General features: G+C 32.8%; 2 protein-coding genes and 1 pseudogene across 3 annotated transcripts; 1 reads left to right on the top strand and 2 right to left on the bottom strand.

The window, feature by feature from the left end:
- Positions 1-3,200: 3,200 nt before the first annotated feature.
- Positions 3,201-30,827, bottom strand: LOC127732171 (serine/threonine-protein kinase 3-like). Of its 2 annotated transcripts, XM_052241232.1 has the most exons (13): positions 30,665-30,821; positions 26,415-26,495; positions 25,506-25,686; positions 22,971-23,033; positions 15,309-15,473; positions 14,825-14,930; positions 14,068-14,129; positions 12,966-13,103; positions 11,475-11,585; positions 10,520-10,589; positions 9,772-9,867; positions 8,374-8,570; positions 3,201-6,691 (listed from the first exon to the last, which is right to left on the bottom strand). In XM_052241232.1, exons 1-13 carry the CDS (start codon positions 30,676-30,678, stop codon positions 6,533-6,535), a joined length of 1,443 nt encoding a protein of 480 aa, XP_052097192.1. In that variant the 5' UTR covers positions 30,679-30,821; the 3' UTR covers positions 3,201-6,532. The 2 variants fall into 2 exon arrangements, with proteins under 2 accessions (XP_052097192.1, XP_052097193.1); XM_052241233.1 differs by lacking the exon at positions 8,374-8,570 and having other exon boundaries at positions 30,665-30,827.
- A 95-nt stretch (positions 30,828-30,922) lies between these two features.
- LOC127732173 (endoribonuclease LACTB2-like) lies at positions 30,923-42,710 on the top strand. Its single transcript, XM_052241234.1, has 7 exons — positions 30,923-31,165; positions 33,473-33,636; positions 34,737-34,857; positions 36,167-36,269; positions 37,281-37,502; positions 38,087-38,168; positions 38,843-42,710. The coding sequence occupies exons 1-7, from the start codon at positions 31,029-31,031 to the stop codon at positions 38,896-38,898; spliced, it is 885 nt and encodes a 294-aa protein (XP_052097194.1). The 5' UTR covers positions 30,923-31,028; the 3' UTR covers positions 38,899-42,710.
- A 7,343-nt stretch (positions 42,711-50,053) lies between these two features.
- On the bottom strand, positions 50,054-50,608 carry LOC127732042 (histone H1-delta-like; annotated as a pseudogene).
- Positions 50,609-60,948: the final 10,340 nt, after the last annotated feature.

The following is a 60,948-nucleotide window of genomic DNA, read 5'->3' as shown; positions in this document are numbered from 1 at the left end:
TATATAAATATATAAAAAATAGACAGTATATTAACTGGGGAAAATCGCCATCATATTTATACATAAAAGGGGATATGACGTAAAAACCCAGAACATATGCACTCGGAAAATGGGCTAGGAGAGGTCCCTATACGCCAAGGATCAAAACAAAGCTCTTTATTGTCTGAAAATAAAAGGACATATGGGGGACAAGGATCAAAACAAAGCTCTTAATCGTCTGTAAATAAAAGAACATATGGGGGGACAAGGATCAAAACAAAACTCTTAATCGTCTGTAAATAAAAGGACATATGGGGGACAAAGATCAAAACAAAGCTCTTGATCGTCTGTAAATAAAGGAAATTTGGGGGACAAGGATCAAAACAAAGCTCTTTATCGTCTGTAAATAAAAGGACATATGGGGGACAAGGATCAAAACAAAGCTCTTGGTCGTCTGTAAATAAAAGGACATATGGGGGACAAAGATCAAAACAAAGCTCTTGGTCGTCTGTAAATAAATGGACATATGGGGGACAAAGATCAAAACAAAGCTCTTGGTCGTCTGTAAATAAAAGGACATATGGGGGACAAGGATCAAAACAAAGCTCTTGATCGTCTGTAAATAAAAGGACATATGGGGGACAAGGATCAAAACAAAGCTCTTGATCGTCTGTAAATAAAAGGACATATGGGGGACAAGGATCAAAACAAAGCGCTTGATCGTCTGTAAATAAAAGGACATATGGGGGACAAGGATCAAAACAAAGCTCTTGATCGTCTGTAAATAAAAGGACATATGGGGGACAAGGATCAAAACAAAGCTCTTGATCGTCTGTAAATAAAAGGACATATGGGGGACAAGGATCAAAACAAAGCTCTTGATCGTCTGTAAATAAAAGGACATATGGGGGACAAGGATCAAAACAAAGCTCTTTATCGTCTGTAAATAAAAGGACATATGGGTGACAAGTCAATGAGACAGCAACCAAACGACACACATAACCAAATCCCAGCTAAACGCCAACATATAGTCTTCAATGTTAGAAAAATGTATACAATTTGTCAAGCTATGCATTGCCTCGAGTCCAAAAAGTTGTCAACAAATTTAACAGAGGCTATCAAAGGACACAAACTTCATTGCCCCGAGTAAAATAAAATGTCAACAAATTTAACAGAGATTATCAAAGGACACAAACTACATTGCCCCGAGTAAAATAAAATGTCAACAAATTTAACAGAGATTATCAAAGGACACAAACTTCATTGCCCTGAGTAAAATAAAATGTCAACAAATTTAACAGAGATTATCAAAGGACACAAACTTCATTGCCCCGAGTAAAAAAAGTTATCAACAAATTTAACAGAGACTATCAAGTATCTACTTTTAAATCAAATTTTCCAAATAACAAAAACATAACATTATGATCTTGCTGTAAAGTGTGAACTTGTTTTCCAGTTACAGCCTCACTGTGTAACTGTTTTCCAGTTATGGCCTCACTGTGTAACTGTTTTCCAGTTACAGCCTCACTGTGTAACTGTTTTCCAGTTACTGCCTCACTGTGTAACTGTTTTCCAGTTATTGCCTCACTGTGTAACTGTTTTCCAGTTACTGCCTCACTGTGTAACTGTTTTCCAGTTACTGCCTCACTGTGCAACTGTTTTCCAGTTACTGCCTCACTGTGTATCTGTTTTCCAGTTACTGCCTCACTGTGTTATGACAATGAAGAACAGCAATACAAGTTCTTCGAGGGACATAAAAGGACATACAAATAAATTCACAGGAAATAACAAAAGTACTTAACCTGCTGATACAAAATTATGCCACCCTACTCTCTAATATCAGTGGCTATACTTCAGAGTAGATTTCATATTGGTTTTTTGAAAATCCTGAAATCATCACTGAAGATTTCATCGACTTCAACAAAAACCATTATGGTAGTATTTGTAAAATTTTATATTTGTTTTTCAAAATCTGTCAAGTAAAAAACAATTACTCTCAAAACGGTGCTAGTAGGAGCCACCTTGAACTGGAATTGAGGTAAACGGTTGTTTTTAGTGACTTTAAAGTGCTGTTTCTTTGATTTTGGATTTTTGTCAAGTGATTGCAAGATTTTGTGTCTTGAATTGATTTGCTGTATTCCTATTACTGTATCTAGGTCAACATCGTTCAATCTTTCTTAATTGGATATGATTGATTGATTTTTGGTGTTTAATGCCAGTTTCAGAGCATACTTTGCTATCTCATAATTGCCAGTGTTTATTGGTGTAGGAAGCCGTAGTAACTGGAGAGTACCATAGACAATTATCAGGAAAACTGGTAATCTCAGTCAATTAAGATCCGAGCCCGAACACACCTTGTCATGATCAGAGTTTAAAATCACACTCAGTGTTGAAAGGCTAGTGATCGGTTTAGATGAACTTTTTAAGTGGGGTTCGTGATGCTCAGTCTTTAGTTTTCTATGTTGTGTTCTTCATACTTTGTTTGACTTTGGTCAATTATTTTTTTGCCATGGAGTTGTCAGTTCAATTTATGAGTTTGAATATCCCTTTGTTATCTTTGGACTCTCATTTGGACCATACTGCCACTGAAGCCCCTTTCTTTAACAGATTAGACAGACTAAGAATACAACATGTAAAAGCCAATAATAACAGGTTCAAACTCATGAAATCAGTGTTGACAGGCTAGTAATCATAGTAAATGAACTACTTAGACCGTTCAGCCAAGGAAACCCTTCTTAAATGAATATGACTGGCTACGGGTAAAAATTTGTAAAATCTGGTCATATTGATCTTTAAGGTGGTACAAAACACCTTGACTAAAATTAATTTTGGCTCGTTTAATTTTGATTAAATTTTGACAAAATATTTACTTTGACCCTTGTCAAAAATATAAAAATTTCAAAAATCTTGAACCACACTTTATCGGAAAAATTTCATTGGATATATAGCAGTTTGACAAACACTAATTTTGATCATTGAGAAGCTTTATATTTTCCTAACAATAGAACGTGATTAAAACGTTCAGCTGATTTTTACAGAGTTATCTCCCTGTAGGTGTTATGTACAACCTTAATTAGATAAACAATTTCAGTGGTATTTTTAGATGCATTGTATCGTAAGCAATACACTCCCATAATTATTAGCAGTCAATGCAATATATTTGTTTTTTAAAGTAGGTAAAGCCCATCTTGGTATCATATGGTCAAATTTAGTGCACTTCATTTGGGAAAATATTGCATCAATTTTATTTAAAAAATGATATGGTCATGAAAACTTCATGAGTGATAAATACATGTACTCTACATAGATACAATCTGTTATCAACAATAATAGTCAGAAATATTCAGCGTAATCCTGAAAATTATACTCAAATCAAAAACTATACACGGAGAATGCAACAATTTTCTTACTTTTTGTCTAAAAAGAGATCTTGACATAGACTTAAGAGTAAAATGGTCTCTTAATTGAAGACACAATTAACCATAAACAACATAAATATACCCTTTTTTTCATAACATTACAGTCATTTTTTTTTCAAAATCTAGCAAGGCTTTATTTTTTACCTCATTTTTTGTGTTTAAATCAGACCTCCCTTGAAGATCAATCTTATTGCACAGGGTACTTTTTTCACAGTTTCATCTTTAAAAAATAAATTTGCTTTCTTTATTTGTGCTGAAAGGGGAATAAGTGACATTACATTAAAAAATGTCAAAACAATGGTATTTTTGGGAATTTTAGCTGAGCCAATATCATTTACTCTCCCCCACCAGAATCCATCCCTGGAACTGACAACAAGAAGTAATCATGTGATTTTTGTAAGAAAAAAATCTACTAATTCCTGATTTTGTTTATGTATTTCTCAGAAATGGCTAAGACAATAAATGATTTAATCATTATCTATGACACAATAAAAACAAAACATTAATAAACAATCCCAAAATAATAAATGTTAGAACTAAAAAATATTTTCTTGGTTTCTAATTTACATATTTAAAATCACAATCATTCAAGTGTTTTTTCCAACAGTCATATGACAAATGATACCAAGAAGTAAAATGACACAGATATACATTGGTATTTACATAATAAAATAATAGATAAAATAATATTTATACACCAAATCTTTATTGAATGTACAAATGTTTATTTAAAAAAAAAATATGGCTTTGTATTTCCAGTTTTCATTAATACATTTCTTATTAAGAACCCCTCCTCATTTTCCAATTTAGTATTACACAGTTGCCAATTGGTCATTTCAGAATCTAATGCATTCCGGGTAATATTTTCAAATGCAGACACAAAAATGTTGTGATTGGTTAAAAACATACAAAACAATGGAAATTCAACCAATGACTGATGTCATTTTCATTTGGGTTCAAATAATGAAATTACTCATAGTCCTTTCAGATTCTGAAACAGCAAATCACCTAATGGACTTTTACTTTAATACCGCAATTGTCCACTTGACCTGATATCATTCTTTCTTCCAGTGTATCAATCAGGAAAGGACTGTCTAGTATGCAAAATAAGAATCCATGTAAACAGTTAAAAAATTTCAAAAGTCTGAAAAAACCTACATATCATAACTTTTATTGTAAAAGGAAATTAAAATCCTGCTCATATTTTTTACACAATCTAACAATGTAATCATTTCAGATCTCCGGTAAGTTTACTTAAATATTATGCTTTGACTAGACACAAGATATATATTTTCTAATTAAACTAAAAAGGGTCTGAAAACCACACAAATCACATCCTGTTTACATAGGGAAACATAACAGAACATATATTTATTTAAACCCACAATTTCAAATCTTAAATGCTCAGCATTTTACAAGTAAAAAATAACAATAAATGCAAATTTTTTCAAATAACAACTTTTAAACATGATGATCTAACAACAGATGAAGTCGTCATGACAATAATTTGACTAGACAAACTTTTATACGCTTATTTTTTCGACTTCAAAATGTCACTGCAAAACAGCAAGGGAAACTCAGAATTTTTTCAAACAGATTTTAGAAAAAGTAAAAATAATATATAGAAAATGTACATAGAAAAAACATACAAATCAAAATGTAGTGGAAAACTCATGTTAACACTTCATCCAAATAGAAAAGATTTTAACATTGGTTAAATTATTTTACAATGTATTGCTATAATTTGATATTCAAAATACTTATTTGCAAAATATTTAAGATTATTGCCATTTGCCTAGAGGATTTTGTTGACACAGCAGAAATACATATCATAAACCATGAAACCGATGTATTCATATCTTTTTAGGACTATGATCCGTATTTTTTCATTTTATTTTCATCAATAGATATAAGAAGATGTGGTATGAGTGCCAATGAGACAAAGTATGTTTAATAAAAGACACCTAACTCACATTGTTCATAAATTTTATGGGGTTATTTTCATGGCAGTCATTTTTATTGGTAAAAGAAACTAGAATACCCATGGTAAACTAATTTTTGATGAGCTACTGACATATGCTTATACACTGAATAGATGATTGCCTTGTTGGCCAAACAGTTAAGCCTAAAATTCACACGTAGGTGATAGGCTGTTTATGCAAATGCTGACTAAACTTGCTTACTGACACCATAAAATTAACAAAATTACACTGCATCATCCTCAGTCTGTATATCTTTAAAGTCTGTGCTGGAAATTGTATGCCAATGCAATGCACAGATCTTCTAGTTTTGCAAGAAGTTTAGATGTATAAACCAATCTCAATTTTGTCTGTTGTTGAGATGTAAAATATTTTCCCTATTTTCAAGCCTCAGAACAAAAAATATTTGACATCACAGACTAAAAGTGAAATTTTTTTCAAACGTCTTTAAAGTTTACCTGCACAAAAAAGAAGCGAGTTGAAGTAAAATCCTGGAGCATGATATTGGTGTATTTATAAGATATGCATGCCCATATTTTCAACTTTCTAATGACCTTAGCTGTGAATCCTGTGATAATATAAACCAGAAGAATATGTAAGATACTTAAGGTAACTTGTATCTATAGAAAAAGCAAGCGCAATTTGACAAAATGACAAAAAACTAAAAACAGCAAATTCACATGTTTCACATCTATACTTTATAACTGTAAGAGATCGACACATCAAAGATTTATTCATAAGGAAGACTGATGGATTGCATATTTATAGATAACCTTTGAACTTTTGTGATTGTCCCTGGCATATGCTATTTTCATTTATTTGTAAACACAATTTTCAAAAATATGACATACAGAACTAAACCATTTGTGAAATTGTCTCCCGTTTGTGCAAGAGCTGTTGTCCTTAGGTAAAACGTATAAATATATTTTTCTTTTATTTATCTGGCCTTTTCATTCTACTTTTATTAATCTGGCCTTTTCATTCTACTTTTATTAGAACATCTATTACCTTGTATGTAATAAATTCAATTGGTATAGAATTATTTTTTCTATAAAATTGCACTGTGCTGATTTTTACTACATTTCAAAATCAAATACTCTTTCATCTTTTATCACATGTATAATATGTACAGAATCAAACTGTCAAAAGTTTAATTTATATGAATTTTTGCCTATTTTTCTTAGCGTCTATAGCCTCTAAAATTGGTTGTCGCTTGGCTTGATATCTGGCTCGGAGTTCGTCAATCTCTCTCTCCATTTCAGGGTCAAGGTCAGCTAACCTGGCCTCTAATTCTTCATACTGTAAGTTTCTTAACTGCAAACACAAAATGGATATTAAATATCATAAAGTAAAACAGGATTTGACAGTTTAAGAGCTCTTAGTTAAATTTATGTAGACTACCAGCAGAAAAAAACATTGCATATTCCATTACAAATGTATTTACTAATAAAATCAAACAAAGTGAAAAGCATACATTCACAGATACAGCAAGTAGTAAAGATAAAGTATAAAAAGAAAAGACTTACAATATGCATATTAATAGCATGCTCAGATAGGAAAAAGAGTTATGTCCCTTAGATCACAACTTGGACAAATTATAATCATCTACTTTTTTCAACCACCCTTTTTTGTCACCTAAGCATTAATGCACTGAGGTTTGGTTTACATTGAAAATACTTATTGCTGTGGTTTGAGATATAAATAAAAGGAAATGTAGGATTTTTCAGAAATCCTTTGACGCAAAATAAACCAAGTCTCAATTTACTATCACAAGAATTTGAAGTAACCCAAAAAACACATCTCATAGAATTCCTCAGTTTTTTCCCTTTTGCTGCCATTTTCACAGAAATATTTAGGAACAACAATTAAGCTGTGAGCTACTGCTCACTATTGATACACACAGTGTCCTCCCCATGGCCTTTTAGCATCATGGTAATGTGATGCTATATTGCTTGAATGTGATACTATCTGATATTATCATGTTATAGATTGTTTTATGAATGTGATACTATCTGATATTGTCATGTTATAGATTGTTTTATGGATGTGATACTATCTGATATTATCATGCTATAGATTGTTTTATGGATGTGATACTATCTGATATTATCATGTTATAGATTGTTTTATGAATGTGATACTATCTGATATTATCATGTTATAGATTGTTTTATGAATGTGATACTATCTGATATTATCATGTTATAGATTGTTTTATGGATGTGATACTATCTGATATTATCATGTTATAGATTGTTTTATGAATGTGATACTATCTGATATTATCATGTTATAGATTGTTTTATGGATGTGATACTATCTGATATTATCATGTTATAGATTGTTTTATGGATGTGATACTATCTGATATTATCATGTTATAGATTGTTTTATGGATGTGATACTATCTGATATTATCATGTTATAGATTGTTTTATGGATGTGATACTATCTGATATTATCATGTTATAGATTGTTTTATGAATCTGATGCTATCTGATATTATCATGTTATAGATTGTTTTATGGATGTAATGCTTTAATTTATAGAATCAAGATGGTGTTTCATAATTTGCTGTTTACCAGGATACTATATGAAATTTGAAGGGAGAACACTGAATTCACCACTGTAAAAACTTTGAAAACAGGATGTTTATGAGTGATGAATCTGATAACATATCAAGCTGTATCACATGAACCCTGCCAAATTTGCAGGAAGCTCTGATTTCTTTTCCCATAAAAAATGCAATGAAAATTTCAACCATAGCCATTATGTGTTAAAATATATATAAATATATAAGAGGATCGATGAATCTGAAACTGCATCTCACTGTATTCACATGTTCACAGGAAGACTGAGAAAAATGTTAAGGAATTTCATGGGACCGACAGAGGGAGGAAAAACAATATACCTCCTCCCTCCTTTGGAGTGGGGGTATAATGAGATGGCTGTTCTGAAATTAAAGAATAAGATATATAGAATTTCTGAATACTCACAAATTCAAAATCGCCATCAATGAAAGACCTTTGGAAGTGATGAGGGGGTGTGGCTGTTTTCGGTGACATTGATGGTGGTGCTACTTGCTGAGGTTGTTGTGTTGGTTTAGCTGCAGGTTTTTCTTTATCGTTCTTCTCAAAATGGTCAAGGTATGATGGACGGTATTCGTCCTTACCAGCAGTGGCTGTCCCATGACCTGAAAATTTGTAGTAAATATTTTTTCCGATTTCTATATTATTTCATTGGAGATTTGTCAGGTACAGACCGATAGTATTGGCTTGAGATGTCAAATATTATGTTGACTAAATGATGAACTAATATAATAAAACCAGTGACTACATGTGATTATTTACATAAAAATATGCATTACACAATGTGTGAGAGCATTATTATTGGCAACCAGACAAAACAGAAAAAAACCATAATCAGATGTGTGTAATGGATTGTATTTTATTTTAATGCATCATATATTTTCAAAAACAACAACTATATGGGGAAAAAATTGCGGTTCCTATCCATTTTTATTAATATTTGTATTGCTAACATGATGTAATCATTAAAAGATTAAAACAAAACAAAAACATCAAAAATATAATTTCAAAACTTTGGCACAATACATTAATTTTTGTTATTTCCATTATTGAAAACATAATCGATTATCATTTCTTCAAAAGAAGATAATAAATCATTGAAGACAATCATTACAACACTAGTTATTGTTTGATAATAAATGGGATATTCAGCTTGCTACAATTTAGCAACAAACACTACGATATAAGTATTATTATCAAACCCTGTTATGTGTCAATGTGAAATGGAGAGAGAGACAGCAGCAAACAACATTCATTTATGATCAATTATGCATACCAGTAGACAAAAGTATCAATGAATATTGAGTACTGTAAATTCAGAAATTATTGCATGCATTTATTATTGCGATTTTTAAAGAATGAACAAAAATGCGAGATTAATTATTACGATTTCTGGAAAAAGCTGCATACAGATATCTGTATCAAATATCAGAATGCGAGTTCTTATTATTGTGATACTAACCCAGTAGCATTATTCGCATTAATAAAAATCTCACAATAATTTCTGAATTACAGTACTGAGGATTCAATTATTTTTCGTGGGTGTCTATTTTTGTGGATTTTGAAAATATTGTATATTCATCACAGATTTTTGAAATTGTGGATTTGCCAAATCTGCGTTTTAGTCTATAGAAAATTTATACTTCGTTGAACATTATATTCATATGTGACCTTTACCCAAGAAATTCATGAAAATTGATAATCCAGGAATAACGATTAATCCACAGCAGTATGTGAAATGATGTATGAAGAAAGGCATGAGATATGTAACCATGCTTTTTCAGACAAAAATGTAAAACATCTTACGTTTCATTGTTCCATCATCTTCGCTGTCTTCATTTATCACCATGGTACCCAGTTCTGACTCAACCAGGGTCCCTACTGTGCCATTAGTACTGGAACCTGTAAAATATATAGAAAATGAAGAGATATTATTATTTGTCCCCTGAAATTGCAAACAAAGTAAATTTCCCAAATTATTTAATGTTCAAATAAAAGAAAGGGGTGACATTGTAATGTTACTCTAGCGCAAACGTGTCATTTACCATTTCACTGCGACATCATAAAAATCTCAAAATTAACCTATTTGACCGAAATGATTATTCAACTATGAGTTTTAAATAAAATTAAAATCACTGACAAGACAGCCTCTAGCACCAGTTTGAGTAGAAGTATTTGCCTAATTAAAAGAAATTTAACAAATATTATCATAATTTGCATAAACATTCCTTATTTTGTACCTCAAGGATCTGTGACTTATAAAATTTATCACCTGTATTTTGTAAATCAAGTAAATTCAGAAATTATTGCATGCATTTCTTATTGCGATTTTTGAAGAATTTGAATAAAAGCTAGATTTAAGTATTGCAAGTTTCAGGAAATCTGCATACAGATATATGTACTTTGACATCGGAATGCCTGTTCTTATTATTGCGATACTCACCCAGTCAAATTACTCGCATTAATAAATACCTCGCAATATATTTCTGTATTTACAGTTTAATAGTAAAGGTGACTACGTAAATTATAATTTATGACATGAATTGTAAGTTACCTTGAGACTTCATTGTATTGTTGTCACCTCTGACCATTGTACCACCACCCTCTAATTCATCTTCTCCCTCCTGGTAAAACAGACATTTAGTTCAAAAATTTCAGCACATAATATTTTTTTTATTATAAAATTAACATTTTCTAAAATGAAATTTAATATTTAAATTTTCTGTTATTGCATAGAAAGAGTAAAAGAAAAACAGAAAAATTGATCCCAACAAATCAAATCGGAGGAATATTTGCATACAAACTTCTTCTAGGTTATTTGGAATGATTTTAGTCTATATCATATATAAATTTGTTTGAAGAGTTTTGATCTTTACCCTTTCAAGGGTGATTTAAAATGTGGTGTACCTGTATATTTTACTTGAAGATCCATTCCATTTTTACCAAATTTTTGTGGTCTGACAAATATACAATATTAGGTCTATGTCAGAAAAATATAAACTTTTTTGTATGGGGCTGAGAAACTGGGGAAGGGCAAGGTTGTACCGAGCCCTTCCCCAGTTTTGTGCCGAATACAAAAAACTTTATATTTTTCTGACATTGACCTAATATTGTTTTTATACTGCAACTTAAATTAATACATTGATAGCTATTTAAATTGTAACACAAATTTCAAACTTATTTTCATCCCTTAATGAACCACTGATTGTGGAAAAAGTGATCCATGATGAAATTGAAATTGCACAAAATTTAGCTGTGTTATTTTATTTAGGAAATAAACACAACTAGTTGCAGAATAAATGTTTAAATTTGTGGCCTTATCAAACAATAAGACATCAGCCCCTTTAACATCTGAAAGTATCTTTTGGTTTTTAGCTGTGAGTGCCTATCTAATTGACAATGCTCTAAAATATTCTTTTATTGATATCATCATTTATTCATTTGTAATCCACACAATACTCTTAAAAGCAGAACAGTGCTCCGAAACTATGCGAAAAAAAACCCCTTACTGAATCATCTCCATTTGTCGTTATGCCTGCCTGCATTTCTAGTATTTCTCTAGCCTCTTGTATCATCTTTTGCAACGTTGTTCTGGGATTTGCTGACTTTACAAACTCATGCTGCAAATAAATAGGATACATAAGTTCTCTTCTTCAGGCTTATATATCAAACATATATAAACATTGAAAATCAAGAATATGTGCCCTTAGGTCACACCTACAAGAGGGTTAGATATCACAAGCTCAGTGTTATGAGGCTAGTGATCAACGAAGATATACTACTTAGACCACTCTGCCTACGAAGCCAATAGGAATTAATTCCTAGAAATAATGTAAGCAGAATCCAGAAGTATTGAATTCAATTTACATACAGGGCTTAATCTACATCAGCAAAATTTTCAACTTTGTTACTGAGCATTTTCAAGAAAAAATAAATGTTTTACAATCATTTCAATTTCTATGTTTTCTCATTTCCAAATGACACACTGATATAGAAATCCATTTTATGTTTGGAATATATCTAAATGTTGGGAAATTGATTGATTGATTGTGGCTTTTTGTGACGGTCAGTTTTTATTGGTGGAGAAATTGGGAATTTGAACATGAAGTTTAAAAGCGCAATATCATAAATATTTAAATAAGCTATAGAAAGTTATGTAAAATAAAGTTATGAACTTGAAGAGCAACTCTATGTTTAATAGTTGTTTTTTTTACATAAACAAGCACCTTGAAATAATAAAACACTGCAATACGAAAAATTGTTTTTTTTTAGAAATTATTTCCTATATTTCTATTGGAGATAACCAATGGGTTTTTAGATTGTGTAATATCCCCAACTCTGCAATGCTTGATTTGCTGAAAATTACTCATATATTTTGTTCAAATCATGCAAAAATGTAAGCATAGTATTACTAGGATAATCTTTATAACAATTGTTTTTTTACCAAAAAGATGTGAAAAATAGTGGAGAAACAACACTTCTCTGAACTTCTGATGTCCAACTAGCTGAATAGCTATTGTAAGACAATGGCAAGTGTGGCGATAGAACTGTCTAGTTCTGACAAAAACTTGTAGAATGTAGAAATCTGGAATAGTCCATTTGACTTTTATATATTTGCAGAAAAATATTCTTAAAAATCCATTTTTTCAAATTAAAATTTTTGTTCTTGATGTATACTAATATATGAGCTGCATCGGATAGAAATCGACCTTATGCAAATCAATATTTATGCAAATCAATATTAATACACTTGTTAACTTATTTCAGGTTGAAAAAATCTCTATGCAAAGTCTGTAACTGTTTAAAAATTGAGTTGATATGAAAACCAAACAAAACAGACCAAAATTTATCTTTTATTTCGTTTTTGAATGTTCCAAAATCAAGCAAAGTCTTATACATGTACATGTATACGTCCACTTGCATAAGGTCGATTTCTATCCAACGCTGCTCATATGATAAATAGGAACTCTTGACTTTTAATTTCTTATAAAATATCATACCTCCATGAGTTCCTCTGCTGTAGTTCTGAGTTCTGGTTTCTTTACAAGACATTTAGATACAAAATCTATAAATTCTGTTGACCATTTATCTGGGTTCCTGAAAGATGGTGGTGGCTTGGTGGGTATCATAAATATAGCCTGGAAAATCAGATGTATATTCAGTTAAGACTAACAATTCAATATTTACAAAAATAAATTTGAAGATTAAACATGTATCTCTCACATCTATCTCCAAACAAATGATAATAATCTCAGTTGTTTTACTTTTTCTTAAAAAAAAATTATAATCTAACTTGACTTTATGTATTTTGATGATGATGGATGGCTGCTTAACGTCCTGTGGCAAATTAATATGCATATTCAGGACGAGAACATGTTAATTTAATTTGAAATTTAGCCCTGCTTTGTACTAGAACGACAAGCTGGGCTGGATTTTTACCGTGCTAAATCACAAGGTAACAGTCCGCAGGAAGTCATTACCTGGACACATTATTCAAACTCTGAGCTGACCAGTCTTTGCTCTTACTCCTTAATTCTGCATGCTTAGCGAAGCAGCAGCAAATATCAATTTTAAAGTTTTTGGTTTGACACGGATAGGGTTCGAACCCACAACCTCCCGCACTCGAAGCGAACAGGCTACATTTTACAACGAGACCACCGAGGCGGTTCATGTATTTTGATAAAAATATATTTTTTATTAGCTATTCTAAGCTGTGTAATGGTATATGGTATGAATTCATTTCCAAAGAAGAATACTTTTATATCACCCTCCCTTCTGAAACAATATGTGAAGAAAATTTGGCTTTGACCAAATTTTCATTTTATTCATATAAAGGCATTATTTGGTCTTATTTTTCACAGAAATTGGAAGTTTTATTTTAAAATTTCCATTTTTGTCTATTTCAAAGTTTGGAAACATAAAACTAAAAACATACAGTATAAGATCCATGATATCACAAAATCTTTTATGGTTTTAAAGCAATTGATACTATCGATAATGTTGTCATTGAATCAATTACATGTCTTCTCATAGGCACAATAAAAATAAAGTACTTTAAAAAACCGGAGACTAAAATGTTTTTCTTAAAATGTCATTACTTACTCTCATAGGATGTATATCTCCATATGGGGGTTTCCCTTCTGCCATTTCTAATGCTGTTATACCTGTCAAATAGAACAATAACATGTACAGCGTGTGTGCAATCAGGGAATTAAATTTGATCTTCAGTCAGCACTGGACGTCAGAATACATTTATTGCCCCGTTGTTGGTGTTGCTGTCTTTAGTTTTGTAGACTGTTGTTGCCTTTATGTCTTATTTTGCCATGGTTTTGTCAGTTTTACTTTGACTTACGAAAATCTTTTTATTTTGCAATCTTGCTCAAGGCTACTATTAGTTTTCTCCATAAAGAATTTTGGCAACAGGACTTAGAGTCATTTGCCTGGCAGATCATTATAGCCTATCATCATTATTGTGATTGTTTTATTCTTGTTGCAGTCATTGGCAAAAATGTAAATTGTTGTAAAAATTTTACTAGAGAGATTGTCAATTACTCATGAAAAGGTCAGAGGTAATATCTGTTCGAGATTCACAGCTTTCAATACACCTTATCGCTATTCCTGCTTGAACTTTTGACGTCATACAACAATCACTTTTCCATTGTGGCGTCAGATATTTTCTATTATGGCTTCCAAATTTTACGGGAACTTTTGATGTCCAGTAATGGCGGACAAATAGCGATAAGGTGTACTGCAACTTATACCAACAGTTAAATTGGACTATCTAAACTACTATGGACAAGTTGCTGAAATTTACATCTGAAAATGTCCTTAAATACAGAAATTGTAGAGGGCTTCTTACCTAAACTCCATATATCTGCTACACAGTCATATCCTATCTCCTGTATAACCTCTGGGGCCATCCAATATGGAGTGCCTATCACAGTATTTCTTTTGGCCATTGTATCCTGAAATAAATATGAACCAATCTATTATGGAACTAATGCACTAATATTCAAGAAACAATTCATGGGAGCTTGAATTTATATTGATTTTACCACAGATTGGCCCTTTATGCATGCCAAATATTTTACCACAAGCGATAGCAGTTTTAACAGAGTACAGCTCTTGGCTCTTTTGCAGGAACAACACAATTGATAAAAAGTTCATCAAAAATGGAACTTCTTATCAAACTGAATTAAATACTGAGAGGTTATTCCCCTTTAAATTTCTGTGATAAAAAAAAGTTTGATCTCAGTTTAGTCTCAGTTTGGTCTCAGCAAGATTAGTCTACAATTTATAAGTCGGAAACAAACCATACATATAAATAGTAAAGTATAACTTACTGTTAATTGACCTGCCACACCAAAGTCCGCCAACTTGGCATGCCCCACAGTATTGAGCAATATATTTCCCGCTTTTATATCCCGGTGAATTTTTCGTCTGGAATGCAGATAGTTTAAACCATGTAATGTGTCCAACATCAGCGTAGCTATCTCATCTTCTGTTAACTGTAAATATAATCACATTCAAAATATACTGAAAAGATACGGAAACCAATGAAATTTCGTGGATATATATTTTAAGCCATTTTTTTTATTTTTAGTGATGTATTTATTAAAATTGATGGATTGATTTGTGTTTAACACCACTTTCAACACTATAGTGTTATTTCGTGCCAGTCACTTTTTATTGGTGGAGGAAGCCAGAGTGCCTGGAGAGAACCACCTACCTTCGGTAGGAAAAATTGACAATCCTAGTCAATTAAGATTGGAGTCCAGAGCACCTGCCCTGTGCGGGAATCGAACTCACAACCTCAGTGTTGACTTGCTAGTGAAACAGTAGTTCGACTTCTTAGACCACTCGGCCACTGAGGCCCCTTATTTATAAAAGGGAAGGTCCAAGTTTTACAACTTTGTGAGGAATTTATTTGTGTTAATTTTCTACTTCCTGAAGGTCAAAAAAATAAATCGATTGTGAAAACAAGTTAACAATACTGTAAATTCAGAAATTATTGTGAGGTTTTTAAATGCGAATAATGCGACTGTGTGAGTATCGCAATAATAAGAACTCGCATTCTGATATCTGATGCATATATCTGTATGCAGCTTTTCCTGAAATTGCAATAATTAATCTGGCATTTATGTCCATTCTTCAAAAATTGCAATAATAAATGCACGCAATAATTTCTGAATTTACAGTACATTGTTTACATTGATTGATTGTTGGTGTTTACCGCCACTTTTAACCATCTCGACTATTTCATGGTCGCCAGTTTTTAATGGTTAAGGAAAACCAAAAAAACCTGGAAGGAACCAGTGGCCACAGAAAGAAAACCTACTAATAGTATTATAGTCAATAAAGACTGGAGACAAGTGTACCTTGCCTCAAGCTGGATTCAAACACATCCCTCAGTGTTGACAGACTCAGACAAGTGTACCTTGCCACAAGCTGGATTCAAACACATCCCTCAGTGTTGACAGACTCAGACAAGTGTACCTTGCCACATGCTGGATTCAAACACATCCCTCAGTGTTGACAGACTCAGACAAGTGCACCTTGCCACAAGCTGGATTCAAACACAGCCCTCAGTGTTGACAGACTCAGACAAGTGTACCTTGCCACAAGCTGGATTCAAACACATCCCTCAGTGTTGACAGACTCAGACAAGTGTACCTTGCCACAAGCTGGATTCAAACACATCCCACAGTGTTGACAGACTTAGACAAGTGTACCATGACACAAGCTGGATTCAAACACATCCCTCAGTGTTGACAGACTCAGACAAGTGCACCTTGCCACATGCTGGATTCAAACACATCCCTCAGTGTTGACAGACTCCGACAAGTGCACCTTGCCACAAGTTGGATTCAAACACATCCCTCAGTGTTGACAGACTCAGACAAGTGCACCTTGCCACATGCTGGTTTCAAACACATCCCTCAGTGTTGACAGACTCATGATCATTGTAGATAAACTACTAAGATCACTCAGCCAATATTTTTTACATATATGAACCCAGCATTTTCCTAAATTTTCAAGTGGCAAGCTGCAAGGAGAGGTCAAGCCATGCTGATTATATCATCAGCTAAATGTTGATTGATCAAATAGATGACAGCCAAAATGATAAAGTAGAAAGCTATATATTTAGTCACCTACCTGGCTTCTAAACAAAACACTAATAATATTATTATATCATTCTGGCATTCGGTTTGGTCAATAGATTTATATGACTCCCAAGTCTTTTAAGATTCAATAAAACTTACAAATACTGTAAATTCAGAATTTATTGCGTGCATTTATTATTGCAATTTCGAAATTACAGACCAAAATGTGAGAACAATTATTGTGATTACAAGAAAAGCTGCATAAAATATATGGGTCAGATCTCATAATGCGAGTTCTTATTAATGCAAGACTCACCCAGTCACATTATTAGAAATAATAAAAACCTTGCAATAATTTCTGAATTTACAATATTATTACACCAATTTTAACCAGGACAACTTTCTCTCCATTTTTATGATTGCTAACTAAGACAGGTCCTGTAGTTTACTGGTTTCTTTGGTTGTTTAATTGTACAGTATAATAGGATGCATTTAATTTTTTCTATCTATTTTTATTTTTTTATGAACATGAGGTATTCTGTAAAATAATTTTTGCCAATGTAGGAACACCTCTTCTGTAGTTTAGGATTCACAAAATGAATAAAATATCACTTCCACCACAATTACTATATATACACTATTTACAACCAATCCTTGTTGATAAACCCAGCTTTAAGTCAATAAAAGCAGGACTAACACTTCTGCTATTCACTTCTAAACATCTCAAGTTCTCTTTTGTTTTAAAATTTTAATAATCTCCTGGTGTCATCCAGGATTTCGGGTCCAAATATAAACACTAAAAACTAAAGATTAGGTGCTCCGGAATTCGGGTAAGCAGTTCCTGCTAAGGAGAAGGTAGAAAATAATGTGAGTATCATATCTCTTAAACGTCTTAGTAATGGTTTACTAAAAAAATATAACTAGCATTTATTTGTTAAACAGCGAATAATTCTAACATTTTCTTTAAAAATCTAAGTAAAAGAATGCACTCTCCGACTAAATGCAGTTTCAAATATAATTCATAATACGATTTTGAAAATTATTTAAGAATTTACAAATATCACTATATCATGGGAGATAACTCTATTTCATAAAATACGGTCATTGACTTAAATTTTGATCATTGTTGATCACCCAACAATGTTTAGTCAATAATTCAAATAAATGATAATCAATTTAAGCTGTAAATGTTATGCTCTAGAACAAGTTACTTTTTTTTATTAAAATTGGATTTTCTCCAGAACTTTTTTTACTGTTCCATTACATGGCTATGCTACCTTTGCAAAAGTCAAAAACTGAAAAGGGAAGTCACTGAAGTGTTGTGTTTACATAGCCAATACTCAAATTTAAATCTCTTGATTATTTGCAGTTTAAAATATACTTAACTGTTTACCAGTAAAACAAAATGTGTTGAAGTTAACAAAAAAATAAGTGCTTCAATTTGCTGTTTTAATGCCCAGGACCAATATATACTGTAAAATTAATCAAAGGGCTTATTACAAGCATTATAATCAAAAGGAAAGAAACAAAAAACTGATTCACAAACACTTTCATATCTCTCACAGAGAACTGGTTCAACATTGCAATGCATAATGAGACAATAATACACATTTATATTTATAAACATTGGGAAGAGAGTCACCTGTCAGTTGTGTAAAGAGAGATAACTAGAATTTGATCTTAATATAAAAATAAGAAGACCTGGTATGACTGCCAATGTGACAACTCTCCACAAGAGACCAAAAGTCTTTACATCAACAGGTATACAATTATCAAAATTATCAAGCTAGATGGACAGATGGATGGCTGTTTAACATCCAGTGGCAAATTAAATGCACATTCAGGACAAGAAGATGTTAATGAGAAATGAATATGAACCCTTCTTTGCATAATACTGACAACCTCAATTGGATTTTTTTTTTAACTGACAGGTTCACAATCTAACATTCTTCAGGAAGATTTGTTACCCTGCCTGGACACATTATTCTGACTCCCAGCCAACCAGTCTTTATACTTACTACTGAATGCTGAATGCTCAGCAGAAAAGCAGCAAATATCATTTTAAAGTCTTTGGTTTGACCAGCCTGGGAATCGAACCACCACCTCCCTGCACTCATGATGAGCACGCTACCACAAGACCACCGAGGCAGTTTTAAACTATTGAAATCACATAAATAATGAAGCATAAAAATATATTCAGATAAATGTTACAATTATGTGACTTATTCATTCTACTGTCTTTGAGGACAAGGGACAGATTGTTAACAAAAATGTTTTATATATGTTTTATGTATCATGTAATTTGTATTCTGGTTGTCACAAGCTGTTCTTTATATGTTTTTTTAAAAAACAATACATATTATTAATATATTAATGAACAACCTTAAATATGCTGAGGAAAATTCCATTTAAATAATTATTTATTTAAATAGAATTTTCTGTAAGCATCAGCATTTACTTTTTTAATTTGAAAAATTTAGAATAAAAAAAACAGATGTGCTGGGACCCCCCCCCCCCCCCCCCAATCAAGATATTTTAGGAGCAAGTGAATCTGAAATGCAAATTAATTCTAGGTTAATGTGATGATCAATATATTTCAAGGTGACAGTAAGTTTCTTTCACCACTGACTTGTTCATATTTACAATATTATATCTTCCTTTTTTTATTTTACAAATAATAATATCTTTTTGTCATATACACATAATTAGTTTGTGACAAAAAGCAAAAACAAACATAACATAGCAAAGAAACAACAATTCTATAAGACATGAACACAAGGAATTAAATTATAAGACTTCTGCCCTCACTCCTTTTATAAAGGAGCCAATATTTTTAACATGTTCCATGATAGAGGGATTGAGCATTTCTTTTACTTTTTGTTCTTGGGTAAGAGACATAAAATTTGAGAAGGTAAACAATTTTCAAATAGGTTATCCCTAAGTTTTTTGTTAATTTTACAGTCAAGGAGTAAGTGGCACAGTTATCATATAGAATTATCCTTTCTAGGAATTTTATAATAGTGACCCTTTTCTATTTCTAAATTATGGTCAATAATTCTCAACTTATTGAAGCATTTTCTTATTAAAAAAGCTAAATAAAATTCCCTATCCAAGCTAAGTTTTAATTTTTTATAATTTATATATAAAGTAACAGTTTTCTATATGTATCATACCTATTTATTCTATTTTCAAAAATATTTTTACATTTTTCTTTAAATTCATGTTTAATCAAAGGCTTTAAAGAGTCTATTTCATTCAAGTCCCTACAATTTCTAACTTTATCTAAAAGGTCTGGGTTTCGTAAAATATTCTTGAAATATGTATACCAAGAATATTCTGAATATGTACCATGAGAGACCAGCAGTTTTAACAATATAAATACTTCTTTAAGATGGTACCAAACACCTTGACTAAAATTAATTTGGCTCGTTTAATTTTCATAAAATTTTGACAAAATATTTACTTTGACCCTTTGACCAAAATATAAAAATTTCAAAAAACTTGAACCACACACTTTATCGAAAAAATTTCATTGGATATATAGCAGTTTGACAAACACTAATTTTGATCATTGAGAAGCTTAATATTTCCTTAACAATAGAACGTGATTAAAACATTCAGCTGAATTTTACAGAGTTATCTCCCTGTATTGTTATGAACCACCTTAAGTCAGTATTCAGTCTTGCTAGGTAAGATAGAGACTTCGTAAAAATTAAATGTTTAAGGGGGCAGTCTTCCTAGTTCTGCTGGGGCTGCTATATTTGAAGCGGTTTTTCTGGTGACAGTGAACCTTTTTGAATGGAGTTTCATGATATCAATAAATAAAATTTAATCAAAGGTATTATCATTTTGTTCAGCTCTTATCTTAGCTCTGCATCATGAATAATAGTATTATGATGGGTCACATTAAATAAATGAGATTGTAAATTGTTTTTAACAAGATGAATAATTGTCAGCACAGCATGAGCAATATGAAATTTTCAGCAGGACAACCTGAGATAACTTCCATTTATAACATATCTTTCATCTCCTGGGTTCATCCAGGATTTAGGTTTCAAATATAAACATAAAAAACTAAAGATTAGGTGCTCCGAAATTCGGGTAAGCATATCCTGCTACCTCATAAACAGTCAAATGAAACATTTGTCACAACTGTTAAATTTCTATAACAGAAGTATGTAACTGATCTACACTTTACATATTTTCAATCAGAGTCAATCTTTTTTTTACATATTCTGAATAAGTTATATTTAGATTACTATTAAAATTTACATTTATATTTATTAAATAAAATTTATAATACAATTTTGATAAAAATTATGTTTCTTAAACCTGATCAAAAGAAGGTAGATAACTCTATTTTTTTTTAAATTCCTTTTTTGGATGTGACAAGATATTTTATTGAGCCAATTATCAGTACATCGCCCATTGCTCAGCATATTTATCATTCATAACAAAATAAATACATATAAAGCACAATTACAGCAAAATAGATTGAGTGTGTAGGTAAAGGTAATATCTTTGGCTAGCTTGCTTGTTAGCTGAACAGTGAAATCATTATAAGGTTAACTATACTGATTTCACTGTTCAGCTATCAAGCAGTGAAATCATTATAAGGTTAACTATACTACCCTTCTTTTGGAGAGTCTAGTCCTACAGACAGATAGATTGGTTATCTGTCGGACTAGTCTACTCTTAAAACAGGGTAGTGTACCTAACTTAATAATGACTTCAAGGTTCAGCTAGCAAGCAAGCTTACCAAAGATTTTACCTTTAACTACACACTCAAGGCATTTTGATGTAAAATCTTTGATTTACATTGACAAGTAGGAATGAAATATCATTAGATGTGGTATGATTGCAATTGAGACAACCATGCATCCACCTGAGACCAAAGGACAAATATAATATTTGTGTATATTCAGTATAAAATAAATAAATAAACATTATTTTAGATCTGACAACTGAATTTACAGCTTTTTTTTTGTAGTTTACATGTAAGTGTTTTTATCTTACAGATTATGCTATTTCAATCAATTTATTTGCTTTAAACATCACAATTTTATTTTAATCAAAAGTATACAACTGCACATTTTTTCTTAAAACACAAAAGCACTTAAATACAAATTCTGGAAAATTTCATCCCATTTCACTAAAAGTTTCAACCGATGGTATTAAATATTTATTTAAGATTGTTTTAAAAAATGGTAAAGAAGGTGAAAGTTTCATACATACATACATACATACTTGAAATAATCAAAGTGCTTGTGAGCACTGTCAGAAGAGTAAAGATCACTTTCATTTTGCAATTGTGAACTAAAAATTAAACATTTAATTGCAATTGAACATATTTAAGAAATATTTTGAATTGGAGTTATCTTCCTCTGTCTATAATTGTAGTTGAACTTGAACCTTTTTTTAGATCTTTTCCTAATGCTTGTAGTTTAAAGGTTTGGTTGGCTTGCTTGCTTTGTTTGTATAAATGTTATCTCAAGCATTCCAATGTTATTGGATGTTAAGTATAATGCAGAGTATAATGTATACAAGCTGAAGCCCCACCTATCTATTGATTGCAGATGTCAATCTGTATTACAATGATTGAGCAAACATTTATACAAACAATGCAAGCAAGCCAACCAAACCTTTAAACTACAAGCATTAGGGAAATAGTTCTAAGGAACAGATAGATTCATAGGCCATGCCCAACTTATGCAGTTTTTGATAAAATAGTTTTCTTGACAAGTATGGTTAAACACATCATTTAGTAACTTGAAAATCTGACAATATAATTATCCATTGCTGGGCATTGGCATGGATATGATCCTGGGAGGTATACTATAGATATCAAGCCAGTAACATTAAGATTTTGATTGTGCAATCTTTATCCCCCAATATACTTACAGTTTTATTGCGTAATCTCATTATATCTGATACAGAACCTGCCCCACAATATTCCATTACGATCTGAAAATATAAACAAAAAGTAAAGGCTACTCCAATTAAATCTGCATTTTGCATACGAGCCACACATTGCATGTCTTGTAAAAATTCTTATTTAAACAAAAATATAGTGCAAAAAATGAATGAAAAGGAGAGTAAGGGTAAAACAACAATGGTAACCAGTGTTCCCGCCTGCCCTAAATAGAAGGGCGGCCGTCCTTGGTGCCCTTACCGTGCTTACTGCCGCCCTTCTGATGTCCGAAATGTTCCATTCTGCCCAAAATGTAAAAAAAAAAAATAAAAAAAAAAAATAAAATTGCATATTTTTACGATATCGGCATTTCCGTTCGAAATTTTTTATCTCATTTTAACCAAATAATCAATTTACAATTTCCCTGGCATGTAGCAGTCAGCAATTTTATAACAGTCGATGAACTGATGTAACTGATTACAGGCAATCATTATCGGACAAAGGACAGTTGATTGTAAATCATTGATTTAATTTCCACCTGATTAAAAGGTCAGCTTGGGTCACGCTTGTCATGATTAGCATTTTCTTCAAAGAAATTGTGCCGACTACTCATACTCAGGATTAGTGTCACAGATTGTGTGTTTCTGATCATATTCTTAAAATTACGTTTAAAAGATGCCTTCGCAGAAAAGACGATTAGCACAACAGCAGCATGGAAATCAGAAAGTTGCCAAACAGAATTGTTCCATTACTTCGTACTTCAATAAAGATTCTACTCAGTACATATTTTAAATAAAATATTATTCCCTGACCCTATGTGATGTACAACATTTTCTCCCATACTTATTATGCAAATGTCCGGTATGCGATGTTCAACATAAAATTTAAAAAAAAATAAAATTCAATATCAGGATGAATTAAAATGTCTGTGAAATCAAAATACATGATGAAATGTGATATTAAAATTATATGAAAACGAATAGTACCAACTAAGTTGATAAATGTTTGGACGCATGATATTGGTAACCAGTGTTCCCGCCTGCCCTAAATAGAAGGGGGCCAGCCCTTGGTACCCTTACTGCCACCCTTCTGCCCTTCTAATGTTCGAAATGCCACCTTCTGTCCAAAATGTAAAAAAAAAAATTTTGGGTTGTGAGTGGAAAATAGTAAAAAAAAAAAATAATGTACAGTGTTACCAATTTATCAGGTTTTGAGCGAAAAATAAAAGTTGTCTGCTCTTTGGTTGGGTTGTTGTCTCTTTGACATATTCCCCATTTCCATTCTCAATCTTATTTTAATAATATATGGTGTTTAAATGAACTATTCGTTCTGAATAAAATAAAAAAAGAATTTTTAAGCTATTAATTGTCAATTATGAAAGTATGTTTTTGGTTAAAGAAATAAGAATGGAAGTTTAAGTTGTAAACTATTTTTGTTCCCACGTATGTTTCTATAAAAACTGACATTATTATTTTTTTTTGATAAATTTCTCCCTTTATCATGTTTATTTTTAGTACTGAGGAGACTACTAGTGCCGAAACTCCAAGTAGTATTACTTCAAATCAGGATGTAGTCACCAAACCAATTACACCTTCAAAACCAAAGAAAAGTAAACACAAGACTGGCTTTGATGCAGCTTGGCTTACTTCATTTACTTCGTTGCTAGTTGTTAAAGAACCAGACTCCAGTGGCAACAACACCGATGTCATTTACTGCAAACTTTGCGTGAAGCAACGCACTTATGGGTACAATGGTAGCAAGACTTGGGTAGACATTGGATACCGCTGCTTACATAGAGACAAAATTAAGGAACACCACACTTATGGGTACAATGGTAGCAAGACTTGGGTAGACATTGGATACCGCTGCTTACGTAGAGACAAAATTAAGGAACACCACACTTATGGGTACAATGGTAGCAAGACTTGGGTAGACATTGGATACCGCTGCTTACTTAAAATTAAGGAACACCAAGATAGGAACCAACATAAAGATGCACTTAAACTAGAGGTCAACCACACCATCTCTGACATGACAGCAAAGATAGCAACAACTGCACAGAAGTCTATCTGAGATGCACTCAAGGTGTTGTACTTTTTGATCTCCCACAACTTGCCACTAGACATGTTTTCATCATTCATAGACCTTTATATAGAGCTTGGTGCAACCAACTTAGACAAACTCCGACTTGCAAAGTGTGCATCCTACTCAAGCTGGGAGATAGTTCAGGAGCTACTCGACATTGTCAGTAGTGAAGTAACAACATCAGTAATATCTGATATGCAAAAAAATCCATTACTAACCAAACAACCAGATAATAGACATGTAGAGGTAGCCATGGTAACTGTAGTCTAGAAAGTCTGAGGCCTCATCATCTTCTCAATTTCAGAAAATTTCTTTCTTAATCTTAATACTCTGTTTTTATCTGAGTCTTTAAGCAAAGTGCAGGGTTAAGTCTTTTGGTCAGCTTTATTTTAAAACGTTGACGATTGTAATGTGATTAACAAACTTTGAGAATAACTTACCCATAAGTCTGTGTTTTTGAAGTAACTTCCATAATATTTAACTATGTATGGACTATCACACTGTTGCATGATGGATATTTCTTTAATGATTTCCTGTAGATCAGTATCCACTGGAACCTGTTTGATGGCCAGAACCTGACCTGATTCTTTATGGAGGGCTTTATACACACTTCCATAGGACCTGTTACAAAAGAAAGTATACACACAAAATGTTATTCCTAATTTGAACATTATAATGCCTAATGACATCAATGAAAGCTTTGAAACTTATATTTTTTAGTTTTTTTTTAATATAAGATCAAAATTAAAACTGATGAATGAGTTGTCATGCTAAGCATACCCCCACAGGTGATTTAGAGTATCCAAAAGAACAGGAAAAAGGTGTCGGACAGATTCGAAAATGCACACAAATTACAACATATCACTTATCCCCTCACCTGAAACAGTCACATAATGTACATCAAAACAATATCAAATTCATAATACATGTAAAACTACATAATGTATTTTGAAATTTGAAGTTAAAATTATCTTTTAATTCAACATGTTAAAAGACCCTTGCAATAAATGAATCTGTAAGATATATATATCTAAAATTTTCTATCTGTGCCTATTTAACATACAAAAAAAAAGTACCCTTTTCTCAAGTGAAAGTTGAATTTACTGCATTTTATCCAAACCAACTTTGCAGAAGATACCTATTGTATATAATTGTTAAATTTGTTCTCGCACTGAATAGGAATGAAATATTTACACAAAATGTACCACTGGATGTTGAGCCAACAATTACAATCAATCAATCAGTGCTTTAGCATATTCAGTTTATTGACACATTTAACTAGTTTAAGCTATAGTGAGAGTTTAAGGTTAGTTATAATTGTAGACTGTAAATAAAATTGAGTTTCATACCCTCTTCCTATTTTACAAATAATATCAAATACTTCATCAGGAGGTTTGGCCAGACTTTCATCACTTAGTTTGGTCAGCTCACTACAATATACAACAACATCAATATTATAAAAGTATAAAATACATGTACATGTACAGTACCTTTTGAGTCTTGCTACGACAATAGTCGGACATCTAACCTGTCCGTCATCTCATCTCGGACATATGTCCAACAGTCATAAATTAAATGATTGACAGGTACAGCTACCTACATGAACCCTTTCATCCTTAACCGCCACTGAAAGACAGCACACATTTATCAGTCTGTTACGGTTCAACTCATTTTATCTACCTGTGTTGACCAGTAAATGGTTTTATACATGATCATTCTCTTTTCGGATGCCATTGACGAAAAATGATATAGATCATAAGATGTAACTTTATTACAATAAATTTTAGTTTCTTCGTCATGTTTACTGTGTTATTGCCCAATACTGTGCAATTGAAAATGTCTTGCTATTGCGCAATACTGTGCAATTGCAGATTTTTTGCTATTGCGCAATACTGTGCAGTTGAAGATTTCTTGCTATTGTGCAATACTGTGCAGTTGAAGATTTCTTGCTATTGCGCAATACTGTGCAATTGAAGATTTCATGCTGTTGCTCAATACTGTGCTATTGCACAATACTGTGCTATTGCGCAATACTGTGCAATTGAAGATTTCTTGCTATTGCGCAATACTGTGCTATTGCACAATACTGTGTTATTGCACAATACTGTGCAATTGAAGATTTCTTGCTATTGCGCAATACTTTGCAATTGAAGATTTCAAAAAATTGAAATTTCAAAAATTTTGAAGAAAAAAAATGAACCCCCCCAAAAAATTTGGAAAAAAAAAATCCCCCCAACTTTTTGAACCCCCACCCCCCTTTTGGAGTTATTACCCCCAAACTCAATCCCAGCCTTCCCTTTATGGTATGGACCTTGTAGTACAATTTTAGAGAGATCCATACACTAAAACACAAGTAATTGTCTGGAAACTAGAAAAATGCTTGTTTTAGGCCCCTTTTTTGCCCCTAATTCCTGAACGTTTGGGGCAATTAACCCCAAACTCAATCCCAGCCTTCCATTTGTGATATTGAACCTTGTGGTACAATTTCAGAGAGATCCATACACTTACACACAAATTATTGTCCAGAAACTACAAAAATGCTTGTTTTTGGCCCCTAATTCCTAAACTGTTGGTACCATCACCCCCAAAATCAATCCCAACCTTCCTTTTGTTGTATTGAACCTTCTGGTAAAAATTCTTAGAGATCCATTTACTTAAACTAAAGTTATTGTCTGGAAACTAAATGTGTCATCGGACGACAACGAAGCAGCCGACGACATCATAGCATTATATGACGCAAAAATTTGTTGTTGGTTGTATAAAAATAAGGATCAATACATTATTTTCATTATCACCCAGAGAAATATGCATATACATGTACATTGTCTTTTTTACGTTTTATATATCAATAATATAAACTTTTTCTTTTTGCTCATTCATGTTAGGGAAAGTACACAATAAATTGTGGCAATGAAATATTTCATTCATATGTTCATGAAATTCTGCAATAAAACACGTGCTCCAAAAGTTTGTTACAATCTGTAAATACTAAAACCGTGGGAAAAATCGATACGCATTGTGGCAACACATATTTTGTCATGGGTGCCGACAATTAGATAATTCCAAACTGATGGACTTAATAAATTACAATTTAAATATAGGATTCAGCATATTCAAGTGAAGTTAAAAGATATGCTCCGATTTAAATACACACATGTACATGTATCTATCATGTCTATCATGGTCAATCAATCAGCTATAGGTATATATATTTAAACAATGTGAACAATCAGAATTTTGTAACTTAGGGATGAAAATATAAATTGACTTGTGCATGGTGTGTTAATAATTATTAATATGAGAACCTTTTTAAGGTCCGTTATGTATAGTATAAATTGAGTAAAAACAAAGGGAGTTTCACTTTCATACTAGTATCTTTGATAAGTTTGAGACAATATTTGTTTACATCACGAGTTTCTGATGGCTGTCAAATGGCTGTGATGTGAAGGAAACTTAGCTGTTTTTAAATAATCATTAACTAAATTTCAGACATACAATGTAGTTAAATATTATAAAACTTCAATGATCTAAATTGCAACAGTATTTAAGTATTTCTATAACAGTGTTTTCCCTAGGCTATTCAAGCATTGCGGTACCGCTACCCAAAAATTTCGACCGCCATGCTGTCATCATTGCCGCAATGCATCCCACTATGTGTGAAAATTATAACTGTGTAAAATATTTATTATCTATATTTTGAAAGTGAAGTGACAAGTAACAACACTCCACAGGTGTTTTAAACTCATCCGACTGATAATTGGATGCATCACGTCGCGCGTGCCAGGATTTTACAACCTTCTTGATTAGTTGGTTATACATTTGTACATTGAGACTTCGGTTACATAATAGAAGTTGCCAGTTAGCTGATAAATAGTCAGATTAATCTCCAATGCATATCTTTCTGTGCTATATAAAAAGTTTAACCTTTTCCAGTATAAATTTCACCAAAAAACAGACCAGTGTTTGACATCGTTATTTTACTGCGATCTTTAAAAAGTAAATTTAAAAATTTGGTATACTTTTTTTCAAATAAAGTTTCGCAGTTTTTTCATCAGCTATATCCATGTATATTTACATTGATGCATTATTTTTTGATTGGTCACAACAATCAGTTATTTTTAGATTAGTCGCGGTTGATTGATTATATCAAAGAATACACATCACTGCAACTGGCCCGAGAAAAAGACGCGTCTCATGAAATATTTAAAACATTTGATGGAAAAACTTTCAAAACATACGTAGTTATTTACGGAAATATTGTTTTTAATAAACTAGTGTTGTTCTATCTTTAATTCAATGGGTCACATAGCGGATTCATTTGCCGTTTTTTACACAAGTGGGGCTAAATTTCTTGCACTTCGGCAAGATAGGATTTTGACAACATTTTTTTGTGTTGAATAAATCTAAATAATGTTTTGGTTAGTGTATTGCTATAAAAAAAAAAATCATTTTTTCTAAATAAAGTGAGATTCTGACAACGTTTGTTTTTTGTGTTGAGTAAATCTTAATCATCTTTTGGTTAGTGTATTGCTATAAATTTATGTTTTCATAGTTATAAAATAGTGTGTGATTTTACGGGGTTTTTTTTGTGCTGAATAAATCTTAAATTATGTTTTGGTAGTGTTGTGATATAAATTTTTTTTTCATTGTTTCAAAATAAAGTGAGATCAAAGGGGCCAAGCTGTTAAAATCAATTATCTTTCGTGTTTTTCTTTTAAAATCTTCAATGTTTTACTCATACCAAGCTAAATACATGCAGTATTTACATCAAAGTACATGTAAGTAATAAAACAACAATCACCATGATCATGATTTTCAAACACACAACCATTATACCAAATTTAGCTGTGTATAAATACCAATTAGCAGTAATCATACATTTGTACAAAATTAACATTTCATAATTAATCATCAAATAGATGAAAAAAAAAAAAAAAACATTCATGTAATAATTCCCCAATCTTTATTCAGGAAAATATAATTTTTTTGGTATAAACATATAAAAAAATATCTAATAATTCAACTTGAATTTGAATAAAAATTGGGTGCGAACGTGTAGGGTGCAAACGGACCTAGGGGGCGAACGTGTAGGGTGCAAACGGACCTAGGGGGCGAACGTGTAGGGTGCAAAAGTGTATTGGGCGCGAACGGACCTGACACTGCAAACTTCTAGACTATAGAAAAGGCTTTTTTATTTGCTTGTCACTTTCAGAAGTTTGCACACCCCCACAGTTTCAGTCTTCTTCAACTCCACTGATTGACTGTAGTTTTTCAATGTCCCTTAGTATGCACCTGAAGGAAACATGCTAAATGATAAAAGGGTTGATTCATTTCGGTTTATAATACCACTATTTTTGTCAGTCACTTAGTCCCCTTTCTTGTGATACAGTAACCATGAAGACTGTGAAATTGGACTGAGACATCATGCTTACTTGAAAAGATATCCAATTCTGAAAATTATGCAACAGGATTTGTGTGTTTGATGTGGTTTGGTCATAAAATGTGAATTTTTTTTTGTGACAGCATCATTTTTAGTAGGTGTGTTTTTCCTCTTCAGAAATCATAGAGCTGATGAAGTAAAATTCTAGATGATCCTCACCTTTGATTACTCATTTTGAAGAATAAATGGTCTACTATCCGTCTGGATTCATGGAAAAGAGTTTAAAGTTAATACAATGAAAGTTCTGATGTTTTCGTCTTGTCCGGAAGTAAATCAGGAAAGTCGTTCACGATCAATTTGAAGCTTCGTCTCTGCCCACAATGGTGAATCTTTCAAACGTTTAAATGATTTTTATAAGTTTCAGACAATTTTCCAACCTTGTCCGATTATTTATATATTTCCTCAATAAATAGTTTATTTTTATTTTAATTTAACTATCAAAACAATTCAACGAAGCACACATCGTTAAACGAAATTGTTGGGTCACATGACTGTCATGTGATCTAACCAAAAAAATTGAAGAATGGCATCCTCAGTGAAATTAGCTCCACTTCCTCAAATAGAAAAGCTTTCAGAACGTGTAATCAGGGTATTAGGATGTAATGCAAGACCAATGACATTACAAGGCACAAATTCTTACTTGATTGGTAAAGGTGACAGGTGAAATTTCATTAAAATATTGCACTGATCAAAATATTACCTATACTATAGATAGGACAGGTCAGGAATAACCATTATTTTGTGGATTCTACTTCAATTGACATATAATGACGCTAAGGCTATACTGAGATACACCAATTGAGGTATAATGCAGATTTTATCCCAAAAAAATGTAAAGATGTTGGAGCATCTTTTTCGGTTTTTGCATTTTACCATAACACGCTTTGATGACCACTTAGTGATGACATGTAATTGATTCTGTCACTTTGTGCTGCATTTTGTTAGAGAAACCAAAAAACTAATAAGAACCTCCTTTTCCTACTTATGAAATAGTTTTCATCTATTAAATCTTATTTTTTGTTCTTTAGTCTCTTCCAGTCCATTTCGACTAACAAATCTTTAAATTGTGACTGATACAGACTTAATGAATCTAGTTGTCAATATCCATCAATTAGTGGATTATACCTCAATTGAGATATAATCAACATTTTCATAAAATACAGCACAGGAATTCAGAAGCAATTACATGTCACCAATGAGAACTCATCATGGCTTAAGATGGTATATGCAAAAAGATGCTCGAATATGTCTTTAAAAATTTCTGTGATAAAAACTGTATTATACCTCATTTGGTCTATCCCACTATATGTCAAATGGTGGATTATACCTGAATTGAGGTATAACATGTATAATCCACCAATTAATGGTTATTCCTGACCGTTTCTACATCTGAGTATAAGTTTGAATAACATGTTGAAGCTGAGTCTGGGACTAACACATGAATTTATATTTACCCCAGGCTGAGCAAACTAAGAAATTTTTCAAGTGATTAACTAAAATTTGATTTTAATATAATTTTTATAGATTATTTTTTTTTTTATAGTATGTCTTAGTGCTTCATATATTGCTTTTAGTGTTAGCAAGATACATATATGCTAGAGTTAATGTGGTGCTATTTTATTACTATTTATTTGCATGCTGCATGCCTTGTTTTATTTGTTATTGTATATGTTTTTATATTCGATGAAAAGCTCATTAGAGCTTACGTTAAATTTGTTTGTCAATATGCCAAATCAAAATAAAGTTTTGCTAACTTACCTACTTAACTCACATAACTCATCATACATGTAGCTTCATCAAATTCTTGACAATGTGTAGATAATTGTAGAAAAAAAATCATGTTTATCAACTTTCTAAGATATGACATTTTGATAATCAAAAATCTGATTAAAATACAGATTGTTGACACTTGGCTTACAATGATCTGACAACACTCCATCCTACTTTCTGTTTTGATAAATTTTATATCAACCAATGAATTTTATGCCAACAATGTTTTAAGGTTACGACAGAACCAGAGGATCCTGAAAGGTTGTTAAAACAGATCATTCTAAGCAAAGCATGGACTCAGGATCTGTATACCATTGTATACCTGTATTTATCTGATTGTGTTATCAAATGGTACCAAACAGGATTAAATACTTTAAGGCAGCAATGTTAAATCGTGTAAGAAACAATAGAGAAAAAAAGATCAAATTTTAGTTAACATTATGTTTGAAATTTGTTGTTCTAATGTTTAAGTTGTAGAGAAATTAGAACTGAACAAAAAATATTCCTGTCCACAAGAACCATTTTATAACAGTGATACTGTATTGTGTCCTTCTTTGCATATTGACATCATGGGTCCTTCATTAGTGTCTATTTATGTTTATTAGATTGATTGATTGTTGATTGCTTAACATCCAGTGGCAAATATTTCATGCATGTTCAGGACGAGAAAAAATTAACAATAAATACATTAGGTAGGTCTTGTAACAGAGGCCGTCTGTGATGAAATTTTGGGAAAATTCGACTGCCACTGGAAAAGGAGGATTATTGGATAGGGACAGAAATTTTGCCTTGCAACAAGCCACCTACAGACTCCTCAAAGAGTTGTTGTACGGGTTCTTAATGTGCAGAGAGCATGGCACTCTCTCTACATGCTCTACACCAGGCATCAGATTTATCGTCCCCATTCTGACCGGACGTGGCTGAGTACTTGATACATCCCGCACAGCCAAACGGACACCCCACTTTGGCGTGAGTGTTACTGGCGGTTGGATGAAGACCAAAGTTACCATATTTCTATTCTTCAGTCACGCTTGTTAATCAAAATATTTACATACAATTTACTTTCCTTCTGGTGATTTAAACCGTGTTTATTGTTGAATACCTTATGTTGGTCTTTATATTATATCTTTTGTGGTATATTTGTGTTGTCTCATTTACATATATCCCTCACATACATTTGATGTCATATAATTTAAGGAGAATACTTTTGGATACCACAGATCCAGGCACACCTGATTATATCAAGAATTTACAGAATGCCTTATCACAACACAAATGTGGCATACAGGAAATAATTATCTCTCACTGGCATGCTGACCATTGTGGAAGTGTTCCTGATGTATGTAACCAAGTCACAAAATGTAATTATGATATTTATTAAGTAAATAAAAAAAGGAAATACATGTATTGTGGGTAAGTGTTCAAAACAAAATTAAACAATTTGAAGTAAATTATTTTGGAGGAAGAGTTTTATCCCTTAGACATTCAGATTTTTTTTACTTATATACATCATTTTGTGTACATGTAAGCATGATAAGTAAGACAGTCTTATTTTCTTTTTTTCTTGAATTTCTCTTGACTACATTGCTCTGATAGAGTGTTTTAATGTCTGTCATTAATATCTCCTTTGTCTGTTATCTGCTTATTTACAAGCCTCTATTGAGCAATTGTTGAAGGCCTTGCACAGTTACCACCTGTGTGCAATATATTTCTTCGCTTAGTTTTTGACAATAAAGGTTAAATTGGAGGGGTTGAAAAAAAATTAAGTAAATTTTTGGTGAAAATTAAGGGGAGATTATTCAATTCTTGAAAATAAAATAAAAATCTTACAAATTTACTAATGCAAGTAAATATTACATCTTCAAGTAAATAAAAATAACTTTTATAGGTATGTTGGAGAAGATGTTACTAAGGTGAAAAACTTGTTTCTAATTGGTATGTCCTTTTTGAACAGTAAAATATGTTTAAACTAAACTAGGTATTACCCCTGATTGACTGTGCAATAGTCTGTGGATGTCAGATGTTTATCCAGGCAGTCCTTTTCAATATTACATGACCAAAAGCAATGCTTAATTTTTAAACCCCTTCAAAAATATACCTCAAAATGACTTATTTTGTAGATGTGCTACTTTCTTATAAATGTATATATACCCAAATCTCCTTTTATCAAAGTTTATTTGACCCTAACCAGGTAAAATAAAAAAGCTTGAAAATAAATATTTGCAATTTCTCCGGTAAGCATGCAGCATTTAAGAGTAAAAAGAAAGATTAGTAGTCTTGGAGTCTACAATAATGTATCAAAAGATGCCTTCCTGTAAACTGTTACTTTGCATTACCTCACCATGATCTTGTCCTGAAATGCATGTGATATTTGCCGCAGGATGTTTAACACCACTCCATTCATCCATCTCATATTGGAACTTCTTTCTGAGTACTATTTGTCTGTTGTTTTAATTCACAGCTCAAGAGACCATTGTATCAAAATTCAAAAGAATATCTCAACAGGACCTAGACATCTCTCCAGCAAAGTACACATTTGTGGAAAACAACACAGTTTTTAAAACAGAGGGTGCTACTTTGAGGTATGTAGGCGCATTGTTGTGGTATGTTGGTGTTGTTGTGGTATGTTGGCTCATTGTTCAGGTATGTTGGTCCATTGTTGTGGTATGTTGGTCCATTGTTGTGTTATGTTGGTCCATAGTTGTGTTATGTTGGTCCATTGTTGGGGAATGTTGGTCCATTGTTGAGAAATGTTGGTCCATCGTTGAGAAATGTTGGTCCATCGTTGAGGTATGTTGGTCCATTGTTGATGAATGTTGGTCCACTGTTTAGGTCTGTTGATCCATTGTTGAGGAATGTTGGTCAATTGCAATACAAGGTGAAGGAGATGTGGGTTTAATGTTGCTGCAGCCAAATGTCACAAGTAAACCAACAAAGACATCTCGATTTTAACATGCTGTCTTCAACAATATTGAATCACGCTAGTTGCAAGTGTGTTAGACTCCATCCTAAATTGACTATGATTGCCTACCTGCTGAAGGTTGGTGGTTCTCCATGGGCACTACCGCTTCCTCCACAAATAAAAACTGGCTCCATGATATAGCCAAGAGTGCTGAAAATGGCATATAACACCAAAAAATCAACCAACAACATTGAATAGACAAGTGTCTGTACTATACATACATGTAGAGATCTAAATCCCCTGAGTAAATAAAAAATGGAACTCAATTTGGTAGTGACTACTATTATCTGCCAACAAAACGTAATTTCTTAAAGGTTAATGGACCTTAAATGGGCCAAGTCCAAGATATTGAACAATGTTGCTTATGGAATGGCCATTTTGACCTTTAACTTAAAATGGAAAAAATAATGCAGTTTTTGTGGAATTAAAAAAAATGTACAGGACTCTTAGAATTTATTAATAATGCATCGGATTTATGTGTTTTTTTAATGTCCATTCAACAGATTTTGTATGGTATCCTCTATTTGTTATCAACTTTCAATTAAATGGCAATACAGTCAAACCTGCTATAAAGGTAACCTCTGTTAAGCGAAAAACCTGTCTTGTCAAGCCGACCTCTTGTCAAGCCACCCTCTTGTCTCCCTGCAGTAATACCTATGCTTTCTGAACTTTATTTTAAAGGTCGCTTTTCTTTTTAGGTAAATTTTCTCAGGTAGACCTTTATAGATAACTTTACTGTATAACGTCTTATTTATGTCGATGGGATGCTTCAAAGTACATCAACTGACATTGTAATTTTGATTGTGACATTAGGCATGCATTCCTTATATTTTTATGTATTGAGCACAAGGCTTTTTTTTTCAAAACGAAAGAAGATTGTTATATTAGAATGATTTATTTAAAACTATATTTTTTTTTATAAATTTCAGAGCTATACATACACCAGGACACACAGAAGAACACATGGCACTATACCTCGAGGAAGAGAATGCTGTGTTTTCTGGTGATACAGTACTAGGGGAGACAACTGCAGTATGTATAATAACAGAAGAATTGGATCTTGTTAATTTGATTTTTCACTGTAGAAAAATTATCGATACATTGGTTTTATTTGCTGGCGGTAAAACTCAATATTTTTAAAATCAGATGAAAAGATGTTTTCATTTAATTATCTCTTATAAGGTTTCCCTAGAAAAAATTGTCTTTTTGTGAGTAATATCCCTCCAATAAATGCAATTGCCTCTACTAGTTATTTATTAAGCAGGTATCACCTGCAAAAACATAAAGTCTATTTCATTTTTGCCTGCTGCAATTATATGCCATTATAGACAAATAGTTTGTTGTAATTTATCTATAGAAGAAAATTAAAAGAAATATCAATATATTGATGTGAAATTGATTGCATTTCTTTGTTAGCCTCATGGAAATGAAATCAAATTGAAAAAGTAAAACAATTTTATGTTTCATTGCTGCTATCATATACTGTGGATTCATTAGTATTCGTTGGATACAAATTTTCGTAGATTTCGTGGTTACAGGTGAACCACGAAATTAAATGTTCAACGAATGACAAATTTTCTATAGACTTGTATGTAGACTTCATCAAAACCACGAAATTAATTATCCACGAACATGTAAGTTTTCCCTTATCCACGAAAATTGGTACCCACGAAAATAAATGAATCCACAGTATTATATAAAGATGCTGATAAGATAATGTAAGGGGTATACATAATTAGAAATTAAAGTAGATGTGGGTACCAGGTAAACATTTAAAATGCCAATTTAGCAATTGTATTTGATAAGGAACAAGAGGAATAACTAATGTATCTTAAAACTTTGTGGACATCAATGTTAGATTTTATGGTCGAAAATACATGGAACTGAATTTGCTAAAGTGAAACACCCTAAGCCGGGAATGTCACATTTTATACCTTGTCTGACATGTCTGAGATCTGAATAAAAATAATATTTTCCAACTTTTGGATCTTAGTTATTGCCTAATCAGACAAGAAACTAAATTAAATAAATATATATTTATAGGTATTTGAAGATCTACAGACATACATGGGATCTCTCCAGAAAATACTTGATCTGAATCCAGCAGTTATCTACCCTTCTCACGGTTCTGTGATAAACGATCCCACAGACAAATTAAAAGAATACATAGCTCACAGAATGAACAGAGAACAACAGATTTTACATTGTCTGAAAGAACTAAATCAACCAATGACGGCTGAGGAGTTAGTAGAGAAAATATATGAGGTCAGTTTGATTTTTACTATAGTTTGTAAATGTCAGACTTGCCAACCTTGTGAATTTTGGTAAAAATAACCTTATTTTAACTATAAAATAATCTGTTGACTGTTTACCTACTAAAAATGATGCTGTCACTTTTCATTTCCATTTAATATTAAATAAATTAATTCAGTCCCTCCCCATGATTGACTCTCCGACTCGCGATGGCCTGAACTCTTTTAATACAATAAAAACTTGTCACAAATCTAGGATTTTGATTGTGTTCTCTGGGAGAGAGTGCCAATTGGCTGAAAGCTTAATGTTATCGAGATAGGTAAAACCTGAGCTTATTCTGAATGATTATTTGACGATTTTTCATTGACTTGGCCTATAGGCATAGTAGAGCAGCAGAATCTAACGACTGAATTATTCAGGTTACTCTCGGTATAAGGTTTCTAGTAAAAATAACAGTGTGCTCTTCATTGTATTCCATTTGTTTGATGTTTTGATTTTGCAATTTAATATGGGACTTTCCGTTTTGAATTTTCTATGGAGTTCAGTATTTTTGTTATTTACTTTTTTCGTGATATATTTCCTTTATTTTATAATAGGATTTGAATCCAATGTTAAAGATGGCAGCAGCAAATAATGTTATTCATCATCTGGAAAAGCTGGTTAAAGATGGCTTTGCAGGTACTGTTAATTAAGTAATCAAATTAAGTACATGTACATGTGGACCATGAAAAGTAAAGTCAAATCAATGCATTATGGGTTTTGCTCATTGTTGAAAGCCATACTGTGACCTATAGTCTGCTTACATCCCTGTCATTTGGTCTCTGGTGGATAGTTATCCCAATGACAAACATACCACATCTCCATATTTAATATTGATATAACTATTAACATTATTTTAGGTCTCAAATCATCCCAAGTTGAAAGTTAAGTCATGTTTCCTCATTTCAATTTTGTACCTACTACAGCATAGTTATCCTGGCAGGTTTAATGAAGAAAAAAAAACACAAGTTTTTAGCGGTATTCCCATCCTGTATTGATAATATTGAGAAGAAAAAATATTTAATAATAAATTGTGGTAAAAAATTTATACCTTAAACTTATGTTTACAAAGAATATAAATTGAGTAAGTATTTATGAAAGAAACAGGTCTTGGGAGATGTGTGCATTCAACTTCCTCTTTAGTTATTTCTAATTTGCTATTGGAGTTAATTTTTTAAGATACGTTGCACTTGCTCATTTCATGTTTTTATGTAGCATATATAAGGAATCTTTCAGTATAATAAAGAGATCAAAAGAAAAGCACATTTTTATCTAATTCCAATCAATTTGTAATAGGCATGATATAATTACAGACAAAATTGAAGAAGAGGACACCAGGTGGCTTCTGAAGAAAACTGGGAACCTGTAAAATTGATCTGGTACTCTAAAGAAAGCAGGGAACCTGTAAAATTGATCTGGTGCATCCTGATAGATGTTTTGGTGCCATTATATGGACTTTTAAGTGTATTGAAAATTACACGGTAACACCCACAGTTTTAGTTTGTTGAACTTGAACCAATGTATTGTGAACTATGACCTTTTGAGTGATTAATTGGATTTAGGTTGTATCCTGTTTCTCTGTAGAACAGATTTGAGGGACCTGTATTTTGATATTAAGATAACAGAGTTAGACTACTGTGGATTCATTTATTTTCTTGGGTACCAATTTTTCATGGATTGAGGAAAACTTGCATTTTCGGGAATATTTGATTTTGTGGTTTAACAAACATTAGCATACAGGCCTATACAAAATTTGTACTTCTTTGAAGATTTAAATTTTTGGTTCACATGTACCCACGAAATCCACAAAAAAGTATGTATCCCATGAATAATCATGAATCCACAGTACATGGTTTTATATTGTTTTATGTCATAATTGATTTGTTATGTTTTTAAGTGGCAAAATTTGTTATCAATTTCTGCTCTTTTGTAATTTAAAGATGCATTTGAAATCATTGGTTGAAACTTTGATTTTTATGTGTATCATTGGTTGAAACTTTGATTTTTATGTGTATCATTGGTTGAACTTTGATTTTTATGTGTATTATGGGTTTTAAGTTATATTCTTGGTTTATTATAATGAGGATATGCTCAATTATGACAGAAAATTATTACAAGATTAAAATCCCATTTTCTCCTTAATTTAGGATATAAATCCTGTTTAATTTTTGTGTAGAGCACAAATTGGTAACAACATCTAAAGTTGATTTATTGTTTAATTTGTTATCATATTTATATTCTGGTGTAATATTTGCAACTGGATTTTAAGCTAAGAATTTTAGAGAAGAAATCTTATAATGTTTACCAAATCTTAACACAAAATATTCAACTTTCATCCTGGTCTTTTAAGAGATCATGTGATCAAATGTTAGACAGAATTCCTACGTGTATTGAGATTAATATATAGTTGTAAATGGCAAACATTTAGTAATACATGTATAAATTGTCCTTTCATCAGTGAGTATACCAATCCACCTACCCTCATATTTTATTCTTCTACATTGTGAACAAGTTCACTTTTACCAATTCTCTCAAAATATTCACATCATCCTAGAATTGATTTCCTCTGTATGACATTTTGTGGCAGCTGTGAGACTTGTTTGTGCTGTTTCTAGCATTTGCTGCTTTGACAGGGTCAACAATTGTTTAAGGGGTCTTTACAGATGTTCGCTCCTCTGTTTCAAAATAACAAGCTTTTTAAACGACTGTTGTAAATTGATAGTAAATAAATAACGGATCTAAAAAAGCAGAAAAAAAAATTAAAGGTCTGTGTCCTTGCTTTTGAGACGTAATCAAATTAAAATTTGGCGGGAAATGATTCTCTAGATTTTTCATACATTTAGCATTGGCACTTTTTTCATTCAAAAACTATGAAAAAATAACAAGGATTTTATATGATTTTTAAAAATGGCTTTTTAAACTATTTGTAATAAAAATATGAAAAGAAAAGTAGGGGTTAGCGGGCAAAATTTTTATTGGCACTGCATGGTTAAAACTAAAGGATTCTGAATATCTGACAAAAAGACAAGACATAGTTTAAATGTTTAATGAGGAGAGAAGCAATTTATATAATATGTTTTTGTTTTATAAGAAATTTAACAGAGAGAAGAATTATATATATATAATCAAGAGCAAGATGTCTTTTGTTTTATAAGAAAAAAGAAAGAAAAAAAAACTAAATGAAAAAAAGGAAAGATATAAAAAATATTGACTTGAAGAATTGTCAACCTTTGGGTGTAAGTTTTGCAGGGTAAATGATAAACTCCTAATCAAACAATCAGACCTTAGGTTGACAATTCTGAATTTCTACAGAAATAATGGCATGTACTGTATTCTTCCTGTGTGAAAAGATAATGGGGCCATTGTTGTATAATTCCTGTGTGAAACGAAAATTAGGGTCATCAATGTACGATTTTTGTGTACTAGGGGGGTGTTTAATGACCTTGACTACCCATGAGTGTCTCACACGGTTGGCTTTTGTGTGAAAAGAAATCAATTAAACTAGATTTTAACAAAATACAGAAGTTTTAAGTTTACAATAGTTGTTTTTTTCAGTGTTAATAGTTTTAATGGCTACAAATTGCTTACTGTATATTCAGAAATTATTGCGTGCATTTATTATTGCAATTTTTGAAGTCTGAACTAAAATGTGAGATTTACTTTTGCGATTTCAGAATAGTTTCATCCAGATATATTTATCAGATATCAGAATGCGAGTTTTTATTATTGCAATACTCACCAGGTTGCATTTTTCGCATTAATCAAAACCTCACAATAGTTTCTGAATTTACAGTATTATGGAGACAAAAAATAACAATAAAAGTAATGATTTAAAAATGGTCTCATAACTTATTTTGTTAACAACAGTATTGAAATATAGTGTTTTAACCAAAGCATTAGATAGTATTTTGTTAACCATAGTATTTTAAAATTGTATTGTTTTATCTAACCAAGATGTATATTAAAGTACATAATATTCTTTTACTAACAACAATGTCATTATGCTGAACAGTGAATCGGTCTTTAGAGACCTCCGTCTTATGAACAACTGTTTCATAGTTTTCAATACCTATATAGGTAGACCTGTTTTTAGAGATCAGTTGTCATGATTTGCAGAAGAGGAGGACTCTCAGGAAAAAATAAACTGTACATTTGGCAGGGGTCTTCTTTGGTCTATAAATTTAAGCATGTCAAATTATTTTAAAAGATATTTTAAACACTAGGGAAAAAATTGCATCAGCACTGAGATAATCTCTTTTGAAATTCAGCCATATTAAGAATACTGTCAAGATAAAAGCCCTGTTCATTGATAATTTTCTATGTTTTCTGTGTATTGTGTGCGATTTTGTCCCATGTACATTTACTCCAAATCCTTTCATTTTCTATAAGGTGGAATTATTTTCCAAAAGGTTTATTTTTGCTAATTTGAAAACATCCCTTCCCTTAACTTTATAATCTTTAAGGAAGAACAATATCAAGGATAAGAAAAACGTAATAATAAAACCCTCCTATTTTTGGGATTCATTTCTAAGGAAACAATAATAAATCATCCCAATGTTCCCAATAGGGTTTTCATCAATATAGATGGTTATTAAAAAGGGTCTGGATGGGGTTCACAGACTAAAGAATAATGAGCAAATATGACAGAAAAATGGGGAAAAAATAAAGAATAGAGAAAAATAGGCCAAAAAATACAGTTTAGAAAAAATAATGTGAACTTAAATATAAAGAATGGAGAAAAACACAAAATTTATAAAGAATAGAGAAAATGTCCTAAAAATAGAAACAAAAGAAAAAGACAAACCCCCCAAATCCAGACCCTCATTAAAGTAAAGTAACTTTTTGGTACTGGCTTCTGCTCATTGTTTCCAAATTGATAAAACAATTTAGGGCTGATCAAAAACTTGTATTCAAGATTATGTTTTATTCAGATTTGTTATAAAAAGTTTGAAAATATAACTTCAAAATGAAATTTCATTTTTCACTGACTATAGGGCCAACTAGATATGAATACTCCCCTTGTTATATTATTAAGTATTATATTAATCAAGATTGTAGTCATAAGGTCTTTTAGTGGTTTGATGTTTTATAATGTCCCAGTAATCAAAATATGATGAAAATCAGTTTGTTACATTTTGTTAAATGATATGAAAATGAGAATAAAAACATGTTTAAAACATTTGTAAAATATTGTTATATATAGATATATAGTTCGGTTTGATACAGTGTTTTAAACTCACCTGGCCATGTTTGCTTTTGCCATCACTTGGCGTCTGTTAACCCTGTCTGTCGTCATTTTAATCTATTTTTAAATTTTCTTCTCTGAAACTACTGGGCCAAATGTTACCAAACTCTACCTGAATGACCCTTAGGGCATCTTGTCATCTTTTAAAAAACTGTATCCTTGGACTTGACCCATCAACAAACTTGGCTGCTGTTGTTAAAAATAGAAGATAGGGGTATAATGCAGTTTTGGCTAATCTCTAAAACACTAAGAGCAAACGGATGGGGTAAAATTTTCCACAGGTCAAGGTCTTTCCCCTAAGGAATTTGTAGATTTATGGTTGTATCCTGCTGCTCCAATGCCCCCTTGTATTGATTAATTGACTGTTATTTCTGGACGTCCAGTGGCAAATATTTCATTCATATTTGGGAAGAGAAAAGCTGTTGCAGGGCCTCAATAATGTGCATTTTTCCTCTACATGGCATCATATTTAATGTCCCCATTCTGACCAGACATTACTGCATATTTATACAACTGCACAGCCAAACAGAAACCTCTCTTTGACATAGATTTTACTGCCGGTTAACACATAATATTAATATTGGGTAACCTTTCTAAATGAAATTACAAAGGTTTAATGAAATTTTGCTACTAGTATACTGGTTTCATGTTGCTTCCAGGGGCGGATCTAGCCATTTTTAAAAGGGGAGGGGTTCCAACCCAGGAGAAAGGGGGGTTCCAAATATATGTCCCCATTCAAATGCATTGATCGTCAAAAAAGGGGGGTTCCAACCCCCGGAACCCCCCTGGATCCGCCACTGGGTTCTTCAAGAACTACGTCGTATGTGCAACTAATTGTTGACAACTAAAACACTATACTACACTGAAAAATAGATTTCAGGTGAAGTATTTTTAATAAACTTTTGATTCAAGTGACATATTTTAAATGATGAATAGTTTACAAATTTGATAATGCGAGAGACGATTCCAATCCTCTATTGTATGATTTCTTATCACCGGAGTCACGGGCCTCGGTGACCGAGTGGTCTAAGTAGTCGAACTACTGTTACACTATACTGCCAACGATGATGCTGTGAGTTCGAGCCCCGCACGTAACAGGTGCGTTCGACTCCAATCCTAATTGATCAGGATTGCCGCTTCCTCAACCAATAAAAACTGACCGACACGAAATAGCCAATAGTGCTGAAAGTGGCGTTAAACACACAAAAAGGAGTAACAGAAAGAATCGGCGCATTTGGGAGAACTAGTTGGTGTGTAACTATTGGAGCAGGAACTGTCGACCCTCCTGACCAAGAACTAGTTGGTGTGTAACTATTGGAGCAGGAACTGTCGACCCTCCTGAGCAAGAACTAGTCGGTGTGTACCTATTGGGACAGGAACTGTCGACCCTCCTGAGCAAGAATTAGTCAGTGTGTACCTATTGGAGCAGGAACTGTCAACTCCTTCTGAGCAAGAACTAGTCGGTGTGTACTTATTGGAGCAGGAACTGTCAACCCTCCTGAGCAAGAACTAGTCGGTGTGTAACCATTGGAGCAGGAACTGTCATCTCCTTCTGAGCAAGAACTAGTTGGTGTGTAACTATTGGAACAGGAACTGTCGACTCCTTCTGAGCAAGAACTAGTCGGTGTGCACCTATTGGAGCAGGAACTGTCGACCCTCCTGAGCAAGAACTAATCGGTGTGTAACTATTGGAGCAGGAACTGTCAACCCTCCTGAGCAAGAACTAGTCGGTGTGTAACCATTGGAGCAGGAACTGTCATCTCCTTCTGAGCAAGAACTAGTTGGTGTGTAACTATTGGAGCAGGAACTGTCGACTCCTTCTGAGCAAGAACTAGTCGGTGTGTACCTATTGGAGCAGGAACTGTCGACCCTCCTGAGCAAGAACTAGTCGGTGTGTACCTATTGGAACAGGAACTCAGTGTCAACCCTCCTGAGCAAGAACTACTCGGTGTGTAACTATTGGAACAGGAACTGTCAATCCTCCTGAGGAAGAACTAGTCGGTGTGTAACTATTGGAACAGGAACTGTCGACTCCTTCTGAGCAAGAACTAGTCGGTGTGCACCTATTGGAGCAGGAACTGTCGACTTTCCTGAGCAAGAACTAGTCGGTGTGTAACTTTTGGAGCAGGAACTGTCGACCCTCCTGAGCAAGAACTAGTCGGTGTGTACCTATTGGGACAGGAACTGTCGACCCTCCTGAGCAAAAATTAGTCGGTGTGTAACTATTGGAGCAGGAACTGTCGACCCTCCTGAGCAAGAACTAGTTGGTGTGTAACTATTGGAGCAGGAACTGTCGACCCTCCTGAGCAAGAACTAGTCGGTGTGTACCTATTGGGACAGGAACTGTCGACCCTCCTGAGCAAGAATTAGTCGGTGTGTAACTATTGGAGCAGGAACTGTCAACCCTCCTGAGCAAGAACTAGTCGGTGTGTAACTATTGGAGCAGGAACTGTCGACCCTCCTGAGCAAGAACTAGTCGGTGTGTACTTATTGGAGCAGGAACTGTCAACCCTCCTGAGCAAGAACTAGTCGGTGTGTACCTATTGGAGCAGGAACAGTCAACTCCTTCTGAGCAAGAACTAGTCGGTGTGTACTTATTGGAGCAGGAACTGTCAACCCTCCTGAGCAAGAACTAGTCGGTGTGTACCTATTGGAGCAGGAACAGTCAACTCCTTCTGAGCAAGAACTAGTCGGTGTGTACTTATTGGAGCAGGAACTGTCAACCCTCCTGAGCAAGAACTAGTCGGTGTGTAACTATTGGAGCAGGAACTGTCATCTCCTTCTGAGCAAGAACTAGTTGGTGTTTACCTATTGGAGCAGGAACTGTCGACTCCTGACCAAGAACTAGTCGGTGTGTACCTATTGGAGCAGGAACTGTCGACCCTCCTGAGCAATGACTAGTCGGTGTGTACCTATTGGAGTAGGAACTCAGTGTCAACCCTCCTGAGCAAGAACTACTCGGTGTGTAACTATTGGACCAGGAACTGTCAATCCTCCTGAGGAAGAACTAGTCGGTGTGTAACTATTGGAGCAGGAACTGTCAACCCTCCTGAGGAAGAACTAGTCGGTGTGTAACTATTGGAGCAGTAACTGTCAACCCTCCTGAGCAAAGAACTAGTCGGTGAGTACCTATTAGAGGAGGAACTGTCGACCCTCCTGAGCAAGAACTAGTCGGTGTGTACCTATTGGAGCAGGAACTGTCGACTCCTGAGCAAGAACTAGTCGGTGTGTACCTATTGGAACAGGAACTGTCAACTCCTTCTGAGCAAGAACTAGTCGGTGTGTAACTATTGGAGCAGGAACTGTCGACTCCTTCTGAGCAGGAACTAGTCGGTGTGCACCTATCTGGACAGGAACTGTCGACTCCTTAGCAAGAACTAGTCGGTGTGTACTTATTGGAGCAGGAACTGTCGACTCCTTCTGAGCAAGAACTAGTCGGTGTGTATCTATTGGAGCAGGAACTGTAGACCCTCCTGAGCACCAAAATTCATATCCCGTCTTTTTGGTAGGTTCATTTGCTCAATCTAGTTTTCTGTGAAATGTTTTTATATCTTTCCGTATATTTTTCTTCTGGTTATGGTATTGTCCGTCTTTTCTTTGACATATGGTTTAGAATCTGGCCTCTTGGTATCTTTTTAATTTTGTATCTCCTTTTCAGCTCACCTGCAAGCGAGCTTTACTAATCATTTGGCGTCCGTCGTCGTCGTCGTTAACTTGTACAAAAATCTTCTCTGAAACTACTGAGCCAAATTTAACCAAACCTGGCCACACTCATCATTGGGGTATCTTGTTTAAAAATTGTGTCCGATGACCCCCGCCTGACAACCAAGATGTCCGACATCGTTAAAAATAGAACATAGGGGTAAAATGCAATTTTGCGTATTATTTTGAAAACCGCTTTGAAAAGAAAAAAATCTGACAAGGCAAACATTTTCAGAATGTTAAGCTTTTCCTATTGTTCATTTATGTCAAAACTGCATGTCAGACGACTTCTTGTGTGCGTTATTGCCCTTAGATGATGAATTTTACCATTTTTTTAAATTTTTGCCTTTTATCTCGAAAATTATAATAGAGAGGTAGAAACTTTGAATAGCAAAAATGATCAACAAGACAAGAGCTACAAATAAGTCAACATGGCCGAAATCTTCAGTCGACTTCTTATTAGAGTGATTGCCTTAAAATGACGATTTTTACATATTTATATTTTTGCGTTTTTGCCTTATATCTTAAAAACTATATTAGATAGATAGGAAATTTAAATAGAAAAAATGATCAGCAAGACAAGATCTACAAATAAGTGACGAAATTGTTAGTCGAATCCTTATTGAAGTTATTGCCCTTTAATGACAATTTTCCCCAGTTTTGCATATTATCTTGTAAACTGTAATAGATAGATAAAAACTTTAAAAAGCACAAATGATCAGCAAGACAAGATCCACAAATAAGCCATAATGACAGAAATTTTCAGTCGACTCATTATTGGAGATAATGCACGATACCTGTTATCAAATACATAAACATTTTCTTACCTTTTGTACAACTGTCCGTCCATCCTTGTTTTAGTTCATAACAGTAGATATGCTACGTATGTGACGTCACTGTATTGTTTCGTTAAAATGACATTACAAAGACACAGACAAGTCGTCAAAACACTAAAAAAAAGAAGAGAAAAACAAACAGGACAACCCATTTGAAAGAAACATAAAAGCAAGTAGGTGCATTTATTTCATACACGAGTAAAACACAAAGAAGAATTCGAGAGGTGAAGAAAAGTATAAATATGGTTACATAATCAGCTATCGTCAACAACATGAACGCCCCTTTTACTCTCCCCCACCCCCAAACACACTACTCCGACGGTAGAACTACGATGAAAAGCGAGTTCAAACATAGAGGACTGATGAAATATAAATGTAAGTACATTCACACTATATATATCTGCATGTATTTAAGAATTGAATGCTTCTTTTTGTAAATTTATTGGGGTGTAAAAGCGTTGACCGAAGTACATTTTGTTTCCATTCTAAAAATGTTGGCACGGTCAACGCTTTTACAACCCTATAAATTTACTTAAAGAAGCATTCAATACTTATAATTACATTTTTTTGCTAAGATCACGAAAACATGATTTCTATCAAGTTTTTCTTTTATTTATCTGTGCACTTTATTGTGGAAGCTTGTGTCATCATGAATGTTAAAAAAATCAAAATAACGTATTATAATGAAACATACATGTAATGTAATTATAATAGAATGAAAAATAATTGCAGAACTGTTAAATGTTTAATAAAAACCTCCATACTTTAGAGTTTCCTGCTAACCTTTAATACTCAGTTATAGTCATTTTGCCAATAACAACAAAAAATAACAGACAAACGTCACTGAATTCATTTTCTATTTGTTCACTTGTATGTTGACAATACATTTATACATCTTTTGTATTGTGCACATTTTTACAGAATATTAGTACGCCGACAAAAAAGTAACTAAGTTTAATTTAGAGTTACCTCCCCATTGACTATTTGCTATGAACTAGACAGCCAACCTTTGACATTGCATACGAGTAGAAAAAGTCCGCCAAAAAATTTCAGTCAAGTTGAACATGAATGAGGTAGAAATGGAAAAAATCACGAGTAAAATAATTTATTCGGTAGAAGTTTAAATGTGTGATTTTGACACACCCCTCGAAAAAAAGATAAGAAAATAACAACCTATCTCTTCCCTTTATCTTAGGTTGTATTTGAATGGATAATTCTTTTGAAAGAAATTTAATCAGTTCGTTCAAATAAGTGCATGAAAGTAATATAATTTATCTTTAATGTTGCCTTACTAAAAATAATTTCCCCAAAAGGCAACTGCATGAAGGTTAGAAATAGTGGACTCTTAAGGAGTGAAATAAAGCAAATAAATGTGGATAGTGTCCACATGTGGACACAGATGATGCCCCCGCTTGCATATCATATAGTTATAAAGGGACATAACTTAAGAACGGTAAAGTGACGCTACCCAAATTTGAACTTTATTTGAGTTTTGTGGTAATAAGCATTGTGTGTAAGTCTCATAACATTTGGTTGAGGCTAACTTAGGTAGAGAACAGAAACTAAAAATTCAGCAATTTTTCTATTTGTAAACACGCATTACTCTAGAATAGTTGTGTATAAGTTTTATAACCTTTGGTTGAGACAAACTAAAGTTAGAGAACGGAAACGAAAAATTCAGCAATTTTTATGTTTATAAAGGGACATAACTCAAGAATGGTAAAAGTGTTGCCACCAAATTTCGTACTTAATTTGTATTATGTAGAAATAAGCATTGTGTATAAGTTTCATAATATTTGGTTGAGGCAAACTAAAGTTAGAAAACGGAAACAAAAAAAATGTACTTGATCTTAGTTTTGTGGTAATGAATATTGTGTATAGGTTTCATAATGTTTGGTTGGGGCAAACTTAAGTTACAGAATGGAAATTAAAAATTTTGCAATCTTTTGATTTATAAAGGGGCATAACTCAATAATGGTTAAAGTGACACTACCCAAATTCAACTTGATCTGTGTTTTATCAGTGGAAGTCAAAACAAAACATTGCATTGTATAAAGCATTGATTGTAGTTGATTCAACTATAATCATGGACAAAGGAAGATAACTCCAATTTTAAAAATTACTTGATATTTATAAAAATTTTGCAATTTTTCCATTTCTAAAGGGGCATAACTCTAAAACGGTTAAAGTGACGCCACCAAAATTCAAACTTGATCTGTGTTTTGTGGTAATAAGCATTTTGTGTATAAGTTTCATAACATTTGGTTGAGGCAAACTAAAATTAGAGAACGAAAACGAAAAATTCAGCAATTTTATCATTCGTAAAGGGGCATAACTCTAGAACGGTAAAAGTGACGCCACCAAAATTCAAACTTGATCTGTGTTTTGTGGTAATAAGCATTGTGTATAAGTTTCATAACATTTGGTTGAGGCAAACTAAAGTTAGAGAACGGAAACCAATTTTGGGACGTACGTACGTACGTACAGACGGACAAGGGTAAAACTTAATGCCCCCTCCGCTACGGCGGGGGCATAAAAATGGAAATAATTTGACTGAAAAAGATTGTACAAAGAACAGTGCAAAGTGAAGTGAAAAGAAAAGGGTTGGGTAGGGCTCAGCTATATTTAGTTTGATAAATGATTACAATAATTGTAGATTCTTTTTGAACAAATTGGGTAGCCCTTAATAAAAAGGGTTTTTGGTGGCTGAATAGCCTCTGCAGACTGAAGTCTGGAGGGGTTTACTTCTTCTTTGGTGTCTTTTTGGCGTTTGGTTTGGCTGCCTTCTTTTTAGCTGGTGACTTGGCTGTCTTCTTTGGCTTGGCTGGTTTCTTTGCTGCTGGTTTCTTAGCTTTAGGCTTGGTTGCCTTTATCTCTCCAGCTGGTTTCTTTGCTGCCTTCTTTTTCTTAGGTGTGCTCTTTGTCTTCTTATGCTTGGCGGCCTTAGGTTTAGCAGCTTTCTTTGACGGCTTCTTTTTAGCTTGCTTTGTCTCTCCAATTCTGAAAGATCCGGATGCTCCAGTTCCCTTGGACTGCTTCAAATTGTTCTTCTTAACTCCGGCTCTGAGTGCAAGTTTTAAATGAGCTTTTACTAACTTGGTATCTTTTCCGACGTTGAAGTTGGCCATGATGTACTTCAAAATTGCATGCCTTCATGAGGAACCTCTACGTTCTTTCAAAGCGGCGATGGCTTTCCCAATCATCTCGCTGTATTTAGGATGTGCTGAAGTCTTCTTTGGCTTGGCTGCTGCCTTTTTCTTTGGTGATTTAGCTGGTGCCGCTGCTACATCTGCCATTTTGAACGAATCAAAATATTATCCTTTACGAAGTTTATACTACGAATAACGATTTGAAACTAACGTCATCATATGAAAGTTTTTAACGACCTTGACTGCCTATACAGCCCTTGCACGGTCATTCTAGGCCTCGTTTATTTATTACAGACGAACGCGGACCTCGACGAAGACACACTTAAAAATAACTTGTAAAATCCATTACGCGATCTCGGTAAAATTATTATGATAAGATAATTTTATTGGTTCAAAATCCAAAATTATAGGATTGTTACCAAGACAATAAACATTGACTATATATAAACATACAAACAAAATCTGACCACATTTATAAACATTATATAGATACATAACTGTATATCCCATATGATTATGTGCTTCTTCGAAGACTTTTATGATAATTTTTATGATAATTCTATCTAAAACATTCACATATAGCATATCAAATTGCTCAACAGTCATTAATCTTGCAGGTTAGATAAACTGTATATTTTTCAATGAACACAGTAGAAAGATATTAATAGTTAAAGTAGAACCGACTGATTTTTCTTCGCAGGTATGTTGACAGAAAATTTACGAGTTTTTCTCATTACAAAAATATTCTATCGTCGTAAAATTGTGCAGTGGAAGAAATATCATTTCTCTGCAGGTTTTTTTCCGTTTTTATTTACCGGACGTATGTTACTCGTCGTGATAGTTTGTTTTCACATGGAGGGAAATACACAAAATGTTCACGCGCCATTGTTTGGTTGCAGATTTTTCCTAAAATTTCGAAAAACGTTTTTATCCTACCTGAGCGAAATTCGAGATTCGAATGAACAAAACCCATATCTAGAATATGTCTTTGAAATATCGTTTTATTTAATCTAGCTTTGGGAACTTTTCAGAGAGCGACTTTATTTTCAGTAAATCTGAGGCACTTAAAAACTGTAATGTATATGATGCGTCTCCGCTTTTTTTTTCCATTTGCATGTAAAATGTGTGCACTTCGTTCTCTAAAACTAGAATATGTTTTATTGAATATATCATTATTTTCAAAAAAATATATGTATTTAAATTTATTATCATAAACGATGGTCCGTGCTCGAACTGGCCACCTCAAAGTTTCAATACAAAAAAAAAAAGTTGTCCACATCATTTGCATCTAAATTAATAATTACAAAGGTTCATGTATTTAAAAAACAGGGGGGATGTGTGTCACGATGAAGACTCTGGCCATAAATATGCATTTAACCTATATAGGCTAGACAAGCTAAGACCAGACCCGGTACTGGGTGAAGCAGCTGACACACGGACGATTAAAAAAAGACAGAAACACAAAAATCACATCACAATGTTAACCATTGGACTTGGGCAAAAAATATTCTCCACCGTTTTCAACTGAACCCCCCTTAAATAATCCATAGAAAAAGGGGGGTACATATTTTCAATGAATGGTAATTGGACGGAAATTTTTGTAAACTATTGCAACATTATCTATAATCAATCAGATTTAATATAAAAAGAATCCAAAACCAAGATTGAAACGAAGAAAAAATATTGTCTGTCAAACAAATAAATAAATAGGGTTCTCTATTGTCTGTTGATTTCTGTGAAGGCCAATAGCATAGCGTTTAATGGATGTCAGTACAAGTTCTAACATGCTGTGGGTGTTTTTTCTTTCTTAATTAAACCTTTTTCGCTGTTTCTTTTTCATTTTTGTGGAAAAAAAGGGGGGAATTGTTTGACATGAAATTTAGTTGTTTATGAATAGAAAACACATTTAAATGAAAAAAAGTACTATTTAGGTCGTCTTTTATTCCCAACATGATGGAACTATTTTCTGCATTTTAGGACCAACCTCATGATGTTGACAACCAGTAGAAATTTAAAATTTAAAAATTGTTCTTTCTAATTCTCTTTTAGTCGTATCAAATCCAGAAAAAAATAAGTATCAATTTCTATCAAACGTGAATCCTAACCTTCTTTGCAGCTATAGATAGAAAGGTAAATAATAAAAAAAAAGTTTGGCATGCTCCTTGGGACAGAAACCCAACAACACCAGATCGATAGAGTTTATATTTTCAATTGAGGACTTAATTCATAATCAACTATTTCATTCTTGGGCTTTTTTTTACTTTCTATCTCCTTTTTTATTTTCTTCTTTAAACGTTTTCATGAATTATCATAATTGAAGCTATACTTTTCATATTGATATTAAACGCCTTTTCTCGGTCTCAATACGCATTTATCACAAATTAAGGAAAATATCATGGCGAAGAGAGGTGATATAGCAAAGAAATAACACTTCTATAAGCACATAAACACATGGAAAAAAATATAAGATTTCTGCCCTCAGTTCGTATGGGCATGTACTAAAACGTTGAGTGGAGTGGAGTGGAGTGTTGGAGTGGAGTGGAGTCATGGAGTGGTGGAGTGTTGGAGTGTTGGAGTGGAGTCATGGATTAAAAACATGGAGTGGAGTGGAGTAAAGGATTTTGGTAAAAAAATCGAACGAATCCACAAATCAATCACACTCCTCAAAATGAAAATCATTTATAATTGTTTTTTTTTTCTTCTTTTTTTTTAAATTGCAGAACAAGATGATTTTATATTATTTCATTTGTCATATTTTGATTATTCATCAAAGTTGGACAATGTTTTGGGTAGCATTTTATGACAGCTCAGTTTGAGGTGTGATAATGTTGTCTATCTAGTAATTATGCATAAGCGACCATACATCCTCCCTCCTACATTAAACCAATTGAAGGCATTTGCTCCTTTGTGCCTCTTGTTTTGATACAAGTGGGACCACAATCTCAACCTCCATTTATGGAAAGTGTATTGCACAAAAACATTTTGTCTATGTGGACGACAATGACAGACCAATACCATAATAGAACCATATAAAAAATAAACTTGCCTTTCTTTTTTTTCTTCCGATATTCCACTGACAGCCTCTGAATAACTTTTCTTCAAAAAGAATTTCTTGAACATGTTGCTGTTCTGAATCAGAATCTAGCAATGGCTTATGGTCCAGCAAGCCTTTCCATAGGTTCACATTCTCAGTTGATAACATTTTTATGCCCCACCTAGGGGCATTATGTTTTTCGGTCTGTGCGTCCGTTCGTTCGTTCGTTCGTCCGTCTGTCCCACTTCAGGTTAAAGTTTTTGGTCAAGGTAGTTTTTGATGAAGTTAAGTCCATTCAACTTGAAACTTAGTACACATGTTCCCTATGCTATGATCTTTCTAATTTTAATGCCAAATTAGAGTTTTGACCCCAATTTTACGGTCCACTGAACATTGAAAATGATGGTGCGAGTGGGGCATCCGTGTACTATGGACACATTCTTGTTAAGATTTATTGTGACACCAATAGACTCTGCCTTGTTTCAAAATGTTTTAATAGTTTGCTGGCATTGATTGTGATAAAAAGTTTACTGATGAAATGCAATTTTATGACCTTTTTCACATATATTCATAAACCAATTGTCTGTCAACAAATTGTCAGTATAATTCTAATTTTCGGACGTGACCTAAAAGTTTAAAAGATTATCCCATGAATCTGATGTGCTACATTTCATGTGAATGACAAGATTCTTAAATATTGAAATGTATAAAATATCATTAATTGATCATCGAATAAAACTATATAATTTATGTCAAACAGACAAAGTTTTGATTCTTGATTTAAAAATAATTTAAATTAATAATATATTGATCTCCATAGATACATAGATCTTTTACCAAATAAGCAAATTCATATCTTTTTCAAATGAAACATACAGAATCCAAGTGTTGTTTTTCTTGCAAAAGACTGTATTGTTTATGCTGTTGTTTTTGTATATACTTATAGTTTATAGCTTTAACTTTGCTTTGCAAGTAAAATTATTTACACCAGAATGTTGTTAACTAAGGTAAAATTGATGAAAGACCCCCTCCTAAATTATAGAAATCTATCATTTAACATTAATCATAATATTTTTGGGTGTAAATTAGATACACCTACTCGGGCTAACGCCCTCATGGTGAATTTAACACATTTCAGGACATCTTTAAATGTGTGTACGACCTAGACTGCATGTTTGGAGATATCACATTAAATCATACCTATGACACATACATTTGTACAAGGTGAATTATATTGGTACAATGTACATGAATGCAGTTGGAGTTGAACGGTGTTGAGACCAAACATCCAGATTCATTCTATGATTTTTAAAGCTATAAAAAAAACATATCTTATAAATTGGTTTAATTTAAAAACAATTGATCCAACAACCCAACTACACTCCATTTCCTAACTCCATAATTTCACTCCATGACTCCACTCCAACACTCAGCACTCCAACACTCCACTCCAACACTCCACTCCAAAACTCCACTCCACTCCACTCAACGTTTTAGTACATGCCGTTCGTATGACTGTTTTATAAAGGAGCCAATATTTTTAACATTTTCCATTATTAGATTGTGAATTAAACAGAGGTCTACACGAGAAACAACTTTTATCGTGATTTGTGTAGAAACATTTTGTTCCGACAGTCAAACTCATAGATCGAAAACAAACTGACAACGCCATGGCCAAAAATAAAAAGACAAACAGACAAATAATAGTACAGATGACACAACATAGAAAACTAAAGACTTGGCAACACGAACCCCACCAAAAACTGGGGGTGATTAATGAGGCAAAATTTGTTTGGTTATTTACTAATGAAAATTTATCTATACTTAAATATTTAGGGAGCTATATTATTACATGTCTAGATGTTAGACGAAATGTTAATTAATGTATGTAATAACAATGATAATTGTAATGATTTTATAGTTCTGATCCTGCCTGGAATTAAATGTATGTGATTTTTTTTTTTTTATAGAATGAAGAAAATAACATCTGTCTGAACTTTTTAATGTTTCATTTTTATATATAAAAATGTTTTTCTGTTGCAAATCATGATGTATTGTTTTATGTGTACATGTTATGCTGCCCATCAAGGGCCCTTGATTGGAATAATAAATATTCTTATTCTTATTCTTATTCTTATTAATCCAGCAACACCATCACAAGTAAATTATTTGGTGTCATACATTAAATAGTAATTAGAACTGCGGACGGTGGACTTTGGACACATTTCCTGGATAATTATGATAATGTATGTGACTTTTCATTTATATAAATTTATTTTGCATTTGATAACCTAAATATTGGTGTTGCACCTAATTACCGTGGTTTTTCCAAGGTCTAGATGCTTGTTAACCTTTTGTCAAATTTATCAAAATTAGAAATAAAATTGTTGTAAAAGCTGTCATGTCAATTCTTCTATCGTCTGCTGTAACCACAGCCATTGATTAATTCATTTTGTAGAAGACATTTTGGTGCAAAGTTTGCCGAAATTCAGCAACAACCTAAATTAAAAGTATTTGTAATCATAAACATAGGAGTGTACTATTGTCACTTCAAAAGGGTAATGATGAAATTCAAATGCTGATCATCTACCATATTGTTAAGATATATTTTACTCCCACAACTGGGTATTTCTGGTTATTTACGTGGTGTGGCTGACATCTGTCATCTCTCATTTTATTCATATTTATACATTTGTCTTGATATTTGCCAAACAAGTTTCTTTTGTGTTTTTCTTTGATTTTTGTCTCTTGTTGGTAGGTTTCTGTTAGGCTGAGACTGGCTGGTAGGTTTTAGAAATTTTGACTGATTTGATATCAAAAACCTAACACGTTTTTATCTTTTGATTTCTGTGTCTGGTATTAAAAAGAATTAAGCATGTAGGTTTAAAGCATAGCCATTCCTTTAAGTTTTGAAAAGATGTATGGCCTACAACGAACACATTAAAAAATCATGGGGAAAAAAAAAGGTGCAGCATATATAAACTACCGTTCGTATGGATAAGAGCAAGAATTAACACTTTTGATGAGTGAAAATACCGGTATGTTGAAATATTAAAGAACATTAATTTGCAAAGTTAAACACACATACACACAAAATAAAAAAAAAAACCGTAGGGATGGGAGAGAAGGTCCATGCCCCAAGTCCTATGAAAATAAATTGGTAGATGTCCAAAAAGTGAACACGAGAAACGATAAGAAAAGAATACTAACACAAGTATATATATTGATGTAATTCTGTTTTTGTTCTACATCGATATGGGAAAGACAAACTGTTTACTGAAATATTTTGCATTCCATTGTCAAATTGTATATGAAAGTTAATTGTAGATTATGAAATCAAACAATAGGGTAAATATAAAGGTTATCATTGCTTTGTTTATATCAGAGCTACTGGGTGTGTAAACAACATGTCACAGGCTAATGAAAGATTTAGTCATCTAGATAAAATACAAAAGGGTAGTTTTATTCAACTTTTGTCAAGGAAAAAAAGCTAACGAAATAAACCTCTTCTTAATGGAAAGCTATTCTTATTTAAATCTTGTGGATTAACCTTTTTTTATGCCCACGCGACAAAATGTCGAGGTGCATATTGATTTATCCCTGTCCGTCCGTCCGTCCGTATATAGATACATGGTTTGTCCGGCTATCTCCTTCTGCAGTTTTTGAGCTACAGCTTTAATATTTTGTAGGATGTTTCTACACATAATAGAAGTGTGCATGTCTACAGGAGTTTGATTTTTTGCAAATATTCTCAAAATACCAGGTATTTGGACTTAGTCATTTTTTGGTACTAGCTGCATAAAGGGATCATGGTTTTCCGGCTATCTCATCTTACATGCAGTTTTGTCTACAAATAATGGAAGTCTGCATGTCCACAGGATTTTCATTTTTTTTCAGATATTCTCAAAATGCCAGGTTTTGGACATTGTCATTTTTTTGTACTTGCTATATAATTAAAAACATGGACTATACCACTACAGTTTAATGTCCCTAATGCAATAAATAAGATTTTTTAATATCAAAGTTTGACCAGGTAAACTTGGTCCATGTCACGTATTGTCACTATCAAAGTTTTTCATTAAAACCTGGTCAAAGAAAACTTTTACGAGGTAAACTTGGTCCAAGTCATCAGTTGTCACTATCCAAGCTTTTCATCGAAAACTTGGTCAAAGATAAAAACTGCACTGTGATTGGATAATTCCCCTCCAAGTCCATCCAAGATTCATGGAAAATAGGTTGAGATTTTATTCCATCCAAGTCCGTCAAAGTTTTTGATCAAAGTTTCCTTTGACGATTGTCACTATAAAAAAAAATCCATCAAAAACTTTGACCAAGAAAACGGCCTTTTTGGTGGTTTAAATTCGTAGATAATACAGTATGTATCTTTACAAGAGATAAATGAAATAAAACCCCCAAGCGAAAATTTCATCTTCAATAGGAACTAATCCATCATATGTTCGTAGATATCGAGAGTCTGTTCTGTTTGTGCATAATTTGTAACGCATTGTAAACTGTCACTCTAGCAATTAAAATGGAGTGTTTTATGGGTATTAGTCGAGGTGCACGGCAGCCTATAACGAGGACAGCGATAAGACACTATCTTTTAATAAATTATTGTCTGGATCAATACAAAAATAAAAGATTGAAGACTTCGTTGAGCAAAGACACAGGACCTTCTTTATCAAGTCATTCGTGAAAATATTTAAAGTAGGCAGATAAAACAAATATTTAACTGAATACGTTACAAAACGCGCATAATTATGAAATAAATAAATAAATAAATAAATAGTGGTTAATTTCTTTTAGACACCAATAACTTTGTCGAACCTTATGGAATTTTATGAAATTTGGACAGAAGCTATTTTTTTAATTAAGAGATAATGTTTGAGGCAAACTTTTGAAAATATTTTTTCCATTTTTTAATATTTCACTTATGGATGGACTTTTCTTTTAGCAATGAACATAAACAGACAATCTTGGATCAATTTTTGTTTACATGATAAATGTGTAAACCATCATGTATGTGGACAGAAGCTTATCTGCAAGGTATAAAATAGCTTCTTAAGAAAAAAAATGTATTTTTTTTATTCTGTATTTGACCTATGGATTCGTTTGTTACAATAAACATTACCTCTTTACCTTGACAACACAATCTCAGGCGAGACACAGGATTCCGCGGAACCCTTTACGATTTTGTTTTCATTTCAAGACTTTGTACGAATTTCTTCGTTTAGTCACAAAAGTGTTGCATCTTATCTATATTTGTATATAATAATAAGTACTTGACCATTAAGTATCCAGTAGTTATTTAGGAAGTTGTCACTTGGCACAATTAATGACAATATATATTTATATATACATACATATACATATATATATATATATGTGTTAGGTCAATAAAGTAGCTGTTCATGTATATTCAGTAGAAATTTAACATCACGGAAAACTTCCGACAGATAGGATTCTCACTTCAGACTCGAGTAAGATTCTGACTGGGATAAAAAAAAAAGAATGTGTATGTAATAAGACGAAATTTCAAGCAATGGAACTGATTTGTATATTATATACATAAAACACGAACAAATACAACCCCCCCCCCCCCTAAAAAAAAATAAGAAAAAAAATACATACATTGCAGAACTTTGAAATATAATCAACGCTATTTTATAATTTTATAATGTAAACATGAAAATGAATTATTTATTTTTACTGTTGAACGTCGTTTTAAAAATAAAAGAATTTTACACGTTAAAGGTTAAAAACAAAACTGCAACAACAAAGACAGCAATTCGGAATGTATGTCCGTCCACTGAGCTATTTTTAGGCATTCTTGTTATTCGTCTATCAGGACTGATCATGCTCTTTGTCGTGACGTTTATTTAAGGGTCTAGATTTGGGGGTGGGGGGTTGGTCTTCATTAATTTTTAAGCTATTTTCTATATTCTCATATATATTATGTTTGGCCCATCATTTATCTCTACACTGTAAACCTTTCTTGTCTAGATATCTATGTGGATAAGCAAATACAGATTGGAAATTAATAAGTACACTGGTTAACTGACGCAGTACTTTTTACAAGAAGCTAGCTTTTACTAAGTAAAAAGTATCGAAAGCGTCTGACTTAATAATTGACATTGCCTTAAAATATATATTCCAGAAGTAGTGTAGAATTTTAAAAAAATGACTGTATGCATGACCTTTATTGGGCTTTAAAATGAGAGAAAGATGGGACAATATTTAAAAATTGACAATTTTTATTTATTTATAACAATATAATTATAAGATCTGTGATTTCTATAAACTAAACTTATAACACTTAGCTTCGACCAGTAAAGCGAGTCATGAAAGAATGCATGTCAAGATACCAATGGTTTACAAAACATTTTCATAATCTAAATTTACTTTTATAAGAACAGAAGCATAAATGTTTGCGATATAGGTTATCCGTCCAAGCCTGAAGTCTTACCCTAGGTTCGACCTAAAAAATCATACCAGTTTTACTTGAGTTTTAAAGATCAGTATTTTTCTTAAACAAAGTACGCTATAATTAAAATACATCTATATACTGCTTTACAAATTTGCGTACAACCTTCTCTCTTCAATGTGACTACTAAGTACTTTCACACGGATAGAGCAAATATTTTAAATTCTTGTTCTAGCACCATCAACTGAAGGGCACAATAGGAAAACCCAACTGTCAAAAATATAGTTCACAAAGGTGAACTGTTATCCTCAACTTACTGATACGGGATGAAAACCAGCTTCCGTACCGACAGCGAACTAGACTCCGCCTAAGGCTTTTGATTGGATGAAAATCCTCTTAACTTAAGAACAGAATAAGTAGTGCGCTCCTCAAATGACATCTGCTACCTGTTGCTGTGAAAAGGTAAGACAATTATTTTGATTCTATATTTTAATTACTGTAAACAAAATCGAGTTATATTAAATATTAAAAAATGTAAGTGGGTGCAAAATGGAGACACTTCAAAACAATAGCAAATAATAGTTTTAAAAATTAAAATTTCATATAAATAAAAAAATTATGAAAAATTAATTATTTCAACAAATTTCAAATTTTTCGGGATTTTCTATTTTCAATGGGATTATGGAAAATTCCAAAGATTCACTCAGGTGAGACAGTTGTACTTATCATGTCTTTTGTATTCACAAATAAGGTCAATTTAAACCTCTAAAGTTGATGCTTAATCAGTTTTGATCTTGCCTAAAGAAGAAAGCAAGCACTTTATATAACAAGGAGATGTGGTACGATTGCCAGTGAGACAACTATCAACCAAAGTCCGAATGACTTAGATTTAAGCAACTATGGGTCACCGTACGGCCTTCAACAATGGGCAAAACCCATACCGCATAACAAGCTATAAAACTTAAAGGCCCCGAAAAGACAATTGTAAAACAATTCAAACGAAATAAAAGACTATATATCATTGAAGCC

The sequence above is a fragment of the Mytilus californianus genome, unplaced genomic scaffold (assembly GCF_021869535.1).
Source record: "Mytilus californianus isolate M0D057914Y unplaced genomic scaffold, xbMytCali1.0.p SCAF_22, whole genome shotgun sequence".
NCBI lineage: Eukaryota > Metazoa > Mollusca > Bivalvia > Mytilida > Mytilidae > Mytilus > Mytilus californianus.
This window is presented reverse-complemented; position numbering and strand designations above follow the sequence as displayed.

Bases quoted from the DNA above. Each gene is read 5' to 3' on its own strand.
- LOC127732171 (XM_052241232.1), bottom strand. The intron at 15,474-22,970 runs GTAAGTATATTG...TTATATTTACAG, and splicing joins TGAGATTACGCAATAAAACT to TTAACAGAAGATGAGATAGC. The intron at 11,586-12,965 runs GTATGATATTTT...ATTTATTTGCAG, and splicing joins CAGCAGAGGAACTCATGGAG to CATGAGTTTGTAAAGTCAGC.
- LOC127732173 (XM_052241234.1), top strand. From the start codon at position 31,029: ATGGCATCCTCAGTGAAATTAGCTCCACTTCCTCAAATAGAAAAGCTT. The intron at 34,858-36,166 runs GTATGTAGGCGC...TATAAATTTCAG, and splicing joins ACAGAGGGTGCTACTTTGAG to AGCTATACATACACCAGGAC. The intron at 37,503-38,086 runs GTCAGTTTGATT...ATTTTATAATAG, and splicing joins TAGTAGAGAAAATATATGAG to GATTTGAATCCAATGTTAAA.